Below are 72,089 nucleotides of genomic sequence, written 5' to 3' on the forward strand. Positions count from 1 at the left end.
GAATGATATGGACAATACAGTGACCATAGTATATATCTGTGTGTGTGTGTGTGTGTGTTTCATGTTGTTATCCTGTCCACCTTACTACTGAACCGATTTACCAAAATGAGTTTTGTATACTACATGCTAAACCTATGATGTGTCTGCTTGTTTCTCTTGTAGAATGCGAACAAAATATTGGAGAAGAGTACCCCACTATGCACTGGTAGAAAAAGTAATGAAGATAAGGTTCAATATAGTGAGACAACCCTGTTGGTCTCCAGGAAAGGTGATAAAAACGATCTTGTAGACAGTGAGACAACCCCACAGTCCTGTATTGACATAGTGTTCGAGTTACTGGCCAGTACCGCTGGCACAAGCTCTTCGAACTTGTTGCCTAGATCACTTTAGCTTCTTTAGTCTCAGCTATAAACTGAAAGGCATCAGTCAGTTGTGTTGTGACAAGAAGCTGAAGGACTGAGGAAGTCCCTGCAGAATTCAGATGCATGCTTTCTGGTGCAACAGCAAGCGGTGGAGGATTTAAGCTCCAAACAAGAGAAACTTAATAAGCTTGCTAAGCATCTTGCCAGCATTATGGGTACCCAGTATATTCTTTCTTGAGCTCTTCTGAAATGCTTTCAGTCTTGGACTTGTTTTGATGCGGCGTTTATTTGCACTGGTCTCCAACTTTGACAACTAGTGTATGTGATACACTGCTTTGTTCCCTATGTTTGCACTAGTGGCGAACTTTGATGCCCAGTGGATGTAATATGTGTAATAGCCTAGCGTAATTTGCTTGCTTATTTATTTCCTTGTTGTCTTGTTTATTTGTTTGCTTGTAGTCAGTGCAGTTCTTTTTCCGTTGTTTGCTAGTGGCCGCAATAAACTATTTTTTAAAACTAGGCCACAATAACCATGGGCTACATATTTACCGTAGTGACCATGGGCCTCCTACGGGCCGTAGAAACAATGGGCCTACTACGGGACGTAGAAACAATCGACCATCTATGGGCCATAGAAACAATCGACCTTCTACGGGGCGTAACATCAATGGGCCTTATACGGGCCGTATGATCGATTGGCCAAACATGGGCCAATAACGGACCACATTATGGGCCGTAAACGGGCTAGAATTGGAATCGTCCCTTCATGGGTTGACCATAACGGGCCGCCATTAATCTTTGTATTTTATGATGCTATGAAAACGGCCCAACAGATTAACAGACCACAAACGGGCCGACTGTAACCACAGGCTGAATTTGGCCCACAAGCAGAAAAGGATAGTAACGGGCCGTAAGTGATCGAATGCTGGAAATGAGTCCAAGAATAAATGGGCCCTGAGAAGGCCGAAAGTTAACACAGGCTGGAAATGATCCAATGGAATAATTGGCCGTTAATGGGTATAAAGTGATACACTGTTCATTACGTGCCAGTTTCACCACAGGTCGTTAATAGGCCAAGAGTTATAAAGGGCCTCCTATGAGCCGAAAGACGTCATGGGCCATACATGGGCCAGAAGTTACAACGAGCTAGAGACTAGGTGTTAATAATGGCCATCATTTATATGTTTGAAAACTACTGATAATCCACTTGATCATCTCAAGTAACAAACTGCTGACTAACTAGCCATGCATCGAGAAAAGTAGAAGTTGTTCATCTTAATAAAAATAATCCAAATTACCATATTTATTTATTTAAAAATGGTTATATCCTAACCCCATGCCATTTCCAACAAAGCAAATATCATTGCATTTTTTTCTATTGGTACTTTAGATAAGTGTGGGTGGACTTGATAATTGACACGAGGAAGTTGCTAAAAGCAGGGTCGCTAATCAATTTTCTAATTTTTTCTAATGGTTTCCTTCTTGTTTATCTGGTGGGAGTGTTGCTAAAAGCAGGCATCGCTGCTGCGCTGAATGACTTTGTGCGAGGCCATGGCCATGGTGATGTGCTGTTGGAGAACGGCGCAGGGCTAAGGTAGTCGATGTGAATGGCCAATGGGTATGTAATGGTTTAGTCCTCGTGAATTCCCATTCTGTTTTTAGTCCTGTGTAGTGTTGTTCAATTTGGGCGGGGCTTACATTCTCTGTCGGTGTACTAGAATAGGGGTACCCTAGTACCCCGAACTTGTGCACGGGCAGTTGCAGCACCCCGCGGCAAAGCTTGCCGGGCGAATGCCAAGATCCTCCAAGGTTCCCTTGGAGCCATTCAAGAACAAAGTATTTAAGCTCATGAGACAAGGCCCCGGCAAGAGGAGCTTGCCGGGAAGGCCAACCAAGGTACCTCGAGGCCCGGTAAGCGACAAGCCTCCGGACCCGACAAGATAACAGCAGCATCAAGGCACTCGTCGCGGCAGGCGGCCACTCTGTGCCCACGCTCCAGCGCATCCACCAACGTGTCGCCCTAGGGGCTTCTCCAGGCGCGCGTGGCGGGAGGCTGTGCAGCCAGCGGTGTGCAGGGGCATGCGAAGCTAACAAGATCGCCATCGTGGCGAACGGTGGCGCCCCTAACGGTCCTTTTCTGCACTGTTTGGGCGATGCAGACGGGCACTTAATGCCCTTGTCCCCTGCCGTCAGGGTTAGGTAGGGTGCACTGTACAAGTAGCTGTACCAACCACCTCACTTTTTACATTTGTACCCTTCTCTGTGTTGCCACCTGTCGGTGACCCCTTTGGTGTATAAAAGGAGGCCATGCGCAACGTAGGGGGGGTTGGGGTTCGGTTCGGTTCGACTCATTCGTAACCCAGAAAGACACTACGCTCTCTCTCTAGAGCAAGAACAGAATAGAACCAGACAAGCAGCAGTAGGAGTGTTATCTCTCCGGAGAGCTCTGAAGCTGGGTAAACTGCTCGTGTGCTTCACCTCGATCTGCTCTTCGTGCGATCTCCGCCCCCCGCCGAACCGAAAGGGGCCCGGTCCACCGGCCCCATAGGTGTTCGAGGATCAGTTTCCCCCGACATCTTTGGCGCGGCAGGTAGGGGGCGTCGAGATTGTGTGAACCTGATCCGGTGTTAACACGAGCTAGATCTTCATTCCCTTCATCAACATGCCACCGAAGAAGAAGACTTCGGCGGCAGCCGCTCCATCCACGTCACTTCCGCCACCGTTGGAGCAAACGGGTGGTGGAATGGACGCCGGCGGAAGAATGGACGTCGACGAGGAAGCTCATGATGCCGCCAGGTCCAAGAACAAGGCTGCACAAACCTCGGCGACTGTACATGTTCCGCGCCACTCTCAGGAGGCGCAAGATCAACAGCGTCATGGCACTTGCAGTGCCATACGCATGGTAGGCCAAGACCAAGCTGGTGAATCTCGGGGCGCTCAAGACCAGCATGCACGCCAGCGTGCTGGCACGAGCGGGGCACGGTCGCCTGGACGGGATACTGCTCCTTCTAACATAGTTAGAAGTCCGAGCACGTCCCGCTCCTCGCGCCGTCCGCCATTGCCACCCACCACTCCAGCAGAAGCTTTGGCACGAGGTCAACTGCTCCTAGATTACCCTCCGACGTCGGTCAAGATCGACGAATGGAGGGCCACCATTCAGAGTCTCATCGGCTACGCCAACGGCGACACTCCACGGCGGCCGAGCGCGTCGCCGCCGCGGCAGGGTTGCCGGGCGCGAGCCGGTGGCGACGAAACGGGTGGAGGTGCAACTACCATGCAATCACCACCCCGAAGGCCAAGATCGCCGACTCGCCAGATCCACCTCGACAGCGACTCCACCGCATCGTCGGATCCACAAGCTCGTCGCGATCAGCGCCAAGTTCTTCATGATCGACAACAAGAAGACGCTCGAACTCGCATCGAGCGCCAAAGAGAAGCGCGACGTCAATCCGACAAGTGCGCTGGGCCCTCTGTTGACATGCATGCGCCAGGGGAACCAGGCGATCTGCCGTACGCGGTAGGTTGCCCTGCGTTCACTCGTGAGCTGCGACAAGTCCAGTGGCCCAGCACGAAAAACTTCAAGCCAGACGTACCGGAGAAGTACGACGGCAAGACGCATCCGTCAGAGTTCCTCAGCATCTACACCATCACGGTGCAGGCTGCCGGGGGACGGGATGACAAGATCCTTGCCAACTACTTCCCGCTGGTGCTCAAGCCCAACGTCAGATCTTGGCTTATGCACTTGCCGGACAACTCAATATCCTCTTGGGCTGATCTGTGCCATCAATTCGTCGGCGCCTTCACAGGCGGACACAAGCCTCATGGCCAGGAGAGTGATCTTCATCTGCTCGCCCAGAAGGAAGGAGAGCCCCTGCGCAAGTACATTCAGAGATTCAGCAGTGTGCAGCACAACATCCCAGACATCCACCCTGCCGCGGTGATCAGCGCGTTCCATCAGAACGTGCGGAACCGCAGGATGCGGGAGGAAATAGCGATGTGCAAGATCAGGGACGTTAGTGAGTTATATGCACTGGCCGACAAGTGTGCACGCGCTGAGGAAGGGAGGAGACTCCCCGGAGAGAATGTAGGAGCGGGAGGATCTGACAGTGAAGATGCTGCCCCGTCAAGGAAAAACCGGCGGCGGAACAACAGAAGGAGGAAAGGCAAAGAGGTGCTAGTTGTTGAGTAGTCCGGCAACGGTGGTGGCGCCAAGGAAGCCAAAGCTGGTGACTCCGGCAAGGAGGTTGCCGCGGAGGTGGCGGTCGCCGACAAGCAGGATGGCACCAACAAGCAGTATTGCAAGATCCACTGCAACAAGGGCCATGATCTCCAGAACTGTAAGAAAGTTGAGCAGCTTGTTGAGCGACAGAAAGCTGAATACGAGCGGCGCGACAAGGAGAAGGCCCAGGAAGGTGCTGGGGGATCCGGCAAGAAACGTCCCGGTCGAGGAGGACGCCGCGGCAAAGCCAAGCAGCGGCAAGGAGACAGACCTCCCCGCGGCCGCGACAAGGATGAAGATGACAACAACGATGAAGACATGGATGACGAGAAGACTGATGAGCAGGAGTTCCAGAAAGCCACAAAGGTCCTGTGTGTTGATGGTGGTGCTTCTCTGCATACCTCGCACCGTCAGCTCAAGCAGTGGGTGCGGGAAGTTAATGCAGCAGAACCACCCGTCGAGTCACGCAAGCCTCTGAAATGGTCCGGCACGCCTATCATCTTTGATATTGAGGACCACCCGGATCGCATAACTGCGGTCGGGTGCTTGCCAATGTTGGTTTCACCAACAATCCACAACCTCAAGGTCACTAAGATGCTAGTTGACGGCGGGGCCGGCTTGAACCTGATCTCCTCCGCGGTGCTCCAGAAACTCCAGATCCCCGATAGCGAGCTTGAAGAGACCGGTACATTTCAAGGAATCAACCCGGGAAGGAGCAAGCCGAAGGGAAAGATCACGTTGCCGGTAACATTTGGCAGCGAACTGAACTTCAGGACTGAGAGGGTCACATTTGATGTTGCTGACTTTCCATTACCTTACAATGGAATCCTTGGTCGTCCAGCACTCGCCAAGTTCATGGCAGCCTCTCACTATGCGTACAACGTATTGAAAATGCCAGGCCCGATAAGTGTCATCTCTGTCCCTGGCGACAAGAAGGATGCTCTTATCTGTGCCGACAAGATCTACCGGGAAGCAGCAGCCACAGCAGAACACAAGACACTTGCCGCTGAAGCTCCCGGGGGAAGAAGAAGACCAAGTCCGGCAAGATCTCTGATGCCCACTCCAGCAAGCGCACCTCTTCGGAGTGCTGCGCTACCGTCGAGGACGCACCATCGAGCTCCACCGGCAAGTGTAAGAAGGCAATGGCAGCTCCACCTGAGACCAAGAAGGTGTCCACCAAGGAGGATGGCGCTGGTGGTACCTTCACCATCAGCGCCACTCTTGACCCCAAATAGGAAAGCGCGCTCGTTGCTTTCCTGCGGGCAAATATCGACGTGTTTGCATGGCAACCGTCTGATATCCCCGGTGTTCCCAGGAAAGTAATTGAGCACCACCTTGCCGTCTGTCCTCATGCGCGGCTCGTCAAGCAGAGAGTCAGGAAGCAGGCAGTGGAGCGCCTAGAATTCATCGTAGAAGAAATCAAGAAGTTGGAAGCAGCAGGCCTTGTCAGAGGAGTACTCCATCCCACGTGGTTGGCCAATCCTGTTGTTGTGCGCAAGGCTAACGGGAAATGGAGACTTTGTATTGACTTCACTGATGTTAATAAAGCTTGTCCCAAAGACCCATTTCCCTTGCCGCGCATTGACCAGATTGTTGACTCCACAGCTCGATGTGATTTGCTTTCATTTCTTGATGCATACTCAGGATACCATCAGATCTTCATGGCAGAAGAGGATGAAGAGAAAACCGCATTTATCACCCCGTGTGGCACGTACTGCTTCGTACGGATGCCTTTCAGTTTGAAGAATGCTGGTTCAACATTCGCAAGGGTAGTCCACCACGCTTTTGAGCCGCAAATGCACAGAAATGTGGAAGCTTACATGGATGACATAGTGGTCAAGAGCAAGAACAGGGCGACCCTGATTCAAGATTTAGACAAGAAATTTGCAAATCTGCGCAAGATCAACCTCAAGCTTAACCCCGAGAAGTGCGTGTTTGGAGTCCCTTCCGGCAAGCTTCTCGGGTTCTTCGTGTCTCAGCGGGGAATTGAAGCCAATCCCGACAAGATCAAGGCCATTGAGCAGATTGAAGCACCAAAGCGCGTCAAGGATGTACGAAGGCTTGCCGGTTGCATGGCTGCTCTCAGCAGGTTTATCTCTAGATCTGCTGAGCCCGCCCTGCCATTTTTCAAAATTTTGAAAAAGGCAGGTCCAATGAAATGGACTCCGGAGGCGGAGGCTGCTCTGCAGGACTTGAAGAGATACCTGTCCTCCACTCCAACACTTGTCGCACCCTAAGCCGCAAGAGAAGTTGCTGCTGTATATAGAGGCAACCAATCAAGTGGTTAGTGCTGCGTTAGTGGCGGAGAGAGAGGCAGATGATGAGCCAGCAACCACGGCAGATGCATCCAGCGACAAGCAGGAGGCTTCGCCGACAAGCTCTGGTCCCGACAAAGATGGATCTGCGCAGGAGCATGATAAGATGCAGAAGAGAATGGTGCAGCGTCCAGTTTACTTTGTCAGTTCCCTTCTGCAGGGGGCTAGATCAAGGTACTCTGGTGTGCAGAAGTTGCTTTTCGGCCTTCTCATGGCCTCGAGAAAGCTGCGCCATTACTTCCAAGCACATGAAATCACAGTCATCACTCGCTTTCCGCTGAAGAGGATACTGCAAAATCCAGAAGCAACAGGCAGGATTGTCGAGTGGGCGCTGGAACTGTCAAGCTTTGGCCTCAAGTTTGAGAGCACTTCAACTATCCAAAGCAGAGCATTGGCAGAGTTCATAGGAGAGTGGACGCCAACCCCAGATGAAGAAATTCCAGAGACGAGCATCCCCGTCAAAGAGGCAAGCAGAGAGTGGCTGATGTACTTTGATGGTGCCTTCTCGCTGCAAGGCACTGGTGCGGACGTGCTGCTTGTCGCACCCACCGGAGAGCACCTCAAGTACGTAGTCTAGATGCACTTTCCCAAGGAGCAAGCAACCAACAATACTGCAGAGTATGAAGGATTGCTTGCCGGTCTCAGAATCACAGCAGACCTTGGGATCAAGAAGCTCATTGTCAGGGGTGACTCACAGCTTGTCGTCCGCCAAGTGAACAAGAACTACCAGAGTCCATTGACGGAAGCATATGTTGATGAAGTGAGGAAGCTAGAAGAGCACTTGGACGGCCTACAGATGGAACATATCCCGAGAGCTCGGAATGACATTGATGATGGCCTGTCAAAGTGCGCCGCACTAAAGTTACCTGTGGAACCAAGGATCTTTGTGCTCAAGTTGACTCAACCATCCGTAACACCCTCAACTGGACAAAGCAAGAAGAGGAAGTTGGTTTCTGGCGACTACTTTCCGGCAGAGCTCCCCGAAGCCGCCGCCAAGAAAGTCCCCAAGATCAACACCAAGAATGCTGAGGGGCAGTCTGCTCCGGCAAACCTTATGCCTTGTTCCATTGAAGCAGACGCTCCCGACAAGTTTTGCTCCGGCAAGCTTGCCGGGGAACATCAAGCTCCGGCAAGCTTGCCGGGGAACATCAAGCTCCGGCAGGGCCGCAAGTCCTTGCCGTAGAAGCGGATGTTCCCGCAGCAGCAGATGTGCCTTTAGTCCTTGTTGTCGAGCCACAAGCTCCAGCATGGGCACATCAGATTGTCCATTTCCTTCAGACAGGAGAACTTCCCGAAGAGCAAGAAGAAGCGGAAAGAGTAGCCCGGCAGTCACGTATGTACCAGTTTGTCGATAACATACTGTACAGAAGAAGACTCAACGGTGTGAAATTGAAGTGTATTTGCCGGGAAGATGGACAAAAACTGTTGGCAGAGATACATGGAGGCATATGTGGCCACCACATAGGCGCAAGGGCACTTGCCGACAAAGCTTTCCGGCAAGGCTTCTTTTGGCCGACAGCCCTCCAGGATGCAACTGCACAAGTAACCAAGTGTGAAGCGTGCCAGTTCCACACCAAACAGATAGACCAGCTAGCTCAAACTCTCCAGATGACCCCTTTATCCTGGCCATTTTCGGTCTGGGGGCTCGATATCCTCGGCCCTTTCCCCCGAGCTGTCGGGGGCTTTGAGTACTTGTACATCGCAATCGAAAAGTTCACAAAGTGGCCGGAAGTGCAGCCAGTGAGGAAGGTGACAGCACAGTCAGCAGTCAAGTTCTTCAGGTCAATTGTTTGCCATTTCGGGATCCCTAACAGGATCATCACCGACAATGGCACGCAATTCACGAGCCGCACCTTCATGCAGTACGTCCAAGACCTTGGCGCCAAGGTCTGCTTCGCTTCTGTTGCTCATCCGAGAAGCAACGGTCAAGCAGAGAGGGCAAATGCTGAAGTGCTGCGCAGGCTCAAGACCAGAACTTTCGACAGGCTGCGCAAGTGCGGAAGAAACTGGATCGAGGAGCTGCCGGTGGTTCTTTGGTCGATCAGAACGACGCCAAATCGAGCCACTGGCCAGACACCTTTCGCTCTAGTCTACGGAGCAGAGGCAGTTCTCCCCACGGAACTCGTATACGGATCGCCTCGAGTGCTCGTTTATGATGAGTTTGAGCAAGAACAGCTGCGACAAGATGACGCGCTGCTCCTTGAGGAAGATCGTCTTCAGGCTGCTGTACGAGCTGCTCGATACCAGCAAGCTTTGCGCCGCTACCATAGCCGCAAAGTTAAGGCCAGAAGCTTCGAGGAAGGCGACCTTATTCTTTGGCGCGTTCAGTCCGCCAAGAATTCCAACAAGTTGACGCCAAAGTGGGAAGGCCCTTATCTGGTGAGACGAGTCACAAGGCCCGACGCTGTCCGCCTTGAGACCGAAGATGGCATTCCGGTGAGCAACTCCTGGAACATAGAACATCTTCGTAAGTTTTTCCCGTAGGGCGCGGTTGCCGGAACCCCGTTCCGGCAACCACCTTTTGTACAAGTCTTGCCGCTGTTGCATGTAATCCTTTGTACAAAGCCGGGCGCAGATCCCGTGCATAAAAAGAACCCCATGTGCTCCGCACAACTTGTCCATTTCATGCATTAGTTTCTTTCTCGCATGCGTTATCTGACACTTTGTGCAGCACCTACATCCGGTGAGCAGTAACGAGCCGAAGGGCTCCATATCGTTATTTTCTCTTCTTTCTTCTTTCAAAGGAAAAGAAGGTTCCCTCGCACACATGTTTGCCGGGGGGAAGGAGAAGATTGTGGTATGGACTAGGCGTCGTTCAAGCGAAGTCTTACCTTGCCGGGAAGCAAACGACAGAAAAGCTAAGTTGCCAAAGTTTGAGCAATCAGTTTTTAAATTTTTGAGTTATCTTCCTCGAACGACCCTGCTTTGTATGGAAAACCTGTGCGCGGAGGAACCAACTCATGGCTTGTTGCGCCCTTAGTTTGTTTCGAGTCCTCTCAACAGCTTAAGTGTGCTGCATCTAGTCGCGACAAGGTTTCTTGTCGGAAGCAGTGCCGCCAGCAGGCTGCTGAAGTTCCGCACTCAGCGCTCGCGGCTCGGGTGCCTGCGCCCACAAGTTCCCTAGAAGCGTAGGGTAAAAACATACAAAGGAAGGAATCTAGTAGAGGAAATAACATAGCAATTGATAACAGAAATAAAGTTATATTACAAGATAACTTGTCGCAGCTCTAACAGAATGTTTTCATAACCTGATTAGCAGCGGCAAGGGAAAAGAAGAAATGGACGGCCTAGTCTACGCGTCTGCCCTTGACCCTCTTGATCTCGCCCACCTTGTCCACAATGGGTGCGACAAGGGCCTTGAGTGCATCCAGATCGGCGTCAGGCGGCAAGGACCTGAGGACGTTGGTGAAGCTGAGGCCTGGATTGCGGAAGGCCACCTTCATCAGCACCTTCTGGAGAACCCCGACGCAGATTTTGCGCGACTCGTCGGCCAACTGCTTCGGGATCCTCTCCCGGAGCCGCTGGAGTGCCGTCGCCACGCCCTTGAAGAACAGGCTGAGCTTGGCCCTGGGTTGAAGACCCTCGTCGGAAGGATACCCAAAGTCCTCCATCCCCAGTTGTGCTAGCTCCTCGTTGATGTCTGCGGCAATGTTCACCAGACCCTCGGTCCAGTGCTCCACAGTGTCTCTGAACGAGTTCTGGGTAACTGCAATGCTCTCCAGCAGCGCCGCGTCAGCCTTGACCTTCTCCGACAAGGTCTTCTCCCGCTCCTTGGCGGCCTCCAGCATCTGCGTCAGCGTGGCCAGCTTCAGCTCCAGGTCTGCTTTGGAATCCTTGGCGCCGCTGAGCTCCTTGCCCCTCTCAGCGAGAAGACCTTGTAGCTCACCGTGGGCGGCAGCATCCTTCTCACGCTCACGCTTGAGCGCGGCAAGCTCCTCGCCGCTCTTCCCAATGTTGGCCTCCAGCTGCGCCACCTTCTCCTCCAGCTCTTTCTTGGCGGCCTCTACAATTGCCGCAGTGTCCTTTGCCTCCTTGAGCGCCCCGCCAAGTGCTTGCTCGCGCTCGGCGAGCTCTTCCTCATAGCTGTCGAGGTTGGCCTTCCGCTGCACTAGTTCACCTTCCCGCGCGGACTGCTTCTCGGCGGCCAGCCTTTGCTCCTCCTCAGCTTCGGCCTTCTCGAGAAGGAAGGCCGTGCGCTCCTCGTCGAGTCGCTCCCGCTCCTGCGCCAGGGACCGGAGAGCTTCTTGATTGTGGCCCCGGAGCTCCTCCGCGCGCTTCTCCATGTCAACTCCCGCCTTCGTGACAAGCGCTTCTCGGGAAGCCAGCTAGGCTTGCCGGGCGCGGTAGAGTGACAGCAGCTTCCGTAGCAGCTGCTCCTCCTCAGGCTCGCCGCTGCTGCTGCTAGGCGCGTCGTCCAACGACAGTCCAGCAGAGGCGAGCACCTCCCCGTCGAAAGTTTCCCCCTCGACCGGCGCCCTGGAGCTCGACGCCCAGGGTAGCTTGATGAAGATATTGTCGCCGGCCTTCAAGTAGGCGCCGGGCTGGGGCCCCTCGGAGCCCGGCTCTGCAGAAGCGGCAGAGGGATCGGCGGTCGGCGCAGCGCCTGGCACTCCTGCGGCGTCAGGGTCGTCAGTGCGATCGCCCGACCCCTCGCCGGCTTCTACAGCGGCAGCCCTGGCGGCCTCCTCGCCGGCGGTCTCATCAGCATCGGCCCCTTCCTCGCCGGCGCCCTCTGTCTCCATTGGCTCAGTAGCAGAGGGGTCTGAAGAACGAAGAAGGGAGAAAAATCAATCAAAAATCCAAGAGAAGAAAATCAAAAGAAGAAGAACCCAAGGGAAAGTTTTTGGAAAAGTGAATTACCTGCGCCAAGATCTGCAGTTGCGGTCTCAGTCGCCGCAGGATCGACGGTGCTGTCCCTTGCCGGAGAGTTCTCCCTTGCCGGAGAGCGCTCCCTTACCGGGAACCCCTCCCTTGGCGGCGTAGTCGAAGTAGATGGCACTTCGGGGCCAGCTTCCGGGCGCTCCTGATGTGGCTGCTCTGCTCCTACACAAATCAACAAGCAAGATATCAACAAAGGAAAAAGCACTCAAGCGCACCCGGCAGTAGAAGGCTAAACTACGAACTTACGCTGGGGGCTGTGCTGGGGGCTGCTTTGAGGAGTGATTGCCGGGTCCGTCAAGGTGGTCTCGGACCCACCTCCTGCTGACACGGTGGGGTCATCCTCGATGACAATCACCGCGGCCTTGGCCCTCTTCGCCGCTCTCTGGGCCAGCATCCTGAAAAGAAAGGAGTCCAGATTGGAGCAAGTCAGATACAAGATATAAACAGCAAGATTGAAGAACTACAAGAGCACCGAAGAAACTTACTCTTCTTCCTCCTCGTCGGAGCTGAGCGCGGAAAGATCAAAGTCCGGCCCTCCTCCGGTGCGGCGAGGCGGAGGAGTAGGATCCCTTGCCCGCTTGGCGGGGGCGGTGGCGGTGGCCCGGGAAGATCCCGCTCCAGTTGCCGCTGTTGCGTGAGGCGCTCCCGCGGCAACATTGCTTGCCGCGGTAGAGCGCGTCGCACGGCTCGGCGGCTGTTGACTCGGCTGCTGCCCCGCTGCGTCCCCGACCCTGCAAAGGCGCCTTCTTGGCGGGGCCGGGGGCTCCGCCTGCGGCAAGTTTTCGGAAGGCTCGGGCTCCTCCTCGCCGGCCTCGCTCGGCTCGGCTTCGGAACCGGCAGGCTCCTCCTCGCCAATGAACTCCGTGCGCTCGGAGAGGTTTGCCGCCTCTGCAGCCTCCGCCTCCTCCACAGTGAACCCAAACATGCCCGCGGCAGCTGCGGCCGCAACCTCTTCCGCCCTAGTGGCGATGCGTTGCAGCTCCTCGTCGGTGGTGTCACGGGTGAGGCTCTTCTGCTCGTCAGCGTGGACCGGCACCTCTTCCAAGTTGTCGAAGAACGCTTGCACGACGTCATCCGCAGGCTCTTGCCAAGTTGGAATGATTCCGTGTGAATCACACAACGGTATCGTGGCGCGGATCCGGTCAAGCGAAGAATTGTTGCATAATGGGACAACGCCCCTCAGCAGCGTGAATGGGTGCTGGGGGTCGCGTTTGAACAACTCCAGGAGCATTGCATCCAGCTCCAAGACGGTGAAGTTGTAGTTGAGGCCCGGCCGCAGCCTCATGATGTCCGCCGAGTTCTTGAATTCCCAGGCGGGCCTCCCCCTCTCCTGCAGGGGGGCGATGCGGCGGCGGAGGAAATCTGCGCCTACAGCGCCTACTGTGAGCCCGGCAAGCCTGAGGCGAAGGATCCTAATAATGGCGATCTTCAGCCTCTCGTCTTCCGGGGCCACGTTGCTCCAGTCATTGCCGCGCACTATTGGAGTTTGGCGCACGGCGGTGAAGGGCTGCGGATTCTCCTCGACAATCCAACACCACTCCGCTCTCCACTCATCCCACTTGCTGTGGAGCTCACCCTCCAAGTACGCCTCCTTCCTGCCGACTCTTGAGATCCAGGCAATCCCTCCGGCAAGCGGCTCTCCTCTCTCTACCCGAGGTATGAAGTAGTGGCGGAAAAGGGCAACACTGGGGTGGACTCCGACAAAGTTTTCGCACAAATGTGCGAAAACTGCCATGGTCAGAACGGTGTTGGGGGTGAAGTCAAGGAGGCGGAAGCCGTATGTGTTCATGATATCGCAGAAGAACTCTGAGAAGGGCGGGCAGAGCCCGCAATAGAAAAATAGCGCGAAGAATGGGTACCCGTTTGGAGCCAGCTCCGAAGCAGCGGCCGGGAGTACCCTCGTGCGCGGATGTGCACGCGTCTCCATCGCCCAAAAGAGGTAGAAATACTCCCTCAGCTCCTGCACGCCGAGCTGAGGGGAGAAGATCGCCCGCTCCTTCCGCAGCGCCGCGAGCTGCTGCGCCTCGGCCGACTTCACGCCCTTTCCCTTGTCGGCTTTCGGGGCCATGGCAGAGGTGGTGAGGGAGGTCGACGGCGTGGTGATGCTAGTGGCAATGGGGGGCGGAGCGCTGCTCTCTCGGCTTCGAGAAGAAGGGGGGGAGCGGCGGAGATTCGTGAAGATGGAGTAGCAGCAACCAGCGAGGGGGAACGAACTGCCCCTGTTTCCTCTGCTTATAAAGAGGGACGGGGCAGACGTTTCGCCCTTCTGAATAAACAACCACCCACGATCTCTCCCACGATGCCGCATTCAACGCGTGCCGTTATGGGAGAGCGCGGTGGATACGGAGCGAGATTCGGTGTGGCCCAGTCCGCGTGTGCCCGTGCCCTGTCTTGGGCCTGGCCCAACAGCGCTCGGCACCGTGTCTGGCCCAGGCCTGGGGGCTCCTGTCGGTGTACTAGAATAGGGGTACCCTAGTACCCCGAACTTGTGCATGGGCAGTTGCAGCACCCCGCAGCAAAGCTTGCCGGGCGAACGCCAAGATCCTCTAAGGTTCCCTTGGAGCCATGCAAGAACAAAGTATTTAAGCTCAGGAGACAAGGCCCTGGCAAGAGGAGCTTGCCGGGAAGGCCAACCAAGGTACCTCGAGGCCCGGTAAGCGACAAGCCTCTGGACCCGACAAGATAACAGCAGCAGCAAGGCGCTCGCCGCGGCAGGCGGCCACTCTGTGCCCATGCTCCAGCGCATCCACCAATGTGTCGCCCTAGGGGCTTCTCCAGGCGCGCGTGGCGGGAGATTGTGCAGCCAGCGGTGCGCAGGGGCATGCGAAGCTGACAAGATCGCCATCATGGCGAACGGTGGCGCCCCTAACGGTCCTTTTCTGCACTGTTTGGGAGATGCAGACGGGCACTTAATGCCCTTGTCCCCTGTCGTCAGGGTTAGGTAGGGTGCACTGTACAAGTAGCTGTACCAACCACCTCACTTTTTACATTTGTACCCTTCTCTGCGTTGCCACCTGTCGGTGACCCCTTTGGCGTATAAAAGGAGGCCCATGCGCAACGTAGGGGGGGTTGGGGTTCGGTTCGGTTCGACTCATTCGTAACCCAGAAAGACACTATGCTCTCTCTCTAGAGCAAGAACAGAATAGAACCAGACAAGCAGCAGTAGGAGTGTTATCTCTCCGGAGAGCTCCGAAGCTGGGTAAACTGCTCGTGTGCTTCGCCTCGATCTGCTCTTCGTGCGATCTCCGCCGCCCGCCGAACCGAAAGGGGCCCGGTCCACCGGCCCCATAGGTGTTCGAGGATCAGTTTCCCCCGACATTTTCTCATAGGATCAGACCACACAAGGTCTCATAAGCTTTGCCTTGTTTTGTTCGAAACATAAAAACATCCATTATTGAGGAAAGAGTCATTCTCACATAGCGATTTTTTTGCCTCCTTGCAGAATTCCAATTGCTTTTGGATTCGTATGATGCAGCCTACATGTTCCCATCAATTATTGCATCTTGGTTTATATTATGCATCCCCGCTGACAGTTTCATTGTTAAGTAGGAATGATGATTACATTTATAAATGATATATGTATGTAATTGTGTGTTGCATTATTGCTGCTTCCAGTAGATGTACTATCTTTTCAGCATTGACTTTTAAAGCATTTTTGCTGACAAGAAGCTTCTCAGTCGTAATGATAGAGGCGGAGGTGTCCCGTCTTTCGATGAGATGATGGATTTCGCTTTGGTGGAAGTCGACTTTGACGATCCGACTATGAACGTGCGAGGACGTCGCGCCTTAGCAATCGCTAAACCAACTCGAGAGGTTATTGACCACGCCGGAGCACGATCAACCTGGCCACGAGGATCTGTTTCCTGCGAGAAAACGAAGAACAAGCAAGAAACTGAGATTGCAATCTGGATATTGCGAATATAAGATGAAAGCTTTATTGATCAAGGTGGGGTTCTGTGACGCCTTTGTCTGGTCGTTGAACACAAACGAAGTACGCGAAGTTGCAGCTATGGCGAACTTTAATCTAAACAAAACCCAAAGTCTAAACGGTGCCCTAAGGGCTGTATATATGGAGGAAGAGAGGGGGAATTTCGTGGCCCTTGGTGGAGGGGTCCAAAATCAACCCTATCTCTTGTTTCCCCACACATACGGACTCTAAAAATAGCCTATACTAATGTATTTCGAAATTACATGGGCCTGGCCCAATAAAAAGGTGACACGGCACCTATAATAGCCTCTGGACGAAATTTATGAAGTGGCATCTTGTATATTTCGTCCAAGGCTTCATGCACTCGTTATGGTGGCTTCAAAGACCTGAAATCATCACTCGTAACTCCGTTCTTGTTCCCCTTGCGCATGCCATCATCTCCATGCTTTCTCTTGCTCCAATGTTCATCCTTCTCCAAGCTAGGCCCTTCATTTGTAAGCAAAACAAATGTATCCAATTTAGGCAGCATCATATTCTCATGAACATTATAATCATTACCAAGAAACGAAAGTACCTGGTAATTTAGTTGGCGTGCGCGAGCTCTTGTAATTGGTCCAGTATGTATAGCAGCAGGGGATGTGGGTGTAACAATGGTATTAATGTCCTCATCATCCTCCCCTTCTTGAAATGAAGTCGTCCTCGACGGAAGCTCATCTTCCTCACCCAAATAAGGCTTCAAATCTGCAATGTTAAAAGTGGGACTAACCCCAAAATCTGCAGGCAGCTCAAGTTTGTATGCATTATCATTTATTTTCTCTAACACCATAAAGGGACCATCAGCACGTGGCATTAGCTTTGATTTGCGCAAATCAGGAAATCTATCTTTACGCAAATGTAACCAAACAAGATCTCCAGGTGCAAACACAACATGTTTTCTACCCTTATCTCCAGCAAGTTTATATTTAGCATTCATACGCTCAATGTTTTCCTTAGTTAACTCATGCATTTTTAAAACCAATTCAGCACGTTGTTTAGCATCAAAATTAACCTTCTCCGAAGATGGAAGAGGCAACAAATCAATAGGTGCACGAGGTAGGAAACCATACACAACTTCAAAAGGGCACATCTTAGTAGTAGAATGCAATGAACGATTATAAGCAAATTCAATATGAGGCAAGCATTCCTCCCACATTTTCTTATTATTCTTCAAAACAGCCCTAAGCATAGTAGACAACGTTCTATTGACTACTTCAGTTTGTCCATCAGTTTGGGGGTGACAAGTAGTACTAAAAAGCAGTTTAGTCCCCAACTTAGCCCATAAACATCTCCAAAAGTGGCTAAGAAATTTAGTATCACGATCTGAAACAATAGTATTTGGCACACCATGCAAGCGAATAATTTCGAAGAACAAATCAGCAACATTAACAGCATCATCGCTTTTATGACATGGTATAAAGTGTGCCATTTTCGAGAATCTATCTGATAGAGGCGGAGGTGTCCCGTCTTTCGATGAGATGATGGATATCGCTTTGGTGGAAGTCGACTTTGACGATCCGACTACGAACGTGCGAGGACGTCGCGCCTTAGCAATCGCTAAACCAACTCCGAGAGGTTATTGACCACGCCGGAGCACGATCAACCTGACCACGAGGGTCTGTTTCCTGCGAGCAAACGAAGAACAAGCAAGAAACTAAGATTGCAATCTGGATATTGCGAATATAAGATGAAAGCTTTATTGATCAAGGTGGGGTTCTGTGACGCCTTTGTCTGGTCGTTGAACACAAACGAAGTGCGCGAAGTTGCAGCTATGGCGAACTTTTAATCTAAACAAAACCCAAAGTCTAAACGATGCCCTAAGGGCTGTATATATGGAGGAAGAGGGGGGGGGGGAATTTCGTGGCCCTTGGTGGAGGGGTCCGAAATCAACCCTATCTCTTGTTTCCCCACACATACGGACTCTAAAAATAGCCTATACTTATGTATTTCGAAATTACATGGGCCTGGCCCAATAATAAGGTGACGCAGCACCTAAAATAGCCTCGGGACGAAATTTATGAAGTGGCATCTTGTATATTTCGTCCAAGGCTTCATGCACCCATTATGCTGGCTTCAAAGTCCTGAAATCATCACTTGTAACTCCGTTCTTGTTCCCCTTGCGCATGCCATCATCTCCATGCTTGTTCTTGCTCCAATGTTCATCCTTCTCCAAGCTAGGCCCTTCATTTGTAAGCAAAACAAATGTATCCAATTTAGGCAGCATCATATTCTCATGAACATTAGAATCATTACCAAGAAACGAAAGTACCTGGTAATTTAGTTGGCGTGCGCGAGCTCTAGTAATTGGTCCAGTATGTATAGCAGCAGGGCCTGTGGGTGTAACAATGGTATTGATGTCCTCATCATCCTCCCCTTCTTGAAATGAAGTCGTCCTCGACGGAAACTCATCTTCCTCACCCAAATAAGGCTTCAAATCTGCAATGTTAAAAGTGGGACTAACCCCAAAATCTGCAGGCAGCTAAAGTTTATATGCATTATCATTTATTTTCTCTAACACCTTAAAGGGACCATCAGCCCGTGGCATGAGCTTTGATTTGCGCAAATCAGGAAATCTATCCTTATGCAAATGTAACCAAACAAGATCTCCAGGTGCAAACACAACATGTTTTCTACCCTTATCTCCAGCAAGTTTATATTTGGCATTCATACGCTCAATGTTTTCCTTAGTTAACTCATGCATTTTTAAAATCAATTCAGCACGTTGTTTAGCATCAAAATTAACCTTCTCCGAAGATGGAAGAGGCAACAAATCAATAGGTGCACGAGGTAGGAAACCATACACAACTTCAAAAGGGCACATCTTAATAGTAGAATGCAATGAACGATTATAAGCAAATTCAATATGAGGCAAGCATTCCTCCCACATTTTCTTATTACTCTTCAAAACAGCCCTAAGCATAGTAGACAATGTTCTATTGACTACTTCAGTTTGGCCATCAGTTTGGGGGTGACAAGTAGTACTAAAAAGCAGTTTAGTCCCCAACTTAGCCCATAAACATCTCCAAAAGTGGCTAAGAAATTTAGTATCACGATCTGAAACAATAGTATTTGGCACACCATGCAAGCGAATAATTTCACGAAAGAACAAATCAGCAACATTAACAACATCATCGCTTTTATGACATGGTATAAAGTGTGCCATTTTCGAGAATCTATCCACGACAGCAAATATGCTATCCCTCCCCTTCTTTGTTCGAGGTAAACCTAAAACAAAGTCCATAGATATATCCTCCCAAGGAACACTAGGTACAGGCAAAGGCATATATAAACCATGAGGATTGAGTCGTGACTTAGCTTTTTGACATGTAGTGCAGCGAGCAATAAAACGCTCAACATCCCGTCTCATCTTTGGCCAAAAGAAATGTGTAGCAAGTACGTCCTCCGTCTTCTTCACGCCAAAGTGTCCCATTAATCCTCCTCCATGCGCCTCTTGCAACACAAAAGACGAACGGAGCTAGCTGGAATGCATAGCTTGTTAGCACGAAACACAAATCCATCGTTAACGACAAACTTGTTCCACATTCTTCCTTCTTTACAATTCTGCATTACATCTTTAAAATCAGCATCATGCACATATTGACCTTTGATGGTCTCCAAACCAAATATTTTGAAGTCAAGTTGTGAAAGCATTGTATAGCGACGAGACAATGCATCAGCAATAACATTTTCTTTTCCCTTCTTGTGTTTAATGACATAAGGGAAAGTCTCAATGAATTCAACCCATTTAGCATGTCTACGATTCAGTTTAGCTTGACTTTTAATATGTTTCAAAGATTCATGATCAGAATGTATAACAAATTCTTTGGGCCATAAATAATGTTGCCATGTTTCTAAAGTCCGAACAAGAGCATATAATTCTTTATCATAAGTAGAATAATTCAGACTAGGCCCACTCAATTTTTCAGAAAAGTATGCAACAGGTTTGCCATCTTGTAATAACACACCTCCTAATCCAATTCCACTAGCATCACATTCAAGCTCAAAAATCTTATTAAAATCAGGAAGTTGGAGTAAAGGAGCATGTGTCAACTTATCTTTCAATACCGTGAAGGCTTCTTCCTGTGCGGTACCCCAAAGAAAAGGCACATCTTTCTTTGTAAGCTCATTGAGAGGTGCAGCAATGGTGCTGAAATCTCTCACAAAACGCCTATAGAATCCAGCGAGGCCAAGAAAACTCCTCACTTGTGTGACCGTTTTGGGCCGCGGCCAACTCTCAATAGCTTCAATCTTGGCTTTATCAACTTCAATTCCCTGTGGAGTAACAACATAGCTAAGAAAAGATAGTCGGTCGGTGCAAAAGGTGCACTTCCCAAGGTTACCAAACAAACGTGCATCACGTAGAGCAATAAAACAGCACGTAAATGTTCCAAATGTTCTTCCAAAGATCTGCTATAAATCAATATGTCATCAAAGTAAACTACCACAATCATCCAATGAAAGCACGTAAAACTTCGTTCATTAATCTCATGAAAGTACTAGGTGCATTAGTTAACCCAAAAGGCATGACTAACCACTCATATAATCCAAACTTAGTTTTAAATGCTGTTTTCCATTCATCTCCCAATTTCATACGAATTTGATGGTATCCACTACGCAAATCAACTTTGGAGAATATTGTAGAGCCACTCAATTCATCAAGCATATCATCTAGCCTAGGAATAGGATGACGATAACGAATAGTAATATTATTAATGCCTCTACAATCAACACACATACGTGATGTACCATCCTTTTTCGGCACTAGAATAATAGGAACAACACAAGGACTAAGGGATTCGCGTATATAACCTTTGTCGAGAAGCTCTTGTACTTGACGCATAATCTCCTTTGTCTCCTCTGGATTGGTACGGTATGGTGCATGGTTTGGCAGTGAAGCACCGGGAATTAAGTCAATCTGATGCTCAATCCCTCGAATAGGCGGTAATCCCAGTGGCACGTCTTGTGGAAAGACGTCAGCGAACTCCTGCAAAATGTTAGTGACAACAGGAGGCAAAGAGGAAGGCACGTCCTCGAATGAAAATAATGCCTCTTTGCGCACAAAAGCATAGCAAACAGATTTGCTGAAATCTAGCTCATCAATATCAGATTTGGTGGCAAATAAACATGCACTTTTCAATTTAATTTCAGAAGCAACACTACATGGTTTATTATTAGGCTTCATTTGTTGCTCAAATTCTTTTGCCACAATCTGATTTTCACTCTTATTCTTCTCCTGTTTTGCTTTATTAGCTCTATTAATATCATCTTTCAAAATGGAATCAGGAGTCATAGGAAGCAAAGTAATATTTTTATCCTTATGAACAAGAGTATAGTGATTGTTTCTACCATGGTGTACAGAATTTTTATCAAATTGCCATGGTCTACCAAGTAATAAGGAACATGCTTGCATAGGTACCACATCACAATCAACATAATCAGCATATGTAGAGATACTAAAATGCACACGAACAGTACGTGTTACCTTGACCTTGCCGCTGTTGTTGAACCATTGGATGTAGTAAGGATGTGGATGTGGTCTTGTGGTGAGAGAAAGCTTCTCCACCATCTCCATGCTAGCCAAGTTGTTGCAGCTCCCTCCGTCTATTATGATGCGCACAGAACGTTCCTTCACAACTCCCTTGGTATGGAACAAATTGTGCCTCTGATTTTGCTCAGCTTGTGTGACCTGCACACTCAAAACACGTTGAGCAACTAAACATTCATACATGTCAGCGTCTTCAGGAGCCATGTATTGCGTCTCATGATCAGAATCATCTCCACCATGTTCTTCACGTGTAATAAGAGCCAAAGTCTCCTCATCATAGTCACTAGCGGACTCATATCCACCACCCTCGGTAGCAATCATCACACGCGGAGATTTGCATTCTCTCGCATAATGACCTCCTCCCTTACAACGACGACAAATAATATCACTTGTGTGCCCTGTTGATGCCATGGAAGAAGAAGAACTCTGTGCAGGCCCGGTAGGTGCGCTCTTGGCAGATAATGGTGGTTGTGCCTGTTTTCTTGTATCATGGCTGGAGGAGGCACCTGATTGAGGTGCTGGTGCAGTTGAAGTAGAAGATGCACGCGGTGTCCATGATGAAGGTCGGCCTGCAGAAAAGTTAGTTCGCGCCAATGCTCGTCGATCCTGCACTTCACGTTCAGCTTTACAAGCAAGATGGAATAAACGAGTGATATTAGTATACTCCTTATAGTCTAGAATGGTCTGAATCTCTCTATTTAATCCACCCAGAAAACGTGCAAGCATAGCTTCATTCTCCTCAACAAAACCACATCGAATCATGCCATTTTGTAATTCCTGATAATATTCTTCTACAGAATTTTTCCCTTGTCTTAAACGCTGCAAATTTTGAAGCAATTCACGTTGATACTATGGTGGAACCCAACGCGTACGCATAGCAGTTTTCAAAGCAGCCCAAGTAGTTGGAATAGGATATAATCTACAATGTTCAGACCACCAGACACATGCAAAACTAGTGAAAGCACAAACATCAGCAGCAACCCGTCTCTCCTCGGGATATTGTAAACATGTAAAACGTTGTTTAGTTTCTAACTCCCAAGTAAGATATATATCAGGAACATATCTACCCTCAAATGGTGGAATATTCAATTTCAGTTTAGGAATATGGACATCATCTCGTACCTGAGGTGGTGGTGCAGGCCTACCATTACGAATATATACCTGAGGTCGACCTGCTAGCGGTGGTGCTGGTAGCTGCACGTAGTTCGGATTTTGATCAACCTCATCCTCATAATCACCCGCATACTCATCATCCTCCTGGGTACCAGCAGCAGCAGTAGCACGAGCCAAAGAAGTATCAATAACAGGAACAGCAGCACTAGAAGTTTGGCCATCCTCAATAGGAACACGCTTCGCTCGTCCATACTGATTCGGAAGGAGGTGTTGTTGTTGTTGTTGCAGAGGTGTGTTGGTGTACTAGAATAGGGGTACCCTAGTACCCCGAACTTGTGCACGGACAGTTGCAGCAACCCGCGGCAAGGCTTGCCGGGCGAACGCCAAGATCCTCCGTGGTTCTCTTGGAGCCATTCAAGAACAAAGTATTTAAGCTCAGGAGACATGGCCCCGGCAAGAGGAGCTTGCCGGGAAGGCCAACCAAGGCACTCCAAGGAACTTGCCGCGATGCGTCACGCGCTCCGGCAAGGCAACAAGGCCCCGGCAAGAGGAGCTTGCCGGGAGGACCAACCAAGGTACCTCGAGGCCCGGTGAGCGACAAGCTTTCGGACCCGACAAGATAACAGCAGCGGCAAGGCGCTTGCAGCGGCAGGCGGCCACTCTGTGCCCACGCTCCAGCGCATCCACCAACGTGTCACTCTGGGGGCCTCTCCACGCGCGCGTGGCAGGAGGCTGTGCAGCCAGCGGTGCGCAGTGGCATGCGAAGCTGACAAGATCGCCATCATGGCGAACGGTGGCGCCCCTAACGGTCCTTTTCTGCACTGTTTGGGCGACTCAGACGGGCATTTAATGCCCTTGTCCCTTGCCGTCAGGGTTAGGTAGGGTGCACTGTACAAGTAACTGTACCAACCACCCCACTTTTTACATTTGTACCCTTCTCTGCGTTGCCACCTGTCGGTGACCCCTTGAGCATATAAAAGGAGGCCCATGCGCAATGTAGAGGGGGTTCGGATTCATTGTAAGCCAAAAAACACTTAGCTCTCGCGAGCAAGAACATAATACAACCAGACAAGCAGCAGTAGGAGTGTTATCTCTCCGGAGAGCTCCGAAGCTGGGTAAACTGCTCGTGTGCTTCGCCTTGATCTGCTCTTCGTGTGATCTCCGCCCCCCGCCGAACCGAAAGGGGCCCGGTCCGCCAGCCCCATAGGTGTCCGTGGATCAGTTTCCCCGACATCTTTGGCACGCCAGGTAGGGGGCGTCGAGATTGTGTGAACCTGATCCAGCGTTCACACGAGCTAGATCTTCATTCCCTTCATCAACATGCCACCGAAGAAGAAGACTTCGGCAGCAGCCGCTCCGTCCACGTCACTTCTGCCACCGTTGGAGCAAACGGGTGGTGGAATGGACGCCGGCGGAAGAATGGACGTCGACGAGGAAGCCTATGATGCTGCCAGGTCCAAGGACAAGGCTGCACAAACCTCGGCGACTGTACATGTTCCGCGCCACTCTCAGGAGGCGCAAGACCAACAGCATCATGGCACTCGCAGTGCCATACGCATGGTAGGCCAAGACCAAGCTGGTGAATCTCGGGGCACTCAAGACCAGCATGCACGCCAGCGTGCTGGCACGAGCGGGGCATGGTCGCCTGGACGGGATACTGCTCCTTCTAACATAGTTAGAAGTTCGAGCACGTCCCGCTCCTCGCGCCGTCCGCCATTGCCACCCACCACTCCAGCAGAAGCTTTGGCGCGAGCTCAACTGCTCCTAGATTACCCTCCGACGTCGGACAAGATCGACGAATGGAGGGCCACCATTCAGAGTCTCATCGGCTACGCCAACGGCGACACTCCATGGCGGCTGAGCGCGTCGCCGCCGTGGCAGGGTTGCCGGGCGCGAGCCGGTGGCGACGAAACGGGTGGAGGTGCAACTACCATGCAATCACCACCCCGAAGGCCAAGATCGCCGACTCTCCAGATCCACCTCGACAGCGACTCCACCGCATCGTCGGATCCACGAGCTCGTCGCGATCAGCGCCAAGTTCTTCATGATCGACAACAAGAAGACGCTCGAACTCGCATCGAGCGCCAAAGAGAAGCGCGACGTCAATCTGACAAGCGCGCTGGGCCCTTTGTTGACATGCATGTGCCAGGGGAACCAGGCGATCTGCCGTACGCGGTAGGTTGCCCTGCGTTCACTCGTGAGCTGCGGCAAGTCCAGTGGCCCAGCACGAAGAACTTCAAGCCAGACGTACCGGAGAAGTACGATGGCAAGATGCATCCATCGGAGTTCCTCAGCATCTACACCATTGCGGTGCAGGCTGCCAGGGGACGGGATGACAAGATCCTTGCCAACTACTTCCCGCTGGTGCTCAAGCCCAACGTCAGATCCTGGCTCATGCACTTGCCGGACAACTCCATATCCTCTTGGGCTGATCTGTGCCATCAGTTTGTCGGCGCCTTCACAGGCGGACACAAGCCTCATGGCCAGGAGAGTCATCTTCATCTGCTCGCCCAGAAGGAAGGAGAGCCCCTGCGCAAGTACATTCAGAGATTCAGCAGTGTGCAGCACAACATCCCACACGTCCACCCTGCCGCGGTGATCAGCGCGTTCCATCAGAACGTGCGAAACCGCAGGATGCGGGAGGAAATGGTGATGTGCAAGATCAGGGACGTCAGTGAGTTATATGCACTGGCCGACAAGTGTGCACGTGCTGAGGAAGGGAGGAGACTCCCCGGAGAGAATGTAGGAGCGGGAGGATCTGACAGTGAAGATGCTGCCCCGGCAAGGAAAAACCGGCGGCGGAACAACAGGAAGAGGAAAGGCAAAGAGGTGCTAGTTGTTGAGCAGTCCGGCAACGGTGGTGGCGCCAAGAAAGCCAAAGCTGGTGACTCCGGCAAGGAGGTTGCCGCGGAGGTGGCGGTCGCCGACAAGCAGGATGGCACCAACAAGCAGTATTGCAAGATCCACCGCACCAAGGGCCATGATCTCCAGAACTGTAAGAAAGTCGAGCAGCTTGTTGAGCAACAGAAAGCTGAATACAAGCGGTGCGACAAGGAGAAGGCCCAGGAAGGTGCTGGGGGATCCGGCAAGAAACGTCCCGGCCGAGGAGGACGCCGCGGCAAGGCCAAGCAGCGACAAGGAGACAGACCTCCTCGCGGCCGCAACAAGGATGAAGATGACGATGACGATGAAGACATGGATGATGAGGAGACTGATGAGCAGGAGTTCCAGAAAGCCACAGAGGTCCTGTGCATTGACGGTGGTGCTTCTCTGCATACCTCGCACCATCAGCTCAAGCAGTGGGTGCGGGAAGTTAATGCAGCAGAACCACCCGTCGAGTCACGCAAGCCTCTGAAATGGTCCAGCACGCCTATCATCTTTGATATTGAGGACCACCCTGATCGCATAACTGCGTTCGGGTGCTTGCCGATGTTGGTTTCACCAACAATCCGCAACCTCAAGGTCACTAAGATGCTAGTTGACGGCGGGGCCGGCTTGAACCTGATCTCCTCCGCGGTGCTCCAGAAACTCCAGATCCCTGACAGCGAGCTCGAAGAGACCGGTACATTTCAAGGAATCAACCCAGGAAGGAGCAAGCCGAAAGGAAAGATCACATTGCCAGTAACATTTGGCAGCGAGCTGAACTTCAAGACTGAGAGGGTCACATTTGATGTTGCTGACTTTCCATTACCTTACAATGGAATCCTTGGCCGTCCGGCACTCGCCAAGTTCATGGCAGCCTCTCACTATGCGTACAACGTACTGAAAATGCCAGGCCCGATAAATGTCATCTCTGTCCATGGCGACAAGAAGGATGCTCTTATCTGTGCCGACAAGATCTACCGGGAAGCAGCAGCGGTAGCAGAACGCAAGACACTTGCCGCTGAAGCTCCCGGGGGGAAGAAGAAGACCAAGTCCGGAAAGAGCTCTGATGCCCACTCCGGCAAGCGCACCTCTTCGGAGTGCTGCGCTACTGTCGAGGACGCACCATCGAGCTCCACCGGCAAGTGTAAGAAGGCAATGGCAGCTCCACCTGAGACCAAGAAGGTGTCCACCAAGGAGGACGGCACTGGTGGTACCTTCACCATCAGCGCCACTCTTGACCCCAAATAGGAAAGCGCGCTCGTTGCTTTCCTGCGGGCGAATGTCGACATGTTTGCGTGGCAACCGTCTGATATCCCCGGTGTTCCCAGGAAAGTAATTGAGCACCACCTTGTCGTCTGTCCTCATGCACGGCCTGTTAAGCAGAAAGTCAGGAAACAGGCAGTGGAGCGCCAAGAATTCATCGCAGAAGAAATCAAGAAGTTGGAAGCAGCAGGCCTTGTCAGAGGAGTGCTCCATCCCACGTGGTTGGCCAATCCTGTTGTCGTGCGCAAGGCTAACGGGAAATGGAGGCTTTGTATTGACTTCACATATATTAATAAAGCTTGTCCCAAAGACCCATTTCCCTTGCCGCGCATTGACCAGATTGTTGACTCCACAGCCGGATGTGATTTGCTTTCATTTCTTGATGCATACTCAGGATACCATCAGATCTTCATGGCAGAAGAGGATGAAGAGAAAACCGCATTTATCACCCCGTGTGGCACGTACTGCTTCGTACGGATGCCTTTCGGTTTGAAGAATGCTGGTTCAACATTCGCAAGGGTAGTCCACCACGCTTTTGAGCCCCAGATGCACAGAAATGTGGAAGCCTACATGGATGACATAGTGGTCAAGAGCAAGATAAGGGCGACCCTGATTCAAGATTTAGACGAGACATTTGCAAATCTGCGCAAGATCAACCTCAAGCTTAACCCCGAGAAGTGCGTGTTTGGAGTCCCTTCCGGCAAGCTTCTCGGGTTCTTCGTGTCTCAGCGGGGAATTGAAGCCAATCCCGACAAGATCAAGGCCATTGAGCAGATCGAGGCACCAAAGCGCGTCAAGGATGTACGAAGGCTTGCCCGTTGTGTAGCTGCTCTCAGCAGGTTTATCTCTAGATCTGCTGAGCGCGCCCTGCCATTCTTCAAAATTTTGAAAAAGGCAGGTCCAATAAAATGGACTCCAGAGGCGGAGGCTGCGCTGCAGGACTTGAAGAGATACCTGTCCTCCACTCCAACACTTGTCGCACCTAAGCCACAAGAGAAGTTGCTGCTGTATATAGCGGCAACCAATCAAGTGGTTAGTGCTGCGTTAGTGGCGGAGAGGGAGGCAGATGATGAGCCAGCAACCACGGCAGATGCATCCAGCGACAAGCAGGGGGCTTCGCCGACAAGCTCTGGTCCCGACAGAGATGGATCCGCGCAGGAGCATGATAAGATGCAGAAGAGAATGGTGCAGCGTCCAGTTTACTTTGTCAGTTCCCTTCTACAGGGGGCTAGATCAAGGTACTCTGGTGTGCGGAAGTTGCTTTTCGGCCTCCTCATGGCCTCGAGAAAGCTGCGCCATTACTTCCAAGCACATGAGATCACAGTCGTCACTCACTTTCCACTGAAGAGGATACTGCAAAATCCAGAAGCGACAGGCAGGATTGTCGAGTGGGCGCTGGACCTGTCAAGCTTTGGCCTCAAGTTTGAGAGCACTTCAACTATCCAAAGCAGAGCATTGGCAGAGTTCATAGCAGAATGGACGCCAACACCAGATGAAGAAATTCCAGAGACGAGCATCCCCGTCAAAAAGGCAAGCAAGGAGTGGCTGATGTACTTTGATGGTGCCTTCTCGCTGCAAGGCGCCGGTGCGGGCGTGCTGCTTGTCGCGCCCACCGGAGAGCACCTCAAGTACATAGTCCAGATGCACTTTCCCAAGGAGCAAGCAACCAACAATACTACAGAATATGAAGGATTGCTTGCCGGTCTCAGAATCACAGCAGACCTTGGGATCAAGAAGCTCATTGTCAGGGGTGACTCACAGCTTGTCGTCCGCCAAGTGAACAAGAACTACCAGAGTCCATTGATGGAAGCATATGTTGATGAAGTGAGGAAGCTAGAAGAGCACTTTGACGGCCTACAGATGGAGCATATCCCAAGATCTCAGAATGACACTGCTGATGGCCTGTCAAAGTGCGCCACACTAAAGTTACCTGTGGAACCAGGGATCTTTGTGCTCAAGTTGACTCAACCATCCGTAACACCATCAACTGGACAAAGAAAGAAGAGGAAGTTGGTTTCTGGTGACTACTTTCCGGCAGAGCTCCCCGAAGCCGCCGCCAAGAAAGTCCCCAAGATCAACACCAAGGATGCTGAGGGGCAGTCTGCTCCGGCAAGCCTTATGGTTTGTTCCGTTGAAGCAGACGCTCCCAACAAGTTTTGCTCCGGCAAGCTTGCCGGGGAACATCAAGCTCCGGCAGGGCCGCAAGTCCTTGCCGTAGAAGCGGATGTTCCCGCAGCAGCAGATGTGCCTTTAGTCCTTGTTGTCGAGCCACAAGCTCCAGCATGGGCACAACAGATTGTCCATTTCCTTCAGACAGGAGAACTTCCCGAAGAGCAAAAAGAAGCGGAAAAAGTAGCCTGGCAGTCAAGTATGTACCAGTTTGTCGATAGCATACTATACAGAAGAAGACTCAATGATGTGAAATTGAAGTGTATTTGCGGGGAAGAAGGACAAAAGCTGTTGGCAGAGATACATGGAGGCATATGTGGCCACCACATTGGCGCAAGAGCACTTGCCGGCAAAGCTTTCCGGCAAGGCTTCTTTTGGCCGACAGCCCTCCAGGATGCAACTGCACAAGTAACCAAGTGTGAAGCGTGCCAGTTCCACTCCAAACAGATACACCAGCCATCTCAAGCTCTCCAGACGATCCCTTTATCCTGGCCATTTTAGGTCTAGGGGCTCGATATCCTCGGCCCTTTCCCCCGAGCTGTCGGGGGCTTTGAGTACTTGTACGTCGCAATCGGCAAGTTCACAAAGTGGCCGGAAGTGCAGCCAGTGAGGAAGGTGACAGCACAGTCAGCAGTCAAGTTCTTCAGGTCAATTGTTTGCCGTTTCGGGATCCCCAACAGGATCATCACCGACAACGGCACGCAATTCACGAGACGCACCTTCATGCAGTACGTCCAAGACCTTGGCGCCAAGGTCTGCTTCGCTTCTGTTGCTCACCCGAGAAGCAACGGTCAAGCAGAGAGGGCAAATGCTAAAGTGCTGCGCGGACTCAAGACCAGAACTTTCGACAGGCTACGCAAGTGTGGAAAAAACTGGATCGAGGAGCTACGGGTGGTTCTTTGGTCGATCAGAACGACGCCAAATCGAGCCACTGGCCAGACGCCTTTCGCTCTAGTCTATGGAGCAGAGGCAGTTCTCCCCACGGAACTCGTATACGGATCGCCTCGAGTGCTCGCTTATGATGAGCTTGAGCAAGAACAGCTGCGACAAGACGACGCGCTGCTCCTTGAGGAAGATCGTCTTCAGGCTGCTGTACGAGCTGCTCGATAGCAGCAAGTTTTGCGCCGCTACCATAGACGCAAAGTTAAGGCTAGAAGCTTCGAGGAAGGCGACCTTGTTCTTCGGCGCGTTCAGTCCGCCAAGAATTCCAACAAGTTGACGCCGAAGTGGGAAGGCCCTTATCGGGTGAAACGAGTCACAAGGCCCGGCGCTGTCCGCCTCGAGACCGAAGATGGCATTCCGGTGAGCAACTCTTGGAACATAGAACATCTTCGTAAGTTTTTCCCGTAGGGCGCGGTTGCCGGAACCCGTTCCGGCAACCACCTTTTGTACAAGTCTTGCCGCTGTTGCATGTAATCCTTTGTACAAAGCCGGGCGCAGATCCCGTGCATAAGTAAAACCCCATGTGCTCCATATCATGCATTAGTTTCTTTCTTGCATGCGTTATCTAACACTTTGTGCAGCACCTATATTCGGTACGCAATAACGAGCCGAAGGGCTCCATATCATTATTTTCTCTTCTTTCTTCTTTTCAACAAAGGAAAAGAAGGTTCCCTCGCACACAAGTTTGCCGGGGGGGAAGGAGAAGGTTGTGGTATGGACCAGGCGTCGTTCAAGCAAAGTTTTGCCTTGCCGGGAAGCAAACGACAGAAAAGCTAAGTTGCCAAAGTTTGAGCAATCAGTTTTTAAATTCTTGAGTTATCTTCCTCGAACAACCCTACTTTGTATGGAAAACCTGTGCGCGGAGGAACCAACTCGTGGCTAGTTGCGCCCTTACTTTGTTTCGAGTCTGCTCAACAACTTAAGTGTGCTGCATCTAGTCGCGACAAGGTTTCTTGTCGGAAGCAGCGCCGCTAGTAGGCTGCTGACGTTCCGCACTCAGTGCTCGCGGCTCGGGTGCCTGCGCCGACAAGTTCCCTAGAAGCGTAGGGTAAAAACATAGAAAGGAAGGAATCTAGTAGAGGAAATAACATAACAGTTGATAACAGAAATAAAGTTATATCACAAGATAACTTGTCACGGCTCTAACAGACTGTTTTCATAACATGATTAGCAGCGACAAGGGAAAAGAGGAAATGGGCGGCCTAGTCTACGTGGTCGCCCTCAACCCTCTTGATCTCGCTCACCTTGTCCACAATGGGTGTGACAAGGGCCTTGAGTGCGTCCCGATCGGCGTCTGGCGGCAAGGACTTGAGGACGTTGGTGAAGCTGAGGCCTGGATTGTGGAAGGCCACCTTCATCAGCACCCTTCATCAGCACCTTCTGGAGAACCCCGGTGCAGATTTTGCGCGACTCGTCGGCCAGCTGCTTTGGGATCCTTTCCCGGAGCCGCTGGAGTGCCGTCGCCACGCCCTTGAAGAACGGGCTGAGCTTGGCGCTGGGTTGGAGATTCTCGTCGGAGGGATACCCAAAGTCCTCCATCCCCATCTGCGCCAGCTCCTCATCGATGACTGCAGCAATATTCACCAGACCCTCGGTCCAATGCTCCACAGTATCTCTGAACGAGTTCTGGGTAACTGCGATGCTCTCCAGTAGCGCCTTGTCAGCTTTGACCTTCTTCGACAAGGTCTTCACCCGCTCCTTGGCGGCCTCCAGCGTCTGCATCAGCGTGGCCAGCTTCAACTCCAGGTCCGCATTGGAATCCTTGGCGGCGCTGAGATCCTTGCCCCTCTCAGCGAGAAGACCTTGCAGCTCACCGTGGGCGGCAGCATCCTTCTCAAGCTCACGCTTGAGCGCGGCAAGCTCCTCGCCGCTCTTCCCAATGTTGGCCTCCAGCTGCGCCACCTTCTCCTCCAGCTCTTTCTTGGCGGCCTCTGCGATTGCGGCAGCGTCCTTTGCTTCCTTGAGCGCCCCGCCAAGTGCTTGCTCGCGCTTGGCGAGCTCCTCCTCGTAGCTGTCGAGGTTGGCCATCCGCTGCACCAATTCGCCTTCTCGCGCGGACTGCTTCTCGGCGGCCAGCCTTTGTTCCTCCTCAGCTTCGGCCTTCTCGAGAAGGAAGGCCGTGCGCTCCTCGTCGAGTCGCTCCCGCTCCTGTGCCAGGGACCGGAGAGCTTCTTGATTGTGGCCCCGGAGCTCCTCCGCGCGCTTCTCCATATCAACTCCCACCTTCGCGACAAGCGCTTCCCGGGAAGCCAGCTTGGCTTGCCGTGCGCGGTAGAGTGACAGCAGCTTCCCCAGCAGCTGCTCCTCCTCAGGCTCGCCACTGCTGCTGCTGGGCGCGTCGACCAAAGACAGTCCGGCGGAGGCGAGCACCTCCTCATCGAAAGTTTCCCCCTCGACCGGCGCCCTGGAGCTCGACGCCCAATGTAGCTTGATGAAGATATCGTCGCTGGCTTTCAAGTAGGCGCCGGGCTGGGGCTCCTCGGAGCCCGGCTCCGCAGCAGCGGCAGAGGGATCGGCGGTCGGTGCAGCGCCTGGCGCTCCTGCGGCCTCAGGGTCGTCAGTGCGATCGCCCGACCCCTCGCCGGCTTCTGCGGCGGCAGCCTTGGCGGCCTCCTCGCCGGCGGTCTCATTAGCACCGGCCCCTTCTTCGTTGGCGGCGGCGTCGTCAGTGCTGCCATGCGCGCCTTCCTCGCTGGCGCCCTCTGTCTCCGTTGGCTCAGCAGCAGATGGGTCTGAAGAACGAAGAAGGGAGAAAAATCAATCAAAAATCCAAGAGAAGAAAATCAGAAGAAGAAGAGCCTAAGGGAAAGTTTTTGGACAAGTGAATTACCTGTGCCAAGATCTGCAGTTGCGGTCTCGGCCGCCGCAGGATCGACGGTGCTGCCCCTTGCCGGAGAGTTCTCCCTTGCCGGAGAGCGCTCCCTTACCGGGAACTCCTCCCTTAGCGGCGTAGTCGAAGCAGATGGCACTTCGGGACCAGCTTCCGGGCGCTCCTGATATGGCTGCTCTGCTCCTACACAAATCAACAAGCAAGATATCAACAAAGGAAAAAGCACCCATGCGCTCCTGACAGCGGAAAGGTAACTATGAACTTACGCTGGGGGCTGCGCTGGGGGCTGCTTTGAGGAGTGGTTGCCGGGTCCGTCAAGGTGGTCTCGGACCCACCCCCTGCTGACATGGTGGGGTCATCTTCGATGACAATCACCGTGGCCTTGGCCCTCTTCGCCACTCTCTGGGCCAGCGTCCTGAAAAGAAAGGAGTCCAGATTGAAGCAAGTCAGATACAAGATAAAAACAGCAAGATTGAAGAACTACAAGAGCACCAAAGAAACTTACTCTTCTTCCTCCTCGTCGGAGCTGAGCGCGGAAAGATCAAAGTCCGGCTCCCCTCCAGTGCGGCGAGGCGGAGGAGTAGGATCCCTTGCCCGCTAGGCGGGGGCGGTGGCGGTGGCCCGGGAAGATCCCGCTCCAGTTGCCGCTGCTGCGTGAGGTGCTCCCGCGGCAACATTGCTTGCCGCGGTAGAGCGTGTCGCACGGCTCGGCGGCTGTTGACCCGGCTGTCGCCCCGCTACGTCCGCGACCCTGCGAAGACGCCTCCTTGGCGGGGCCGGGGGCTTCGCCTGCGGCACGCTTTCTGAAGGCTCGGGCTCTTCATCGCCCGCCTCGCTCGGCTCAGCTTCAGAACCGGCAGGCTCATCCTCACCAATGAACTCCGCGCGCTCGGCGAGGTTTGCCGCCTCTGCCGCCTCCGCCTCCTCCACACTGAACCCGAACGCGCCCGCGGCAGCTGCGGCCACAACCTCTTCCGCCCTAGTGGCGATGCGCTGCAGCTCCTCGTCGGTGGTGTCACGGGTGAGGCTCTTCTGCTCATCAGCGTGGACCGGCACTTCTTCCAAGTTTTCGAAGAATGCTTGCACGACGTCATCCGCAGGCTCTTGCCAAGTTGGAACGATTCCGTGTGAATCGCACAACGGCATCATGGCGCGGATCCGATCAAGCGAAGAATTATTGCACAATGGAACGACGCCCCTCGGCAGCATGAATGGGTGCTGGGGATCGCGTTTGAACAACTCCAGGAGCATTGCATCCAGCTCCAAGACGGTGAAGTTGTAGTTGAGGCCCGGCCGCAGCCTCATGATGTCCGCCGAGTTCTTGAATTCCCGGGCGGGCCTCCCCCTCTCCTGCAGGGGGGCGATGCGGCGGCGGAGGAAATCTGCGCCTACAGCACCTACAGTGAGCCCGGCAAGCCTGAGGCGAAGGATCCTAGTAATGGCGATCTTCAGCCTCTCGTCTTCTGGGCCACGTTGCTCCAGTCATTGCCACGCACTATTGGAGCTTGGCACACGGCGGTGAAGGGCTGCGGATTCTCCTCGACGATCCAGCACCACTCCGCTCTCCACTCCTCCCACTTCCTACGGAGCTCACCCTCCAAGTACGCCTCCTTCTTGCCGACTCTCGAGATCCAGGTGATCCCTCCGGCAAGCGGCTCTCCTCTCTCTACCCGAGGTATGAAGAAGTGGCGGAAAAGGGCAACATTGGGGTGGACTCCGACAAAGTTTTCGCACAAATGTGCGAAAACTGCCATGGTCAGAACGGTGTTGGGGGTGAAATCAAGGAGGCGGAAGCCGTAGGTGTTCATGATATCACAAAAGAACTCCGAGAAGGGCGGGCAGAGCCCGCAATAGAAGAACAGCGCGAAGAATGGGTACCCGTTTGGAGCCAGTTCCGAAGCAGCGGCCGGGAGTACCCTCATGCGCGGATGCGCCCGCGTCTCCGTCGCCCAAAAGAGGTAGAAGTACTCCCTCGGCTCCTTCACGCCGAGCTGGGGGGAGAAGATCGCCCGCTCCTTCCGCAGCGCCGCGAGCCACTGCGCCTCGGCTGACTTCACGCCCTTTCCCTTGTCGGCTTTCGGAGCCATGGCGGAGGTGGTGGGGGAGGTCGACGGCGTTGGTGATGCTGGTGGCAATGGGGGGCGGAGCGCTGCTCTCTCGGCTTCAAGAAGAAGGGGGGAGCGCCGGAGGTTCGTGAAGATGGAGTAGAAGCAACCAGCGAGGGGGAACGAACTGCCCCTATTTCCTCTGCTTATAAAGAGGGACGGGGCGGACGTTTCGCCCTTCCGAATAAAGAACCACCCACGATCTCTCCCACGACGCCGCATTCAACGCGTGCCGTTAGGGGAGAGCGTGGTGGATACGGAGCGAGATTTGGCGTGGCCCAGTCCGCGTGTGCCCGTGCCCTGTCTTGGGCCTGGCCCAACAGCGCTCGGCACCAAGTCTGGCCCAGGCCCGGGGGCTCCTGTCGGTGTACTAGAATAGGGGTACTCTAGTACCCCGAACTTGTGCACACGCAGTTGCAGCAACCCGCGGCAAGGCTTGCCGGGCGAACGCCAAGATCCTCCGTGGTTCTCTTGGAGCCATTCAAGAACAAAGTATTTAAGCTCAGGAGACAAGGCCCCGGCAAGAGGAGCTTGCCGGGAAGGCCAACCAAGGCACTCCAAGGAACTTGCCGCGACGCGTCACGCGCTTCGGCAAGGCAACAAGGCCCCGGCAAGAGGAGCTTGCCGGGAGGACCAACCAAGGTACCTCGAGGCCCGGTGAGCGACAAGCTTCCGGACCCGACAAGATAACAGCAGCGGCAAGGCGCTTGCCGCGGCATGCGGCCACTCTGTGCCCACGCTCCAGCGCATCCACCAATGTGTCGCTCTGGGGGCCTCTCTAGGCGCGCGTGGTGGGAGGCTGTGCAGCCAGCGGTGCGCAGTGGCATGCGAAGCTGACAAGATCGCCATCGTGGCGAACGGTGGCGCCCCTAACGGTCCTTTTCTGCACTATTTGGGCGACTCAGGCGGGCATTTAATGCCCTTGTCCCCTGCCGTCAGGGTTAGGTAGGGTGCACTGTACAAGTAACTGTACCAACCACCCCACTTTTTACATTTGTACCCTTCTCTGCATTGCCACCTGTCGGTGACCCCTTGAGCATATAAAAGGAGGCCCATGCGCAACGTAGAGGGGGTTCGGATTCATTCGTAAGCCAGAAAACACTTAGCTCTCGCGAGCAAGAACATAATACAACCAGACAAGCAGCAGTAGGAGTGTTATCTCTCCGAAGAGCTCCGAAGCTGGGTAAACTGCTCGTGTGCTTCGCCTCGATCTGCTCTTTGTGTGATCTCCGCCCCCCGCCGAACTGAAAGGGGCCCGGTCCGCCGGCCCCATAGGTGTTCGTGGATCAGTTTCCTCGACAAGGTACGATAGGTGCATCCGGCGGTGGTGGTGGAAAACGCGCGAGCAATTCATTAAACTTGCTATCAAGCTTTGTTTCTAATGTCTTCTCAATGCCATCTATCTTCTCCATGGCCTCGTCAAATCTGTTTAGCACATCTTGCACCTGTCCACTCATCATTTGCTTTATCATGTAGCTGTTTGTTCGTCAGGTTCTCCCAATCAGTCTCATCGGCTTGTGATCCTACCATGGTTAGCAGCAAATAGAAACACACAAGAATATGATCCTACAGACTACTAAGAAGTGGTGGTGGTGTATCACAAACCCGTCAAGAAAATCTCAAATTCTTACCAGTTCTTACCCAGCAGCAGGTGGTGATCGGCAACCGTTGTAGTCAAAACTCTCAAAGCTTGGATAGAGCGATTACCAGGGAGAGTCAAACGCACAACGTAGATGTATGTGGAGCTGGGAAGGCTTATAATATGGTAGCAAAAGAAGGATCAGCAATAATCAATTCAGAGATGCAAAGTTGAATAAACGCTCAACGACGGTACTGTGCTGGTCCTAGGCTACACTGTACTAGAGACGCGAGCCTAGAACACTGACAAAATCACGGCGCTGCACGTAAACAAGGGAAAAGCACACTCTGGATTTTTTCGCTCTTTTTTTGCACTGCTTTTTTTGCGCCACTTTTTTTTGTTGCGAAAAATCACTATAATGGCGAGTGTCTCAAAACTCTTCCCAGGTCAAACTGACAGGATGGGCACGAAATTTTTTTGACCAATTTTTTTTCGACTGCCCGAACCCAAAAACTGGAAATGGGTCAAGAAAAACTTTCTATAACGGCGAGTGTCTCAATATGCTTAGAAACACCTAAAAATAGGATAGCCAGAAATTTTTTCGACAAGTGCGTTTTCGGAAAATTTTGGGCCTAAACGGAGGGTGGTTTCCGGACTCTTTTTTTTTCAAAACCTACTCCGGCAAGGAAACACGAATCAGAATCTAGATGGATCTTGAAAACAAACCTAATATGACAAGAACTCGGATTGGTGGTGGATATATGGTGGTAGATGGCAGCGGTGGTCGTATATGATAGCGGTGGTGGTATATGGATACAGATTCGAAGCGGTGGCGGATAAGCGGTGGTGGTAGATGGCAGGGGCGATGATGATGGTGCGGCGACGGCGTGACAACTTATGACCAGAACTCGAAACTCTAAAAGACTAGACTCTAAGTCCAGCAACTAGACACGATGATGCAACCGCAAATTCAACAAAGCAAAACCCTAAAAAGATTATGCAATGGCTCAGACTGGTTCGGATATGATGAACTAACCCTAATTTTTTTGTGGCTTTTTCGTGGACTATAGGTATGAAGAAAAGACTCGATCTAAACTACAAAAAACTGTAAAATCTCACCGAGCAACCTGGCTCTGATACCACTTGATAGAGGCGGAGGTGTCCCATCTTTCGATGAGATGATGGATTTCGCTTTGGTGGAAGTCGACTTTGACGATCCGACTACGAACGTGCGAGGACGTCGCGCCTTAGCAATCGCTAAACCAACTCCGAGAGGTTATTGACCACGCCGGAGCACGATCAACCTGACCACGAGGATCTTTTTCCTGCGAGCAAACGAAGAACAAGCAAGAAACTGAGATTGCAATCTGGATATTGCGAATATAAGATGAAAGCTTTATTGATCAAGGTGGGGTTCTGTGACGCCTTTGTCTGGTCGTTGAACACAAACGAAGTACGCGAAGTTGCAGCTATGGCGAACTTTAATCTAAACAAACCCCAAAGTCTAAACGGTGCCCTAAGGGCTGTATATATGAAGGAAGAGAGGGGGAATTTCGTGGCCCTTGGTGGAGGGGTCCGAAATCAACCCTATCTCTTGTTTCCCCACACATATGGACTCTAAAAATAGCCTATACTAATGTATTTCGAAATTACAGGGCCTGGCCCAATAAAAAGGTGACGCATCACCTATAATAGCCTCTGGACGAAATTTATGAAGTGGCATCTTGTATATTTCGTCCAAGGCTTCATGCACTCGTTATGGTGGCTTCAAAGACCTGAAATCTTCACTCGTAACTCCGTTCTTGTTCCCCTTGCGCATGCCATCATCTCCATGCTTTCTCTTGCTCCAATGTTCATCCTTCTCCAAGCTAGGCCCTTCATTTGTAAGCAAAACAAATGTATCCAATTTAGGCAGCATCATATTCTCATGAACATTAGAATCATTACCAAGAAACGAAAGTACCTGGTAATTTAGTTGGCGTGCACGAGCTCTAGTAATTGGTCCAGTATGTATAGCAGCAGGGGCTATGGGTGTAACAATGGTATTGATGTCCTCATCACGTAATATTCAGCACCTACATTACCTGATGGTCATGTAGTGCTATGGATTGGCGATTAAAGAAACATTGAGCATATTAACTTGGGAAATAGATATACAGTATGTTATAAAGGATAAGACAAGTAATTATTGGGTGTGAAAGATCGGGATGGAAGCATTTTTTTCTATCATATGAATTGTTGAATACAATCTGGTATTCAACCCCTCAAAATTAGATTTAATTCATGCTCGTACACCATCACTTATACAAGAAAAGAGAAGTATTTATATGGCTACTCTATATCTTATTTTTCGTTCACAGCACATACATTATCAGTTATATGTTTGCCTGGGTAGGAAAGTAACAATCAATCCCTCAAAATAAAAGGAAAGTAATGATCAAGACCTTAGCTGGCTGACGTTAACTCCATTCGTTCTCTTCCTATTATTATTATTTTAGTTATTTTTCTATTCTCACGGGTAGGTTTCTTCTGTGTTGTTTTGCTTTAGGTTTCTTCAGCTTCCATGTTGTATGGTGGTGAAGCTTCTTCACTTCCCCTGACCATACGATGCATGCTCTGCTCGCTGAATGTGCCTGCTGTTTGTGTTTGGATGTTGTTTCTGCCGTATGTCAAGGTATGTAGCAGCAGCTTTTGTTATCCTTCCTACACCAGCGAATGTCAGAATTTATCATGTGGGAATTTTTTTGACTATAGTATGAGTACAAGGTTCAGGGAAGTTCAGTCATTTAGTATCTCACAAATTGTCTAGGCTTTAAATTTAGGAGATGATTTGGAAGCTCAACATAGAAAATTATTTAGTCTAATGCAGATTACATATTAAACGCCTTTTCAAAGCAAGTATCGAAGAAAATGTGGTGAGGTCTCCATGAGAAATTTTAATATAACATTTTCTTTGACTTGAAGGAATATTTGTAGATTTTAATCTATAGAAAGTTTGAGGGTACCAACTTTGCCAAATTGATGCTCTTGATGTCTATTAGTAATGGATACTTCTATGATTCTATATATCATTTTATACACTTAACTAAGAAGGCTTTCTAATAGTTGAGGAGGCGCTCATGATTCTGAGCTCGACTCTTCCTGATTAGCTCAACACCACGCTCGCAACTGTGGAATCATAGGCGTGAAATGCTTCAGTGTGTCCATCAAAGCCCGTGTCATCGAGCAGAAACTAGCCTTGCTCAACCAAATTGCACCTGTCAGCGATGCACGGCGAGGGCACTCAGAATCTGGCGTTTGCTCCATTGCAAAGCATGCAATGTTGAGAGAAAAGGGGAGACTGCACCGGAGGAAAGCGAAGCATGGTAGCAGGTCTGAAGATGAGAGCATGATGTTCTCTTTTAGCAAAGGATCCATGTGTCTATTTTTCATCCCGTTGTAATGCACGGGGACCTTTGATTTGATTTAGTTTTATCTTCTACTGTACATAGGGAAATATGGACACTAAATATCCATTTCTTAGGTGTCAACCTGGTACATTAGGCTGTATAGTACATGGCAGAGTTTTTCCAGCTACTAATTCAGGTAATCTGATTCATGTCACTTTGCTTTAAGCATAGTTAACTAACAACAAGGACATTGCCATATATGAATGAATGAACAAAAAAGGAGGTACAGTAATGATTTCACATATACACTTCCCCTACAACCTATGTCGAGGGTACCTACTGTAATGATTTTGCATATGAACTTGCTAAAACTAGTACTGCTACCTTGAGTTTGTCAAAGAATAATGCCACTAAATTGCCAGCCATTTTGGATCTGTCATCTTTTTCCCCACTAGGGTGCTCCCTTAAAATTTACTACTTTAGAGACATGAGGATCCTCAAGTTAACACACTTGATTCTTACTGCTGCTTATGCATCCCTGAACTTCAGTTATTATGATTATCTGGATATTTCCTATACTTTATCAAGTGTAGGGTTCTTAAAATAAGGACAAACATTTGTTTCACCTTTTGTACTTCATCATAATAGCATATGATTTTTAAAAATGGCAAATTGCCAAGTACAGTTCTGAGGTGGAGAGTTACTTATGTATTTTTTATTCATGAATGACATGATCAAGGAGTCAGGTGTGAAAATGCTTTATAAATCAGATGAGACAACATGCTAAAATTTTGTGGTGATTAGTGAAGGAAAGAACTATGTACTCTTGTTTCAAGTAGACTTCATCGCCTTATTGTTAGAGTTAGCTTCACCTCCCACTGTTATATTTTTGACGTGAATATCAATGCCCCCCCCACCCACACTTATGTTGTTGAAAATAGCAACCGCTTGATCTTTGATAGCATGCAGTTGCCTATCTACAAATCATAAATGAACAAATAAAATGTACTTATATATCCAAATGTTGTGTATCCTGCTTGTAGAATTTGTTCCTATTTATCCTTTTTTAATTTTTACATATGGGCATCTAGTGTTTGCGGCATCTCAAAGTTTACCTTTTTATATTGATATATTGTACATGGCGGAATTTTGTGTTGTGCCTCAAAGTTTTCCCTTTTACAAGTATATACTGTGTATTTTGCTGATGCTTTGTTGCTGAGATATATTCTAAGTGATAATCATACATTTCATGTTTTCTCCTCTATCTTAGGAGAGGAATGAAAATATGGTTAGATCCTAAATATGATATTATGCAGCATGACCAAAATATCACATCTTATTAATCCCTTTCTCTTGGCAGTGTGCTACATCTGGTCGCTCAAGGCCAAGGATGTGATGAAAGGCTTCTTGATAAGTTTTTAGCTGTCTCATTCAAATCCATATAGCTTGCGAGATGATGGCATAGTATTATCTGACATTTTATCTATAGTTGATTAAATGTCTTTCCCTTGAATAAATATAGTGCAATGTAATTAGATTTTAGAAACAACTGTTGGTTACTATTATTTGTGAATTCTATTTAACGATTCACAATTTTTTAATAGTTCTGTTTGTGCTTGCTTAACTGTCTATCCGCATATATATATACAATTCTTTTGAAATTTGTTCTTAATAATTTCTCAAAAATCAAATCTAGGTTGAAGCTATGCTAAAGACTAGGTGTTAATAATGGCCATCAATTATATGTTTGGAAACTACTAATAATCCACTTTATCATCTCAAGTAACAAACTGCTGACAAATTAGCCATGCATCGAGAAAAGCAGAAGTTGTTCACCTTAATAAAAATAATCCAAATTACCATATTTATTTATTTAAAAAAGGTTATATCCTAACCCCATGCCATTTCCAACAAAGCAAATATCATTGCATTTTTTCTATTGGTACTTTGGATAAGTGTGGGTGGACTTGATAATTGACACGAGGAAGTTGCTAAAAGCAGGGCCGCTAATCAATTTTCTAAAAAAAATTCTAATGGTTTCCTTCTTGTTTATCTGGTGGGAGTGTTGAAACATTTTCATGAGGAAAAAATATGATCCCCTTGCTCACTCATCGATGAGCATGAGGATGATAGTTGCAAACTCCATTGCTCGGGAGGATCATGCACCGATGCCAAGTTCATAAATGGAATTGATCTACGTTTGGCAGTGTGTAGCTCAACAGGGACACTTCGTTTCACATTGATGGAGGCAACGGGGCCTGCAGCTACCGGCCTTCAGTGCTCTTGATATTTGAATTTTTTTAAAACACACTTCGGTTGGTAAAAATAATCTTAAATCAAATACATGAATACATACACACATTTGTAAGGCCCGGTAGAAATCTGAAAAAATATGTTATATTTTGGGAAATAAAAAAAAAGAGAATTCTGACAGGACTAACTCCTCTTTTGTACTGTATACAGAAATTTCTTTTTTATAGCCAAAAACAAAACTAGATTTCTACCAAAACTTTCCATGGGTATTCGGAATGTGTGTATGTATCCCCGGAAAAAAAACTCAACTTTTTTTAAAACTTCAAAACATGAATTTCAAATGTTTAAATATAGAGAGCACTGGAGCTCGGGTGCTGCAACCACGTTGCTTCATGCAGGTACAAGCGGTCAAGGTTGGACATTCCATCGATGGAAGCCGAAGCATTAATGGTGGGCCTGAAGTTAGCAAAAAATTGGACATCCACTCCGTTGCGGTGGAGAGATTCAATGAAAATTATTCAAGCCGTGAAGAACCCGTCAGAGTACCGCACTATAGGGGCAGTTGTCACTTATGATTGTTGGAATTTGATGGCAAACTTTAGAAGGGCGAGGATGATGCACTGGGGGCGAGAAGCAAATGTATATTCTCTTGAATTTGGTTGATTTTGTTTTATTGAGAGGGCCTGAGAGGTCTAGGGGAACCACCCCCCCCTTATTTCCCGATTCCAATCTTGTAAAGGACATGATAATCATTTAAACAAAGTTGTCAAACTTAAAGAAAAAGAATCTTCAACTGCTAAAAAACATTAAGGATTTGCACATTTGTGCTTGATCATGAAGTGAAATGGACCACAAAGGGACATTTGAACTTGTTTTATTGAGAGGGCATGGGAGGTCTGGAGGGATCATCTTCCTTGGCCCGTGATAATACAAAAGTTGTCTTTATATATATATATATATATATATGTGTGTGTGTGTGTGTGTGTGTGTGTGTGTGTGTGTGTGTGTGTGTTTGTTTTCACAGAGTATGAGAGAGATGGAGATGAATTATGTTGACGTCCAAAAAGAATAGTTTGAAGACCCTTGGATTTTTTATGGCAGCGCACGGGCACCTTCCAAAGACAAGAGTCTTCGGGCGATGCCTTATGGCATTGCACGTGCACCTAAAATACTAAATTCAGCTTTGCCCTTATTATTTGTTTGATTCATTTATATGCATGCATTGTAGCCCGTAGCAATGCACAGGCGTCCTACTAGTTTTGTTAATGTCATGGAACACTTCTACGACAACACAGGTATGACTATCTTAATTCTGTCATAAAATCTTCATGGATGTACATGCATGCCAGAAAACGTGACCTAGTGTGACAAACATGTATCATCACATAAGTGTATTTTTTTGTAGTGAGAAGACCAATTGTGACACAAATATCGCCATCATAGCTTAGCAAACTCACATTCCCCCATAAGAACTCAGTGTGTATTTGACACAACATAGGATGTTGCACCGGAAGGGAATTATCAAGTGTCATTTTGATCGTGAATGGGGAAGTTTTGCAGCAGACCAAGCATCTCCTGATATTGTTCAAAGGCTTCCACTGAAAAAGGTAGCTGAAATAGTGATGAAGTGTCCTTAGTATTGATGATCCGATGCAGAGACATGTGAGGACTCAGGGCAAAGGAGGCCAGTTGTGGCCATTGAGAATTCAGTGTATTCCCAGTCCGTTGAGGACAGCTCTGCCATTGATGAGGGTCTTGGTGACAGCCACATTGCAGATGGTGGGGGTGCAGAGCATCGGGAGCATGCCTGCACCAGCTGTGGTAGCAGGGTGATCCTCCGAATCGAAGGTGAGGTCGGCCTTGGGCGCCGCCCAGCCTGGTGGAGCCCCCAGCTACATGCAGGCGGCTCCCACTTGGCGGAAGAACTGCTTGAAGTGGTAGCCCAAGGGTGGCGGTTGCGAGCCATCGAGGAGGGCTGCGATGGAGTGTGACGCCGGTGCCGCGAAGTGCGTGATGAAGAGGCCGCGCAACTCCTCCCAGGAGGCCACAGAAGACTCTGGCAAGTTGAGCAGCCAAGAGCGTGGCACACCCACGAGGGCCATGGGGAGCCAGTTGGCCATGACCTTTTCATCTCCGCCGGCTGCCCGAACGTCCTCCTCGTATGCTTGGAGGAAGCCTGTCGGATCTATCACGTAGCAGGGTGGCAACTCTGGCCTGAACATGGGTAGCCACTGCACCCGCTGCAGGGCAAGGGTGAAAGCCCGGAGGCCCATGGATCCCCCAAAGGTGCGCGATAGTCCAGTCGACAGTGGAGCACCTGCCATGAGAGCCGGCAGCGGAGCGCATCGGACGGAGCGGTAGATCTTCAACGCACCCCTACCTGGCGCGCCAAATGTCGAATTCTGGGTGCCGCAAACCCTTGAGAGGTTCGAACTCTGGGGTGTGTGCGAAGATCTCACTCTCCCAGTCTGCCTACTCGCCAATCTCAAAGCCTAGCGCGTCGAGCTCAAAGGAAATGGGACACGGAAGTTTACCCTAGTTCGGGCCACCTTGCGGTGTAAAACCCTACTCCTGCTTTGTGGTGGATTTGCCTCGAGCGGCTGAGGGTGAACTAGTACGGTGGAGAAGAACCTCAGGAGATATGTTCTTGAGCTCAAGTGAGCTGGTGAGGGTGGAGTGGATGTGGTTCGTCCCCCGCCCATGGTGGTGGTTAGGTCCGATTTATAGTGGCCTTGGTCCTCCTCCCAAATGAAGGCGGGAAGGGATCCCACAACAGCCAAATTTGAAGGGAGACAACAAGTACATCTTATCCTGACTAAAGTGGTCTTCGCCTACAAAAAGCCTCTTGTCTTGACGCCGCGGTGGACTCGGTGATGACCTCCGTCCTGGCGGTCTTGGTTTTGTTTCACGGGAATGGAAACATTTGGCTGCTTCCTTGGTACTCCGCACCTGCTGCTTGCCTCCTTTGCACCAAAGAGGAAACTGGTACACTGCGCCCGCTGGCGCCCATTTGGCCTTGATCATCATGGCTCACGTCACCTGAGCCTCACGAGGTGAGCCTTGCAAAGAAATATCTGCTCCTCGGGAGCCACCTTGAGGAGGTTGATCCCTTTGGAGGTCCTGGTGTCGTCCGCCTCACAAGGATTGGCCACTCACGAGGTTCTTGGGTTGTCGATGTTGAAAGTGGGCCATACCAGGCCGTCGATGAAGCCACACCGCGGGCCACAGGGAGGCAAGTATGGGTACCCCCGTATCTAGAACACCGATAGTCGACACACTTGTTGTAGGTGGAGATGGGGGAGGGGGATGGAGGAGACGCTGAGGGGGAGGGGGAGTTGGCATGATGGTAGATGGCAGACTACTACGGTAGAAGAGGAGGCATGGGAGGCGTTGAGGAACCGATAACATTGTCACTGTACTTATGGTTGTTGGCAGCGTTGTACACGGGAAAGGAGACGATGGAGGGGAGATCATGGTGGTGGTGGCTCCCGTGGTAGAAAGGAGGCATCTTAGGCATTGGGGGCGGGCGGCACCGGCAGCGGCAACGACCATCACGTAAGATTTGGCTGGTTGGAGGAACGTGGATATGGATGGATTAGGATTGGTCTGGAAGTCGGAGACTGGCGAGGGTCTCTTTGCTAAATTGCCAGGATCGTTTTCGATGCGTTAGATGTCGATCAGACGGTTGGAATTGCTAGATGGCAGGCACACCATCACCACCAAGTGTGCTTTTTATATGAGTAGAGATTATCTCTACTTGTGCAAACAGGGATCTTGTTTGAAGATAACATATATTTTAGTGGAACTGAACAAGAAGATGTTGGAACCAATAAACTAATCAAGGATTTTATAGTAAGCATGGCAACCATCGTAGATAATAACGGATGGTTCTCGATAAGTGCTTCATCTGTATGCTCTACAAAATAAGCCTCCTGACAAAGTTGGTGCCAGCCCACAGATTTCATCCATATAATTGAGCTTTGTCATCTCTATTGGTGTTGTGCTACTGTTTAGCTATTGTCATGATAAAGTGGTATCGACTCGCATGTTAATCTAAGATTGCTAATAAATTGAGGCACCAGTTTGCCATCATTATAGCCATAGATAAAATTAAGTAATAATACAGTTCAAGTTGAGCTACTGTGTTTAGTATCTTATAATTTCCTATGAGGATAATGAGGATGCATCTCTTTGTGACTATACATTTCATTAGTTACTCCCAGTGTTAATGTAATGGTTGTTTTATATTTTTCCTTTCCTTTTTTTCGAGCAAATGGGGATGCTAGCATTTAGTTGTTCTCTTGTCTTTGCACAACATGACAAGCCTCCCATGAAGAAGAATATGGAGTACGTGAAGTGCGTAGTTCCGATTATGCCACGATGAAGAAGCCAAGCCTCTCTTCTTATCAGAAGGAGCAGTTGCAGGATGGTTACATTACTGCCCACAAGAACAAACTAACTTCAGCTTAGAAAGACTGGCAGATCTCCATGTTTGTAGTTATGATGGCCAATACAATGTTGTTTTAGGATTCTTTCCAGTGAGTTCCATTTTTTTAAATGTGTGCTCTACATGGGTCATGTAGGAGCTTATTTAAATTATGGATTAATAACTGTAAATTCATAATATAGTTTTCTTTATACAAATCATCTTTTTGTATTTACGCAAACAGGGATGCTCAGCTTGATTTCAATGGGAACTACACAAAATGTTATGGTGGTTCATGCCCTCCATTATACTTCATCATGCACAATACATCAAATGTTCTTGAATCATTCATTTCCACCTCCAGCTACAAGAAAGGCGGTGCCCATATGTTCAAGGCACTGCAACATATAAAGGCCAAATCCTACAAGCTACACGCGAAGTTGGTTGATTTTAATGGAACTGCACAAAAGAACAACTGGTTTATTTAGCAGGAGGTGACATGTCAATGTGCAAACTGATGACAATACCCACCCATTCCATAATCGTAGGCATTTGATATTTTGGAATGGGAAAACATTGTCAAAGTTTGATCATTGATGTACGCAAAGACACACATTTGATATTTTGGAATGGGACAACCTTGTCAAATTTTCTCATTGATGTTAGCAAGAAGACATGTGTTTGATATTTTTGAATGGGACGCCCTTTGCCTTCAGCAACATCGATCGATTTTTCTGTATTCTTTAGTTTTGAAGTAAATATTGGCTCTGACATGTGAATCATTGAGATGCATAATCATCGATTGTTTTGAATGTTCTCTATGAATTGCCAAGCCTGTGAGTTTGATTGCAATGTACATGCACGCTAAAAAGCTGCTCAAACTTTTTGTACGTGTTAAACTGCTGCAAACAAGGTGATCACCGTGTGTCTTGAGAATAATGCTAGTACGTATTGTTTTGCATGTTCATCCAATGCTAGTGATACAAGAATTCGAACTAATCGAACTAAATTGGTTCATACATGGCTGGATTTCATATAAATATGCCGAATTTCATTACATTTCATACATTCTTCAACTAAAAAAGGCTGCACTAGAGGTGTAATTAATTAACCTAATATATGATCTTTGGTGCCCATTTCTCATGTCCGGCTGAGCCGAACAGATGCTTCTTCTCGAGCTCAGCCCTCTGACTCCATGTCATCGACAAGCCGCTAATCGACCATCAATGTTCAACTCTCCAAGCTTGGCTTCAACCGGAGGGTAGCAGCGGTGGCCTTACTTGGACCCGAGCGGCGGCGACCTACCGTGTTCTAATCTTCCTCATTTTCTATGTGGCGTGGCCTCGTATGTAGCGGGGCGGGGCCTCGACGGACTCTATCTCATTGCCGGCGGGGCGGCGCCGCGGCGGAGTGGGGGAAATCCTCCTCGTCGTTGCCGGCAGGGCGAGGGCTCGGCATAGCAGGGCCTCGCCGAAGCCGGCGAAGTCCTCTGCTTTGATGTCGGCGGGGAGGGGCCTCGGTGGAGCTAGCGATGTCCTCTGCCTTTTCGTCGGTCTCGCCAAACAGCGCGTCCACTACTGTAGGTTGGTCCAAACACGATAGTCCAATCAGAGACCCTTTGACGAAACTATGTGCGATGCATTAATCGCAAACAGTGATGTAACAAAACCGTCAAAAAAGATACAAAACATTTGCGATGGTGGATGCATCAAACATGGTTTGGATTAGAGTTGCGTGTGCGATGCGTGGCAAACGGTTAATCTAGAAGAATTGTTTGTCATGAGGCAGAACAACAGAAATGAGCATCCAGATGAATGTGTGTGCAATATACGGCATACAGTTCACTAGGATGAACTGTGTGTGATTAGGCAACACAATAGAAATGGTCAGCTAGATCAAGGTGTGTGCGGTGGAGGGCATACAGTTCACTTGGATGAACTGTTTGCGATGAGCCAAGACAACAAAAACAGTTCAACTGAACAAGATGTGTGTGATACACGGCAAACAAGTCCCTAATCAGAAATGTGTGCGAAGATAACACAGACATTGCTGCTAATGAGCCGTGTGATTTTCTCTATCTACAGAAGAATAACATATATAACTGAAATAAACATCCAATTACATAAGTGACTATACAGATCATTCGCAGACAACTCAATAAACAATTGCATGCATTCTAAACTAGGAGAAACAATCGTCTAGTCATCTACTTCTTGTGACGCTGCCGCCACTACTCTGTGGCCCGATCCCTCGTATGGGGTAGGAAGAAGACACTCACTCATGTGAACGATCCGCCTGTACATCTCGTAGCTTGTGTACGTGTCCTTGGCCGCGTACTTGACGTGTTGTTCATCCAGTCTCCGATGCCAGACACTGTGCCAGGCGTTCTTGACCTTCTTGATCTCATCCTTCATCTTCATGTACTAGGGGTCGATGATGGCCGAGGCAAGGTCAACCAGGGAGTTCTATTTGTTGTCGTCGCTGTCACACACCTTGTAGTGCTTACGGATGTTGACAAGATTCTGGCAGGTCAAGCCCGAAACCTTGAGCGTTTTTAGATTATTGGTGGTGTCCACCATAGTGAAACTATAGTCGGAGCTATTGATAAATTTGGAGAAACACTCGCAAGGCCTTGTGTCAGGTGGTAGTAGTAGACGAGGACGTCATGTCACACGCACAACTGGGCGACAGCAACCTTCTGATCATGCCCAGCACGACCGATGGTGAACTCGAGGTCGAAGCCGACCACTTGGTATTTGTCCTCAGTAAGAAACTACTCCATAGTTTGGATAGATCTCTCCACCGAGACTGGCTCATTCGTGTACACCACCAAGAGAGCCCTCCCCCTCACATGGGTGTCCACTACGTGATGCATGGTGAACTGCCCCTCGTTGTTGTCGTCGGCCACTAGGAGCGCCATTGGAGTCATGGGGAGTGCCATTGGAACCGCTCGATGTATTCGCTATATGTGTCGTCGTGGGTGTGCTTATTGTGTCGTGTGGCGCGAGAGATGAAGATAAATGGCCGCAGGAATAAATGGGCGCCGCGTGGCCTGGATTCTTGGCATATCCGCATGAAATTTTTTGCACTGGGTAACTACATCGTGGAGCCGCGCCCGGCGCAACCGCATGCATAATGGCAGCACGAATGTACGTGATCGTGTGCTGGCCCTGAACACTAGCAACGCGCATGGAGGGATGAGGTCAAAGCGCCCAGAGGGACACGAGAGCAGAGAGCGCATGGTGGAAAGTGAGCAGAGCTCGCCGCAGCTGCCTCAACCGCGAGCAACCACATGGATAGAGCAGTTGAACACACATGGAATGGTCATCTACATGTTGGCTGGCAGTTGCGCCACTGCGTAGAGAACGGTCGTCTGCTACTACCTTAGTCTTGGTCTATTAGTCCCCTTTACATTCTGTGCCATATTTTCACCTTAAATTTAACCAAATTATTTTTAATGCATGTTATAAAAATTATATAATTGGAAACTACGTTCAAATACGAATCCAACAATATAATGTTTGGCGACATGCATTCATATTTTACTAGCTAAATCTCTAGTCAAAATTTGGCACAAAAATACATAGATGACTTATAAAGTAGGACGGTGGTAGTAGGTAATTGAATTGCAAACGGTTTTTTGTTAACTGTATGTGTACGTGTCCTTTCGTCCTCCATTCGCACCTCTTGTCACCCCGCTGCCGCAGACGGCTTTGAGCGCAAGCTTGAGCAGCGCGCGGGGCGTTTTTTTGGCCAAATGGTGGTGAGCCCGTTCCCGCGCAATCGCGTAGGTTCCCATGCAAGCTTCCCGTCTGACTCGGTGAAATTCCCCAAAATCCCAATGCTTACCATGCTGCTATATAAACCCTCATGGCCGACGAGTCCCGCGTGGCATTTTCCCCTCCCTCCATGTAGCTTATCTCGTCTGCTTCTCTCATAATCACCAATGGCACCGACCAGTCCTCGTCACTCAGCCACTCCGCCGTCATTAGAGGACATCTCCAGCTGGGAGACTACACCACTAGCGGTGGCGCAGTCCCCGCCATAGTGTACTGCGCGTGGCATCTCTGTTGGGTGTGCATAGAACACTCACCACATGCACCGTCGTTGCTGCCTGTCTGCAGCTGTTGCCCGCCACCCTACCGTCTACCGCCATGGCCACCACACCACCGTCGAAATCCAGGGCCATGGCCCGCTCCAGTGCCGTGGCCCGAAGGCGGGAGGTGGCCGTCGTGGTCGCCACCCTACTGCCGGCCACAGTGGCCATCAGCCGCTCCGCCACCACGGCCCAAAGGCGGGGGAGGTGGCCGTCGTGGTTGCCACCCCATTGCCGGCGACCGTGGCCGTCCCCCACTCTGCCACCATGGCCCAAAAGCAGGAGGTGGTGGTCATGGCCGCCACCCCGTCGTCGGCCATCGTGGCCGCCAACCCACCATTGACCGACGGGGTCATCACCCGCTTCGCCACTCCCGCCTGAATGCAGGAGGCCGAGGTGGAGGCCCGCACGTGCGTCAGCGACCTTGCGCGCTACATCAAGTTCCCGCGGGAGGAGGAGGAGCGCCTCGTCAAGCATGCAAAGAGCCTTACCACCGCCGTGGCTGCAGCACACGCCGATGCAGAGGCGAGGAATCAGGAGATCTACAAGGAGTCCCGCTGCTTCGAGAGGGGTCATCTGGAGCGACCAAGGGCGTTCGAGGTGAGCGTCGCTGAAGGTGCAGCAGCGGCAGCTAGCACCGTATTGCAGTTGTCCAGCTCGTCGGTAGGCTCCTCCTCCTCTGCCTCTTATTGAGCGTGCTCGGCAGAGGAGAGGCTGCCGGAAGTAGTACAAAGCCCCTCCATAGTAGTAGTATTTAGGGGCTATTTTGTTCAGTTCATTTGGCTATAGATGTGGTGGAAATGTAGAACGTACTTAAAATTAGCTAGTATATATAGTTGAACTAGCTATTTCAATACATGGTTGGCAACTACTAGGGAAAAGTTTAGTCGGTTTAGCTATCGAGTTGAACTGTTTGTATAAAGAACGACTGCTTAATCTGTGAATGGAATCTATGCTTAATTACTGAACTCTAGTTGCACAAATTAGATAGTGCTAGTGATTTTTAGCTGCAGTTTTCGACAAATGGCAGTGTTACAAGGTTGACAAAGGGCAACGTTACTAGATCAACAAATGTCAATCTTTCCAGTTTGACAAATGGCAATATACCCAATATGACAGTTGCAAATCTTACCAAATTGTTAGTACGTTGTTGCACATGGGTCATAAAAAAAAAACCATTGCATTGAAGGGATGTACAAATCATGCGTGCCAAATTTTCTCTTGGCTTAGCGCCGAAGTCTCGCTTTGCATACCGCATTCAATCTGAACCATTTGCGTTGAAGAGATGCACAAATCCTGCATGGTGAATTTTACCTTGGCTTACTTGGGAAGACCATAGCTCTCACTTTTCATACGGTGTTCTATATAAAACATTTGCGATGAAGAGCTGCACAAATCCTGCTCGGCACATTTTCCCTTGGCTTACTAGGGAAGTTGGCAATTTGCATACGGGTGTTCTATCTAAAACATTTGCGATCAAGAGTGATGCGTGGCGTCACGTGAATGGTTAATAGAACACACATGATTTAAATTATACAAAACATTTGAGATGTCAAAGTGGCAGATATTTGTTTCAAAATGCCTTTGTTGGTTGTTATTCGAGTGCACCTTCTCTCAAAATGGATACGAAAAATACCGCAACATGTCGGGTGCTATCCCATGATAGCCTGCCATGTTTCATGAATTTCAAACGGGTTTTTGGTTTACTAGAATTTAAAAACAAAGAATCTCAAGGTTTTGCCGGCAATCAACAGTGCCTTGTTATTTGAAATTCATTCACGGGACTTGCATGGGACCTAAGCATGCTCCCAAGGACACACATTTGATATGTCAACCCATTTTTCTGCACTGGAGCATGTGCATGTTGTTCAAATTTGAATTATGCACATAAAATGCTTAGAAAACTCAATTAATGTAAAAATTGTCCAAACGAACCCTAAAATTGAAAATTTTAACACAACACTTCTGTTGCTCTATCTTGCCACTAGGGAAAAAATTGAAAACATAAAGAGGCAATGAAATATCGTTTCATCCACCCAGGAGGCACATTATCTACTGGAACCATGAGGCTTGTTGTGGGAAGCTCTTGTGTGTGAGAAGCTTATACCCAAACCTGCCCCAAATGGGATAATTTTTTACCACAACATGTTGACGCCGTTCCATGATAGCATGCCAAGTTTCATGAATTTCGGACGAGTTTTGGATTTACTAGAATTTGAAAACCATGTATCTCAATGTTTGCGGACGAGCGACGGTGGCAAGGTGTTTGACATTCATTCCCAATTCTTGCATGGGACCTATCCATGCAACCAAGGACACATATTTGTTTTTTCAACCAATTTATATGCACTGGAGCATGTGCCTATAGTTAAAATTTGAATTATGCACATAAATGCATAGAAAACTTAGTTAATGTATAATAATGTCAAAACAAACCCCAAATATTCGAAAATTTAACACAACACTCCTGTTGTTCTATGTTGACACTAGAACAAAATTTTAAAATCAAGAAGAGGCAACGGATATCATTTCGTCCAGAAAGGTGAAACGTTCCCTACCGTAACCATGAGGGCTTGTTGTGACAAGCTCTGGTTTGTGAGAAGTTTATACCCCAACCTGACCGAAATGGGACAAATTTTTTACCAAGGCATATTGATGCCACTCCATGATAGCATGAAAAGTTTCATGAATTTCAGACGAGTTTTTGATTTACTAGAATTTGAAAACCATGTATCTCAATGTTTGTGGCAGAGCGATGGTGGCAAGGTTTTTGACATTCATTCCCATTACTTGCATGGGACCTAAGCATGCAACCAAGGACACAGATTTGATATTTCAACCAATTTATATGCACTCAAGCATGTGCCTGTAGTTCAAATTTGAACTATGCACATAAATGCATAGAAATATCAGTTAATGTATCAAAATGTCCAAACGAACCCCGGAAAATTCCAAAATTTAACACAACACTCCTGTTGTTCTATGTTGACACTAGAAAAAAAATCAAATCAAGAAGAGGCAACGGATATCGTTTCATCCAGAAAGGTGAAACGTTCCCTATTGTAACCATGAGGGCTTGTTGTGAGAAGCTCTTGTTTGTGAGAAGCTTATACCCCAACCTGACCCAAATGGGATAATTTTTTTAACAAGGCATGTTGATGCCGTTCCATGATAGCATGCCAAGTTTCATGAATATCAGACGAGTTTTCGATTTACTAGAATTTGAAAACCATGTATCTCAATGTTTGCGGCCGAGCGACGGTGGAAAGGTGTTTGACATTCATTCCCATTTCTTGCATGAGACCTAAGCATGCAACCAAGGACATAGATTTGATTTTCAACCAATTTATATGCACTAGAGCATGTACATGTAGTTCAAATTTGAATTATGCACATAAATGCATAGAAAACTCAATTAATCTATAAAAATGTACAAACAAACCCTGAAGAACTCCAAAATTTAACACAACACACCTGTTGTTCTATGTTGAGACTGGAAAAGAAATTGAAATCAAGAAGAGGCAACATATATCATTTCGTCCAGAAAGGTGAAATGTTCCCTACCGTAACCATGATTCCATGAACCTTATTGTGAGAAGCTCTCGTTTGTGACAAGCTTATAGCCCAACTTGACCCAAATGGGACAATATTTTTAGCATGACATGTTGATGTCGTTCCATGATAACATGTCAAGTTTCATAAATTTCAGACGCGTTTTCGATTTACTAGAATTTAAAAACCATGTATCTCAATGTTAGCGGCCGAGCGATGGTGGCAAGGTGTTTCACATTCATTCCCATTTCTTGCATGGGACTTAAGCATGCAACCAAGGACACACATTTGAATTTTGAACCCACTTATATGCACTGGAGCGTGTGCATGTAGTTCAAACTTGAATTATACACATAAATGCATAGAAAACTCAGTTAATGTATAAAAATGTCCAAGCGAACCCCGAAAAATCCCAGAAATTGACACAACACTCCTGTTGTTCTATGTTGACACTAGAAAAAAATGAAATCAAGAAGAGGCAACGGATATCGTTTCATTCAGAAAGGTGAAACGTTCCCTGCTGTAACCTTGAGGCTTATTGTGAGAAGCTATGATTTGTGAGAAGCCTATACCGTAACCTGCACCAAATGGGACAATTTTTTTTATCCCGGCATGTTGATGCCATTCCATGATAGCATGCCAAGGTTCATGAATTTTAGACGAGTTATGGATTTACTAGAATAACAAAAGCAAGTACCTCAACGTTTGCTGGAGAGCCACGGTGCCGTGGTGTTTGAAATTCATCCCCATTTCTTGCATGATACATAAACATCAACCCATGGACACATATATGATTTTACAACCCATTTTGGTGCACCAGAGCATGTGCATGTATTTTAAATTTGAATTGTGCACCTGGAATGCCTAGAAAACCAAGTTAATGTATAAAAATGTCCAAACGAACCCTGAATAATTCCAATTTTTTTGATGACACAACTATAGTTGCATGTTCACTGCAAATAAAAGTTCTAGCAATTCAAACAGCCTCCTTTGTTGTTATGACCCCATTATGTAATTCAAATCAAGACGAAAAATCAAGTAGATTGGACACATTTTATTATCACCAATCATGTGAGATGCAATACAAAATATCTTGGAGCACCGTTGGAGTATAGTACGCCTATGGATTACACGTGAAGGTACATCAGCTACAGTCCACAACCGGCGTCTCAAGCACACTAGCTCGCTCCCCAAATATCATTTCACTATTAAATCGTCGCTGGTGAAAGATGGGGACATGGACCGGCATCGTGAGGGCAACTTCGGTGGCCCACTCCGTCAAGAGCGTGGCCACAGTCGCCATGCGCGTGCTAAGAAGATGCATGAGCGCGACTGCAATCTATGACCGAGCGGCCAAGGCAGCCCAAATGGCCGTTGTTTCTTCTCAAGTGGCGGCAGCAACATCTACCTCGGGGATAGCAACTAGCGAGAGTGGCACATTAGTTGTCTATTCCGCAGCGGCGGCCTTAGCCCTACCGGAGGCCGCCCGTGATCATGTCGACACCGCCCACGCCCAGCTCATGGCGGTCACCGCAAAAATCGAACGAATCTTCTTCGACAATGCTCGACAACCCACAGCCGAAGAGTTGGCAATCGCCGAGAGCGTTCGAGCAGTCATCTGTTCCTCCACAGCATACCTTGCCACGACGGAGCCCGTCGAAGCCCAGATCGCGGCCGCCCACACCCAGCTCATGGCAGCCTTTTCTAAAGAGATGGCGGATCCAGATGGCAAAATGCTTGCCGAGTATGGTGTGATGGATGCCATGGAGCCCCTTCCCCAAGAGATTGTTGGGCGCGAGCTGGACATGGAGGAGGCGGTGGAGATCGACGAGCACCAGCAGTAGTAGTATTCTTTGTTTTGTTTAATTAAGAGCCCCAGTCTTTAATTTGTTAGAGTAATGTTTAGGTCAGCTTGCTCTGTTTAATTGCTAAACTTGCCTGATTAAGAAGTGTGGGTGTGTTGTAGTCTCCTTTGTGTACCCAAATTATGCAATGGCATGGATGCCCACTGTAACCAGGGAAATGCAAACCAAAATTTGCACGTTCAAACTCATCACACACGGGTTAAACTATATGATTCATTTGTGATGTTCACATATCATACAAACTGCTGAATAAGGGACCGTGTGTGATGACACTTTCGCGCCAGTTTTTTCGCTACACCAATCCAAAATTTTCGGCTTCCGCGGAAATATGTACCTCCCTGCCGCCTCCGCCTTACCAAAAGCCACATTTCCCTTGTTTACGCCTTCCTTCCAATTTAAAACCTTCACTCCTTGCTTACAGTGCCGCCACCTCGCTGGCGACCCTCCTTCACACTACTCGGCCTCATCAATCCAGGCAGGTAATCCACACCTGACCCCATCCTCCTCCTCCTTCCACATCCCACATGCCCTGACCACCGGTACGACACTTTCCATCCAAATCACCAACCCTCCCCAAAATAAGCGCCGCCCTAAGCCATGGTGCACGAGCCAGGAGCTCAAGGAGCATTTGGCAGCAGAGAAGCAAATTGCAGTCGCACGTGCAGATGAGGTCATGATGGCTGCCATTTGTGCAGACCCCCAGATCTTGGAGGAGCACCATGCCGTTGAGGCCACCATCGATGCCTCGCACGCCGATGCCCCTACGCGGTTGGCTGCTTTAAATGACAGTTCGTGGCGTTTTCTCCAAGCCACCATCGGTGCCTTCAACGAAGATTATGAGGTGTTTTCTCAGCGTGCCCATGCTTACCTCGACTCAAGAGCCAGTAGGTTGGTGCCCGGAGCGGCTCGGGCAACTCATCACTATGACGAGGGCACCCATGATGTGGAGGCCTCGCCCTCTTCCATGTCCAAGGAGCCAATCATCAACGATATCTCCGACGATGAGGAGTAGCTTGTCTTGTTAGCTCACTATAAGGACCTATGTTCATTTTGCTAGCTATGCCAGTTAAGCATGCTCGGTTTACCCGTTGCATGTGCGATTGTCCTATCTACTTTTACCATGCAAATTTTTGCTCTAGTGTATATGTTCTATATGTCATGCAATGTGGTGCTCACTTATTAACTGTTTTGCTAATTAGTTGTCATGTTCAGTTAACTGTTTGGTTCAACTCTACAAATGTGATGTTCAATTCTTTAGGGTGCAATTTTGTATTGTCTTCCATGTGAGAAATAAATCAAATTTATCTTTACAAAATACATTAGAAACAAATGCAATTGCTATATTTCCAAGTTGTCAAGCATGCTTTGTTTGGTTAACTGTCTAATCTTCTAGTATGTTATACATTGTGCAATCTGGTGCTGGTTCATTTTTTGTGGTGTATAGTTAACTATTTGGTTCAATTATGCAATGCGATGTTCAATTGTTGTGGTGTTTAGTTAACTGCTTGGTTCAATTCTGCAATGCGATGTCCAATTGTTCTGTGTACAATTTGTATCGTTGTGCATGTTAGGAATAAATCAAATTTGGTTGCACTTAATACATGAGAAACATATACAATTGTTATATTTCCTAGTTCTTAATCATGCTTGGTTTGGATAAATGGGTTTTCCTTGTGGCTTGAATTAATCTGATGAATCTGCAATGTGCTTATTTTTCATGAACATATTTTATTGATAGCATGCGGACCCTCACTTAACCTCATCACTAACTACCTTATATGTGTTGCAGGGAAACAATGGGAAGCACTGAGGTTTACAATCGCGGTTTGCACATGCATGGTCCTTTCTCTAATAACACATTATTGTGCAATTGCAGGAACCATTCTAATATATATGTTTTTAACAATTTGGTCTTGCACATGTAGGTCCTGCTGTCAGAGGTTTTGACCCACTGTTCGACCCTTTTTGCATATGGGGAAATGAGTTGTCCATGAATATCAGTCAAGTCAAGAAACTTAGAAAGATTGTTTGGATAAAGAAATTAGCGACAAAAAACAACAAGATCTTTGTCTACACAATGAAGAAGACATCAGTTCACTACGGGATAGTACTAACTATTATACATTGCCTTTTTTATTTCTTTTCCCCAGTTCCAATATAGAGGAGATATTTATGCACAACCTTGTTTTCAGGCCTTTCCAAAGTAGTTCACTGATGATTACCTCGCAAACCACCTATATGGTCAGGAGGCGAGGAAGGTATTCCTACAACACCCACGGTTCAATATTGAAGTGTTTCCAAAGAGGATGAAGGATGGACGGTCAATCATCCACCAGCACTGGTCTAAAGTTGCAAATACCCTCAACATCAATGAAGGCTCAATATTTGCCGTCCGCTTCAGTAGTTTTCCGAATGATATTCATCTGTCTATGTACCGTCCATGATACTAATTTTGAAAGGTTATAGATGTTGCATGTGAAACTTGGTGCAGTTGTGTAATGGGGTAGCTGAGTGCTGAAGCTATATGATGTAGTACTCTGATGTATTTCAATTATGAAATCCTGCTTCCTTAATATGAAAATGAAATATATTGTGTGCTTAATATTAAATGTCAATTAGATTAATAAATGGATTATTAATAATAGTCCAATTAGCCAACTAATGGCTAATTAGCCTGCTAATTGGTTTTTTATTGCAAACGGTTATTGAGAAAACACCGTGGGCGATGACCTCAGGCAACGCACACAGTTTCTAGGACTAAAACGTGTTGGATCAATGAACAATCACACACAACATCCTCTTGAAAACTATTTGTGTTAGGCCACCTTTCTCAAACGTTTACCACATAAAAAGTGTGTGTGATGGACAATCTATGCCACATAGTTTCTTCTTTGCACCGTGTGTGATGCATTCAATAACGCAAACGATAAAATTCTCAATATCGTTTGCAATGGAAATGCTATCATAAACGATTTAATGGGGTATTGTGTGTGATGGACCTGTGAACGTAAATGTTTTCCTTGGAGTGACTGTATGGGATGTATATACGAACGGAAACATACTTCTTGGATTAAATGTGCAAGATGTACATACTAACGGAAACGTATTCCTTGGATTGACTGTGTGGAATGTACACACGAACGGAAACATTTAGCCGGGACTGACTGTATGGGATGTACTTACGACAAGAAATGATTTGGCGTGTATAATTGCAATTTTTTAGCACAACTGTACGTATAACCATATTTGATCGCTCACCCGTTGCACATGACCTCATTTTGCCGAGCGTGTGTGTGCCTAGAGGGCCTATCACCGACGGGTTTTGGGTCGTGTGGGAAGGACCCCCTTATCGCAATCACTCACTTGGCGACGATTCAGAACACCGTCGCGGAAAGGGGCTAAAATCCGTTTGTATAGCACCTCGCTATACCAGTGCTCGCCCGCTTCATCGCCCTCTTGTAGGCTGCCGCAACCTCCGCCACCCGCATGCGGTATCGCCAATGCGCGAGGTGGCTCTTGCGGGTGGAGCGGTACGACTCAAGCAGCGCCTCCTGCTCTGCTCGCTCTGCGGCGATCTGCTCCTCCGCGTGCATGTGCTCCTAGAGGACATGGTGGTTGTAGGCGGCGTCGACCTGCGCCTCTCGGAACTGCTCCTCATGCTTCTGCCTCACCATGTCCATGTATTTGGGCACGGGCCTCACTGATGGTCATGGTGCAATGTATCAGCAAGGATGGCACAGAGGAGGGTGTTGGCCCCGGATCGTCGACCACCATGTTATCCTTTGGGACGTCATCGTCCTTCGGCTGCTTGCCGACCAGCCAGTCGGCAGCAATGGCCGCCATCTCATTCTGGTCCATCGTCCGCCCGTCCCAAAGAGCGCTGGAGCGTGAGGAAGCCATGGTGGGAGTGGTGTGGATAGGAGAAAGGGAATGGAGGTGGATGACTGCGGCTATGGCCGCACATCAGATTATATAGCAATGGTGGGCGGTAGAGGGACAGACGGGTGGCGCCAGAGTACCCGCCTCGGCAACCACGTATCATTAATGTGGGTGATAGACGGATGACACTTGTGTTGTTTGAACACGGAGCAATCGCCTGCACAGGGAAGCGGCACGGGTGATGCTGACCGTTTCAGGCGGAAAGTGCACGCAGGCGAGGGAAGAGTGTCAGATATCGGGTTCCGGCAAAACCCTTAAGGTTCGAACTCAGGGGTGCGCACAAAGATCTTCCCCCGCTATCCACGTCCCAACGCCTCGCTGAGAATCTAAGCTACACGATGAACAACACAAGCGACACAAGGTTTATACTAGTTCGGGCCACTGTTGTGATGTAATACCCTACTCTAGTTTGTGGTGTGGTGGATTGCCTCAGGGGCTGACGATGAACAGTACAGAGGAAGAACAGCCTCGTGAGAGGTGTTCTTGAGCTGGCGCGGTGTTCTACTTGGGTGGATCTCTCTAGGCTCTAGATGAAGTGATCTCTGGATCCCATCCTCCCTCTATGGTGGTAGCTATCTCTATTTATAGAGGCCCTGGTCCTCTTCCCAACTATTGAGCGGGAAGGAAGCCAACAACGGCCATTTTGAAGGGGAACAACTAGTACAAGTTATCCTAACTAAAGTTGGTCTTTGACTGCCAAAGGCACTGGCGATGATGCCGTCTTGGGCTCCACGGTGACCTCCATCCTGCTGCTCTGTTGGTCCTGGTCTCGTTGCACTGATATGGTAACCTTTGCTTGATGCCTCGGTACTCCGTGCCTGCGTTTGCTCCCTTTGCACCAAAGAGGAAACGAGGACACTACGTAGGCTGGCGCCCGCCTGGCGCCGATCGTCATGGCTTGCGTAATGAACACCTAGCGAGGTACTCCTGCCTTGATCTCTCCACCTCCTCGCGAGCCTGCCTGGTGAGGTTGTCCCTGAGGAAGCCTTGTGTCGTCCGCCCTGCGGGGCTTGGCCCCTCGCGAGGGTCTTGAGCTTGAGTTGATGAAGATGGGCCGTACTGGGCCACCCCTTGAGCCACGCCGTAGGCCGCAGGCAGGCAAGTCTAAGGACCCCCGTTCCCAGAACGCCGACAGTAGCCCCCAGGCCCAAGGCGTTCTCGGAAATGGCTTAGCAGCGAAGCGAAAGGGCGAGTGCGGAGCGCCACGGGCCCCAACAGCCTGGGGCCTTGGTCGCCGTGTGGCAGTTGATTGGACGTGGGCGTCTCCGCTTCCCCATGCTGCCTCGGCAACTTCCTGATTTGATGAGTCCCTGCATGCAAAATGGGTCATGATTACCTGGGATCATGGAGGCCGACAGTTGGCCTCCTCTGGACTATAAATGTGGAGGGGCGCGAGCCCCTGTTGCACATCTCCCCTTTCCCCGCCTGCTTCTTCTTCCTCCTTCCTCCAGCTACTCGACGTGCCCCATGGCGCCTACGAAGAGGCTCTCAGGCGCGAAGAAGGGGAAGGCTCGCCAGGAAGGGCCTGGCTCCCCTCCGCCCAAGCGCGGCCGGGGTCGCCCCCGCAAGCGTCCCGTGACTCCTGCAGTGGATCCTCATGGTCGCGGCGTCGCACGGTGAAGGCTGCTCGATTGGCAGGGGAAGACGCGTCGTGGCTGTGCGGCCTCCCCGTCCACGTTTCACTCGGCAGAGGTTCTGCCGGAGTTTGTCATGTGGTCGGCGTATCCGGCCGGGAACTGGCTCCAGCTCCCCTGCTTCTTTGCCGGCAAACTGCCGGCCGGTGCTCCTGGGTCGCGGTGGAGATCTCCGTCACCGGAAATGTGGCCCTGGCTCGCGGCTGGCAGACGTTTGCCAGGACGCGTGGCCTGGGCCGGCGATGCACCCTGCACTTCTAGTTCGATGGTGATGCCACCCTCTACGTGAGGGTATTAAGATAAGATGACCGACATGTCGGGTGCTGCCCTAAAGACGATGAAGGCGACCGGGTGCTTGGCCTTGGCGACGGCCGTGACGAGGACGAAGGCGAGCCCGCTCCTGGTGGCATCCGCAGCTTGCCTAGCTTCAGCGGCTCCCCCTCAGGTGACAACTCCTCCAGCGGTGGCCGCGACCAGCCGTCGTGCCCGCTTCGAGGGTGGTAGCAGGTCATCCCGTTGTCGCGCCTCGGTGAAGTGCAAGGAGGAGTCTTATTGAGCTCGGGAGGGCGGTGCGGATCCCTCCTCGCGAGTCGTCGCGGGGCGTGACACATTTATTTTGTTTTTCTCTTTTTCCTGCATTGAGAGGGAGAGACAAGTATGGAGCCCCGCGGGGGCGTGCAAGATTATTACCCCTAATTACCATGTTATTTCTGCAATTCCCGTGTTATGTTATGGTGTTGCGGCTGTATGCTCGTGCATAGGAACAACTTAGCTCGGGGGGTTCGCTGCAGTTTTCGCCTCGCGAGGTACCTGCCTAAGGCCTTGCCGGGCGTATTCAGGCCTGCAAAAATTAGTCGGGAGGATAGCTTTCGAACCTTTGTCGCGAGGGTGACCGGCTTAGGTCCTGCGTCTGCGTTGTGATGCCCGTGGGGCATGGACCGGGAGGGGTGCTCCCGATGTGAACTTGAGTGAGGAAGCCTCATGAAATTTGGCAAGAAGGTGCTCACGAGGGCGCCCGCGCAGCCCCCTCGCGAGGCTTGTGAAAGAGAGAACGAGTCAGGCGAAAAACAGAGACAGAGAATCACGGGCAGGGGACAGCAAACAACACTAGAAGCAACTCCAATAAAGTTTCAAACAAGGGTGAACAAGCCAACTGCGGAAAGCAAATGAAAAGTCGCGTCCGGCACCTAGTCTAGTCTTCGATGTCTTCTCACCAGCGCGGAGCTAAGTGCTGCCACTTGGCATGGGCGAGAGCCCCCGAGGCCCAAGGGCGGCACTCCGGAGACTCCAGGGTGTGTACAGCCCCAACTCATTATTACGTGACAGTGTCACGGGCGGCGAGCTTCACAGCCATTGGCCTTCTTCACAGGCAGCGGGCCTTTTCTTGGGCGGCGAGCTTCATAGGCACTGGGCCTTCTTTCCATGCACTGGGCCCTTCTTCACAGGCACCGAGCCTTCTTTACAGGCACTAGGCCTTACTTCAAGGGTAGAATCTCCAGAAGTGCTGAATGTTCCATGCGTTCGAAATGGGCACCCCTTCCTGGGTCTCCAAGCGTGCGGCGCCAGGTCTGGAAACATGGACAACCTTGAACGGGCCCTCCCACATGGGCGAGAGCTTGTGCAGCCCTTCCCTGGAGAGCAACCGCCTGAGCACGAGGTCACCTACCTCGAGAGTCCTGGGGCGGATGTTGCGGCAGTGGTACCGTCGCAGTGCCTGCTGGTACCTTGCCGCTCATAGCGCGGCCTCCCGACGGTGTTCCTCCCCCATCACGAGATCCATCCTCACATGGCGTCCTGCTGCACTTCATCAAATGCCAGGACCCGCACAGAGTGATACCTGACCTCGTGAAGGAGGACCGCCTCTGCTCCATAGACGAGGAAGAATGGGGTTTCATTGGTCGACTTGGTGGCAGTAGTGCGGATGGACCATAGCACGGACTGGAGCTCGTCGTACCAACCCTGCCGCAGGCCTCCAGCTTCTTCTTGAAGGTCCTGGTTTTGAGGCCATTCAGGACCTCTGCATTGGCGCGTTCAGCCTGGCCGTTGCTACGAGGGTGTGCCACCGAAGTGTAGCATATCTGCGTTCCAAGGTTAGCACAATATGTTTTGAAGAGATTGCTGGTGAACTGTGAACTGTTCTCAGTGATGATGTGATTAAGCACTCCGAATCGGCTCACGAGGCCCTTGATGAACTTGACTGCGGAGCCAGCTGGGATGGTGCGGACAGCTTCCACCTCCGCCCACTTGGTGAACTTGTCAATGGCGACGTAGAGGTAGCGATAGGCCCCTGGCGCCCGAGGAAACGGGCCCAAAATGTCCAGCCCCCAAACCGCGAATGGCCATGAGAGTGGAATGGTCTGCATGCCCTGAGCTGGCTGATGAATCTGCTTGGCATGGAATTGACATGCTTCACAAGCCTTCACCAGCTCGATTGCGTCGTTGAGTGTTGTAGGCCAATAAAACCCACTACAAAACGCCTTGCTGATGAGGGTCCGTGATGACGAGTGGTGCCCACAGTCTCCACCGTGAATGTCTGCCAGCAACTCCTTCCCCTGTTCTTTGGAGATGCAATGCAGGAAAACACCGTTTGGCCACTTCCGATAGAGCTCTCCATCTTGGATGTAGTAGGTCGTGGCCTGCCGGACCACGCATTCTGCGTCCTCTTCTTTCCCTGGTAGAGTCCCTTGCATCAGGTAATCCTTGAGCTCTGTAGTCCAGCATCCTTCCTGAGGCTCCAGCTCCAGGAGCAAGCATGCTCCTAAGGTCGGGCCATGGGCCGGAGCTCCTAAGGTAGGCGGTTGAGGGAGTTCCTCCCGAGGTTGCGCTGTGCTTGATAGTGATGGTGCTAATGAGGGCTTGAAGAGTCGTTCCTCAAAAACGCCAGGCTCCTGAGGCAGCTACCTCGATGCCCTCTTGGTGATGTCATCAGCCTCCTGATTGGTGCCGTGAGGCACATGCTGCAGCTCCAGCCCCAAAAACAGCTTTTCCATCTTGCGCACTTCTGCAAGATACACCTCCATGTGCTCGTCCTTGGGCTCGTATACTTTGTTGGAGAAGTTGACAGGAGCTGTGAGTCACCCTTGATGATGAGGCGCTTCACCCCTAGTGCGGTCGCGGCCTTTAAGCCTGCTATGAGGCCCTCGTATTCTACGATGTTGTTGGAAACCTTTTTGCCTTGCTGGAAATAGAGATGCACGGCGTAATAGAGCTTGTCCTGAGTGGGGGATATAAGCACTGCGCCGGACCCTGCGCCATGTCGCGAGAATGCTCCATCGAAGTGCATAACCCAGCCGTCTGGTGCCTCGCTTCCTAGGGAAAGCGATCGATCTTCGCCTGCTTCGAGCCCTGGCGCCTCTGTCCATTCTGCCAAAAAATTTGCAAGTGCGGCTCCTTTGACGGCTCTAGTCGTGCTGAATTCTAACTGAAACGCTTGCAGCTTGATGTTCCATTCGACGACCCTTCTAGCGGAGTTGGGACTCCTGAGCACCCTCTCCAACGGGTAGGATGACATGACCTTGATGGGGTGACCTTGGAAGTAGTGCCATAGCTTCTGAGAGGCCACCAATAGCGTGAGCAAGAGCTTTTGGGGCATGGGGTACCGCCCCTTGCATCCCGCAGTACCGTGCTGACGAAATACACGGGATGCTCGACGAGGGTGGGCGCGCCGACAGAGCCCGCATCCTCGAGAGAGTTGAGCACCTCCTAAGACATTAGAGCCCCCGGCTCTTGACTTCTTGTTGAGGTCCCCTCAGCCCTGGAGGCGTCTTCCTGTTGAGGCCTGTCCCCATATGCCGAAGCCATGACCCTCGCGAGGCCTTCCTAGCCTTGAGCTGCCGCGGTCGGGGTTGCGGCCGATGCGGCTTTGACCCGGCACTCCTCCCAAACCGCCACCAGAGCTGCGCTGGCGGAGTAGGGTGTGGCGGCGAGGTAGAGCACCAAGGGCTCCTGAGGGCATGGAGCCACCATCACCGGGGGGCTATTCATGTACTTCTTGAGATCTTTGAACGCTTTGTCAGCTTCTTGAGTCCATTCGAGCGGGCCCTTCTTCTTCATCAGCATGAAGAAGGGCAGGGCACGTTCCCCCAGCTTGGAGATGAAGCGCCCTAACGCATTTACTCGCCCGATGAGCTTCTGCATTTCCCTGAGGGTTTGCGGTGGACTCATGTCTTTGATTGCCTTGACCTTCTCTGGGTTAGCCTCGATACCTCTGTGGGACACAAGGAAGCCCAGAAGCTTGCCAGAAGGAACACCAAACACGCACTTCTCCGGGTTGAGCCGCATGTCCACTTCACGAAGGGTCGCGAAGGTTTCTTCCAGGTCCTGTATCAGGGTCTTGTCCTCCCGAGACTTCACCATGATGTCGTCGACGTAGGCCTCAGTGTTTCTTCCGAGCTGTCGGCCCAAGGCGATATGCATCAGTCGCTGAAAGGTTGCGCCTGCGTTGCGCAATCTGAATGGCATGCAGGTGTAGCAGTACACCCCGCATGGGGTCAGGGAGGCCGTTTTCTCCACATCTTCTACCGCCATCTTGATTTTGTGATAGCCCGAGAAGTCATCCAGGAAGCACTCAGCGGTGGAGTCGACGATTTGGTCGATGTGGGGGAGCGGGTACGGATCTTGAGGGCAGGCCTTGTTGAGGTTGGTGAAGTCGACGCGTATGTGCTCCTTTCCTCCCTTCTTCGGCACAACAACAGGGTTTGCCAGCCATTCCGGATAGCGAACCTCGCGAATGACTCCCGTAGCTTCTAGCTTGTGGGTTTCTTGGACGATGAAGGCCTGCTTCTCGGTGGACTGCCGCCTTGCTTTCTACTTCACGGGGCGCACCTTGGGGCACACGTTCAAGTGGTGCTCGATCACCTGCCTTGGGCCCCCCGCTAGCTACTTGGGTTCCCACACGAACACCTCCTTGTTTGCGCGCATGAATTTTACTAGATTCTCCTCTTGTTTGGGGTCGAGATTGGCGCCTATGGTGAAGGTGGCGCCGGAGGATCCATCCTCATCGACTGGTACCTTCTTGGTCTCCGCCTTGTCTTGGGTGAACATCTGCTTCTTCTTGGTTGGCGCAGCCCCCTTGGCCTTGAGGGTGTTGGCGCTGGTGGGCTGCGCCACTACGGCCGCCTTGAAGGCGAGCTTAAGTGCTTGCAGAGCATCTTTTGTATCTCCAGCTACGGTGAGGACCCTGCTGCTCCCGGGCATCTTCATGAGGTTGTAGGCCGGGTGAGTCGCTGCCATGAACTGGGCCAAGGCAGGGTAGCCGAGGATGGCGTTGTACGGGTGGCCGATGGGGGCGATGTCAAAGTCGACCAGCTCTGTGCGGAAGTTGTCGTGGGTGCCAAAGGTCACCGGGAGACGAATCTGCCATAGGGAGCCGGTGGAACTGCCTCCGATGCCCGAGAAGGGCTTGCTGGGTCGGAGTCGCTCCAGCGGCACGTGGAGGAGGCTGAAGGCCTCCACCGAGAGCACGTTGAGGCCGGCACCGTCGTCGATGAGGGTCCTAGTGACAGCCACCTGGCAGATGGTGGGAGTGCACAGCATCGGGAGCGCACCCGAGAAGGCGGTGTTGGCGGGGTGATCATCCAAGATGAAGGTCAAGTCGGCCTTGGGTGCCACCCAACCCGGAGGAGCTTTGTGGCGCGTGAGGGTGGCGCCGATCTGGCGGATGAATGGCTTGACATGGCGGCTCGAGGGTGGCGCTTGCGAGCCGCCCAGGAGAGCTGCGACGACCGGGGGTGCCGGCGCAGCATAATGGGCGAGGAAGAGGTTGCGCAGCTCCTCCCAGGAGACCACCAAAGCCATCAGCAGGTGGAGCAGCCACATGCGTGGAACACCGGTGAGGGCCATGGGAAACTAGTTGGCCATGACCCTGTCATCGCCCCCGGCCTTGAGGACGGCCTCCTCATATGCCAGCAGGAAAGCCAGTGGATCTGTCGCGCCATCATAGCGTGGCGGCATCTCTGGCTTGAACTTGTTCGACCACTACACCTGTCGCAAGGCAAGGGCCAAGGCTCGGAGCCCCCTGGCCCCAGTGCCGGCGTCGGCAGCCGGAGCGGGCGGCGCATTGTTTTGCATGAGGGTGAAGCGCGGTGTTGATGGAGAGCGGGTCGATGGAAGGGATAGCTCCGGCGCACCCCTACCCGGCGCGCCAATTGTCGGATATCGGGTTCCGGCAAAACCCTTAAGGTTTGAACTTTGGGGTGCGCACGAAGATCTTCCCCCTACCAATCCACGTCCCAATGCCTCGCTGAGAATCTAAGCTCCACGATGAACGACACAAGGAACACAAGGTTTATACTAGTTCGGGCCACCGTTGTGGTGTAATACCCTACTCTAGTTTGTGGTGTGGTGGATTGCCTCAGGGGTTGATGATGAACAGTACAGAGGAAGAATAGCCTCGCGAGAGGTGTTCTTGAGCTGGCGCGGTGTTCTACTTGGGTGGATCTCTCTAGGATCTAGATGAAGTGATCTCTGGATCCCATCCCCCCTCTACGGTGGTAGCTGTCTCTATTTATAGAGGCCCTGGTCCTCTTGCCAAATATTGAGCGGGAAGGAAGCCAACAACGTTCATTTTGAAGGGGAACAACTAGTACAAGTTATCCTGACTAAAGTTGGTCTTCGACTGCCAAAGGCACCGACGATGACGCCGTCCTGGGCTCCACGGTGACCTCCATCCCGCCGCTCTGCTGGTCCTGGTCTCGTTGCACTGATATGGTAACCTTTGCTTGACGCCTCGGTACTCCGCGCCTGCGCTTGCTTCCTTTGCACCAAAGAGGAAACGAGGACACTGCGCAGGTTGGCGCCCGCCTGGCGCCCGCTTGGTCTCGATCGTCATGGCTTGCGTCATGAGCACCTCACGAGGTACTCCTGCCTTGATCTCTCTGCCTCGTCGCGAGCCTGTCTGGTGAGGCCATCCCTGAGGAAGCCTTGTGTCGTCCGCCCCGTGAGGCTTGGCCCCTCGCGAGGGTCTTGAGATTGAGTTGATGAAGATGGGCCATACTGGGCCACCCCTTGAGCCACGCCGCTGGCCGCAGGCAGGCAAGTCTGGGGACCCCCGTTCCCAGAACGCCGGCAAAGGGGTATGGGTGCGCCAGGGCGGTCAGACTCGTGGTTGGCAGTGGTCCGGTCCAGCAACCGGACATGATGGCTCGCTAGTGAGCTCGCCGAGCTTAGCGACAATAATCAGACGATGGACGTGGCTTCCGACCAGGAGCCGACACCACCGCTGAAGCTGGTTCATGCCGTGTTCACCATACAGCAGGTCCGGCCGCACTTCTATGCCCTAATGGCAGAAGAGCTAACAGCACAGGAGGACATGTGCTGCAACCTCCGTCTCCTCAACGAGCACCATCTCGCGGAAGGACGAATCATCGGCGAACAAGCGAACGACAATGACGTCCCGGACATGTGGCCCTATGACCCTGGCTTCCTAAATGATCAACGGGCATTGTAGAAGACCATCCATAGGGCCCGTGAGGCCCTCTCCGTTGTCCTTCGAGTTGTTGCACTCGTCGTGGCGCCGCCATCTCGCGTTGTCAACATGGTCAATGAACATGAGGAATCAGGAGATGACTTTACTTGGAGAGGATGACAGTGGGGACCCACCAGGGCCATAGCCGCACGTATGCAACAATACAAAAAAAATTCACTTCCGTGATGATACGTGTTTGTCACAGTAGGTCGCCTTTTTTGTCATGCATGTATATCCATGACGATTTTATGACAGAATCAAGATAGTCATGCATGTGATGTCGTAGAAGTGTTCCATGACATTACCGAAATTATCATCACGGAAGTGTCCACTTCCATGACGATAAATCGCGTGTCATAGACGTGCTTTTGTCAAGGGTGACCGACACGTGGCATCCACCATAACGGAACACCGTTAAGCTATCAGGTCGGGTTTTGGATCCGATAACCCGTTAACAGCCCCGACCAATGGGAAATTTCCACGTTTAAAATTCTTATTGGCCAGACGAAACACGTGTCAGCTCGTTAGTGGGTCAGATAGGTGCCTATGATATGTCGACATGTGCCACGGCCCACCACTGGCCCATTTAGCTTACAAAGCCGACCCGTTTGACTTGGTCAAAAGTTAACGGGCTGGCCCATGAAAAGCCTGTTAATGGTCTCTTCACAAATAGCCCATTTTACGGCCCGTTAGGCCCTAAAGGAAATCGTCCCAATAACATCATGTGGGCCGTCGAATATAACACCAGCCCATTTCACTTTTGGCCCATGAATGGCCCATGACATCTTTCGGCCCATATGAGGCCTTCGTATGTTTTGGCCCTTTATAGGCCCACCACTACTAGGCAAAACCCTATACACAGAATCTTAGCAGCAGCGCGTCTCAAAAAGGAGCGCTGCTGCTAATTAGTAGCAGCGCGGGTGTGGAAAACCTGCTACTGACAAGTGTTTAGCAGTAGCGCGGTCTGTGTAACCCGCGCTGCTACAAATATCGACCGACAGTGCCCCCCAACTCCATTTAGCAGCAGCGCGGTTCCCTTAGGCGCGCTACTGCTAAAGCAGTAGTAGTAGCGCGGTTTTTCTGAGGTCGTTGCTGCTAATTTTCAAATTGGACGCACTTTTAATCCCACTTAGCAGTAGCGCTTCTGCCGAAAGCGCGCTGCTGCTACTTTCTTATCAGCGGCGCGTTTTACATCCCGCGCTACTGCTAATCCGCACCAACCACCACCTTTTCCCCACCGCCCCCCTCCCCCTCTTCTCTTCCCTTTCCCCTACCTCCCACTCTCACTCTTCTTCTTCCTCAATACTTCTCCCCCATTACTCTCTCTCTTCTATCTACCTTTCTCTTCTTCATTACTCCTACCTAACTACACCACCTCAATTAATGCATCTCCTTTTCTCTTTTTCCTTCCCCTCCACTAGTTGCAGTTGTCTCCTCCCAAATTAGGTAGCTAGGTAGATGTAGGATTTAGTTAAGTGACCTATTTGCCCCCTAACTAGATCTATCTTAGTCAAGAAGAGCTTTGTGCACTTTTGATCTCCCTACAACATCATCTCCACCGTGTGCTCGATCTCGAGATAGAGGTGATGAAAATTTCATGCTTTTGCAAAATGGAAATATGTTTATGTGTGTGTGATATGTTTGTGGAAATTGTGTGTGTGGCATGAGTTGACGCCAAATTGTGCTTTTGAGTTGCCTATGTTTTGCCGAAATGTCGATTTATTTCCGTTTCGGTGAATTCCGGGCAAACTCTAGATCCATATATGTCCTATTTTTAGGGAAGGTCATGCCGAATTTTTGTATGACTTTGATGCATGCACGCATTTTTATAATCAATTTTTTTTATTATTACCATGCAGACGTTCACGATGGTCAGTGGAACGATGGTGAACAGGTGGTTGCGGTCGGCGGTGCAGGACATGAAAGAAAATAACCTAACAGAGGTTTTATGTCCGTGTCGAAAATGCAAAGGAATAGTTTGGCTCGACCCATATGACGATGGTCGTGTCGAAGCGCACCTGCTCATGACTAGTTTCATGGATGGCTATACTCGGTGGATAACTGAAGATGAGGATGACGATGTTGAGGATGCCGATGGGGCAGGCAATGATGACACGGGGCAATGCAAAGAGATGATCGATAATGGCGGTGGGGATGAGGCCAGACATGGCGGCGGAGAAGGGGCCGGACATGGAGGAGGAGAAGGGGCCGGACATGGCGGTGGAGAGAACGACATGGACTCCATACAGCAGAGTTCGTCGGTACTAATTTCAATCATGCGGGACCCTCATGTTCAAGCATTGCTTCACAAGGAAACGAGTATTGAGAGAGCTGCTTCTAGAGAGGAGGCTAAGCTGGAGCAACTGGTGGTAGACTCGAACACTCCATTGTATGATGGTTGCAAACCTGAGGTGACCCGCTTGAGTTTCACGCTCCAACTCCTGAAGACGAAGGCTAAAAACAAATGGACCGACACTAGCCTCGATGAGCATCTCAAGTACCTAAAGGATGTTCTTCCCGTAGGTAATCTATGTCCTACTAGTGTTGATGAGGCCAAGAAGATCGTGTGCCCTCTTGATCTGCCACACGTTAGATACCATGCATACATCAACGATTGCATAATTTATCGGAAGGATCACACAGAAAAAACAAGCTGTCCGGTGTGCAATGCTTCTCGATACAAGAAGGCCGGGAAGAAATGTCCCCAGAAAGTTGTATGGTACTTACCGATCACTCCCCGTCTCCAGAGGTATTTTGTAGACCCCAAGGAAGCAAAGCTAATGCGCTGGCACGCGGAGAGGAAGAAGCCCAACGATGGAGATGATCCGAAGCTGAGACACGTGAAGGATGGAAGCCAGTGGAGAGCGTTGAACAGCTTCTATTAGTATTTTGAATGTGATGCAAGGAACATCGTGCTCGGCACGTGTACCGATGGCATGAATCCGTTTGGCAACCAGAACACCAACCATAGCACCTGGCCCGTGTTTGTATGGATGTACAACCTCCCCCTGGTTGTGCATGAAATCAAAGTACATTCACATGAGCATGCTTATTCAAGGGCTGAAACAACCAGGAAATAATATTAATTTGTATCTGGGGCCACTTCAAGAGGAGTTAGACACGTTATGGAAAACACCGGCCAAGACATGGGACACCAGCAAAGGCGAGTATTTCAACATGAGAGCCGCGCTGATCACGACAGTGCAGGACTATCTCGGTTACGGATATGTGGCAGGCCAGGTGTGCCATGGATATTGCGGATGCACACGGTGCATGGATGATACGACGTCTCAGCAACTAACGTCAAGGAAAGATGGC

The sequence above is a fragment of the Triticum dicoccoides genome, chromosome 4B (assembly GCF_002162155.2).
Source record: "Triticum dicoccoides isolate Atlit2015 ecotype Zavitan chromosome 4B, WEW_v2.0, whole genome shotgun sequence".
Taxonomy (NCBI): Eukaryota; Viridiplantae; Streptophyta; class Magnoliopsida; order Poales; family Poaceae; genus Triticum; species Triticum dicoccoides.